The sequence below is a fragment of the Vicia villosa genome, unplaced genomic scaffold (assembly GCF_029867415.1).
Source record: "Vicia villosa cultivar HV-30 ecotype Madison, WI unplaced genomic scaffold, Vvil1.0 ctg.001670F_1_1, whole genome shotgun sequence".
In the NCBI taxonomy this organism is placed as follows: domain Eukaryota; kingdom Viridiplantae; phylum Streptophyta; class Magnoliopsida; order Fabales; family Fabaceae; genus Vicia; species Vicia villosa.
In genome coordinates this window covers 99,404-162,912 of record NW_026705694.1, presented here as the reverse complement: position 1 = coordinate 162,912, position 63,509 = coordinate 99,404, and the positions used below count along the sequence as shown (strand labels likewise).

At 35.6% G+C, this 63,509-nt stretch overlaps 3 protein-coding genes and 1 pseudogene across 3 annotated transcripts; 1 reads left to right on the top strand and 3 right to left on the bottom strand.

Moving 5' to 3' along the window:
* Positions 1-9,791: 9,791 nt before the first annotated feature.
* On the top strand, positions 9,792-17,326 carry LOC131636234 (DNA topoisomerase 2). Its single transcript, XM_058906871.1, has 19 exons — positions 9,792-10,445; positions 11,331-11,623; positions 11,725-11,791; positions 11,881-12,151; positions 12,243-12,442; positions 12,583-12,792; positions 12,914-13,027; positions 13,116-13,226; positions 13,582-13,746; positions 13,839-14,180; positions 14,270-14,403; positions 14,510-14,858; positions 14,945-15,131; positions 15,219-15,268; positions 15,361-15,807; positions 15,890-16,058; positions 16,162-16,241; positions 16,330-16,408; positions 16,532-17,326. The coding sequence occupies exons 1-19, from the start codon at positions 9,906-9,908 to the stop codon at positions 17,176-17,178; spliced, it is 4,455 nt and encodes a 1,484-aa protein (XP_058762854.1). The 5' UTR covers positions 9,792-9,905; the 3' UTR covers positions 17,179-17,326.
* Positions 17,327-18,505: 1,179 nt separating this feature from the next.
* On the bottom strand, positions 18,506-21,149 carry LOC131636220 (cation/H(+) antiporter 28-like). Its single transcript, XM_058906861.1, has 4 exons — positions 20,973-21,149; positions 19,900-20,898; positions 19,218-19,817; positions 18,506-19,141 (listed from the first exon to the last, which is right to left on the bottom strand). Exons 1-4 carry the CDS (start codon positions 21,147-21,149, stop codon positions 18,506-18,508), a joined length of 2,412 nt encoding a protein of 803 aa, XP_058762844.1.
* Positions 21,150-21,556: 407 nt separating this feature from the next.
* Positions 21,557-22,216, bottom strand: LOC131636219 (probable E3 ubiquitin-protein ligase RHB1A). Its single transcript, XM_058906860.1, has one exon. The coding sequence runs from the start codon at positions 22,214-22,216 to the stop codon at positions 21,557-21,559; it is 660 nt and encodes a 219-aa protein (XP_058762843.1).
* A 9,645-nt stretch (positions 22,217-31,861) lies between these two features.
* Positions 31,862-35,127, bottom strand: LOC131636218 (protein FAR-RED IMPAIRED RESPONSE 1-like; annotated as a pseudogene).
* Between the last annotated feature and the right edge of the window lie 28,382 nt (positions 35,128-63,509).

Here is a 63,509-nt window from a genome sequence, read left to right as displayed (position 1 = left end):
CAATATAAAGACATGTTTTTGAATTAATTTTAAAATTATGAAATAATAAATATTTTTGGGATTTTTTAACATGGTATGAAAATATACAAAATAAATAAATCACACAAAAAAGAAGGGATCAAAAGCATTAATTTTCCTATTTTTTATGATTTTTTGAAGTTTAATAGAAAAGGATAAGGAAAAGTGGTAAAAAGAATAAGTTTTGCCTTTGGAAGGGTTTGAACCCATGACACTCAGGACTCACCACAAAACTAAGAGCAACTAAGCTACTCGCGCCAAGTGATAATGGTGTGAATTTCGTTCAATATAAAACACATTCAAAGTGTAAAAACAGAAGAAAAAAAATGGCAAAAGGTTAGGGGCGATGGGGATTCGAACCCCAGACCCTATGGACGCGCTAGGTACAAGTGTGGTAACCAAGTGTGCTGAAACGATGAAGTCAACAAGCAATGGACACCGGTAAATATAAAATAAACTCATTTTCCAAAAATTTGAATTTTCCCTCCACCAACTTCATCTTCCTAAAATGCTTAATCAATTTCAGAAAAGTAAAATACTAAAATGCTTAGAATTTGATCACGAAATCAAACATGTCATTAACAACAATTAAAACACACCCTAAATTATGAATTTCATAGAAAACCATATGAACCCTAAAATTTCAAATTTAAATTAAATGCTTAATCTGAACAATTGATCCTTAAAACCTTAGGGCTATCATTTAACATATGTTAAAGAAAAACATTTTGGTATCAAGAAACGCATGAATTGAGCTCCATTCAAGGAGCTCAGAGTTGACTACATACCTTTGAAAGTGAGGTCAAGTAGAAGACTTGAGAGGCCCTGGGAGTGACTTAGGGGCTCAGTTAGCTTCAGTGATCCACCAGGAAGTTATTGGAATGCTCAGAATAGCTTGCAAGTTCCTGCAACTTTAAACACGATACCACCTACACAAAGAAAAAGTTATGGCTTGAAGTATATGTTCCAAGTGTTACAGTTCCAAAACAGGTGTTTGGATAGCTTCTATATGTGATATAAAAGGTATCCAACACAAAAATTCAAGAACGCACGAGCCAATTTCAAAATCCTAACTTTGGTTCAAAATGGCACTTTAATGGAATTTTGAATGGTGATTTCTGGTTCCAGGTGTTTGGTGAGTGTTTAGAGGTTATGGATAGTTTTTATATGTGATATAGAAGCTATTTAGAAGGCTCTTTTGGTTGGTAAGTGTTTAGTTTGGATTTTGACAACTTAAGAGCTTAAAATGACCTTTAATGGAGGTTGAAAGATGATTTTTGGTTAGAGGTGTTTGGGAAGTGTTTGGAGGTGATCAACAACTTCCAAATGATGTTTGGAAGTTGTTGGAAGTGTTGATTTACTTCCAAAAACTTTCTAACTCAGAATGACATGAAAATTGGAAATGACACAAGATGAGAAGTTTGGAATCAAGGGTGACTTGGAGAAATTTTGTGTGTTTGATCAAGGGAGTGATACCCTCTATTTATAGACAAGAATTAGGGTTTATGGAGGGAAAAACTCAGAGTTTTAAGCTCCCATGTGACTTTTGTACCATCTTGCTTGTTTGTGAAGAAATGGGATTTTTGGTTTTCCCATGGAAGGTACAATGCTTTAAGCATGCTTGGGAGACTTTGATATGATCTTAGAGAGGTTTCTTGTGGCATTTGAAATGCTTTTGCTATAGAAGAAACATTGTAGTGGCTCAAGAGAAGAGTTGTTGTGATTAAAGCCTTTTTTTAAAAATGGAAGTGTGATCTTTATGCCATTAATGGAATGATCACTTAGATAATGTCTTAAATACTTGGATCATAGCTCAAAAGCAAGTGTAATCTACTGATTATGGTGCTTGGAACAAGTTAAAGGGGCTCAAGCAAGGAATATTTCAAATTTGAACAAGTTTGGTTCATAACTTTTTCATCTTCATTCTTGAATTCAAGTGTTCATGGTGCCTTCTTCACAAAATCATATCTCATTGATCAAGCCATGGATTTTCATGCTAGTGATCTCTTTGGAAATCCCTTGCTACCTACTTCAATCCACTTGTTTAAAGTTTCCACAAAATCTTTTTGGATCATGGAGAAAAAAGGCCTTAAAGTTAAGAAAAAACTAGGTGAAAACACTTAGAATTTTTCTAAGTCTTTTGAACATAATCCTTCTTAATCCAAAATCTCTCAAAATAATCACTTTTAGCCAAAAGTTGCATTAAAATAAGTTGTTTTTTGTCAAGATCTACAACTTTCATGTTTAGAGATTTTTGAGTTTGTAGGCAAAATTTGAAGTTCCCAAAATTAGGTTAAAAATCACTTAAAACCCTAATTTTGACTTTTGTTGACTTTTTGATTCTTGATGAATTCTTTGAATTTTATTTGATCAAATGTCTTCAATATCCATATGTTGATGATATTATCTTTGGAACCTCTAATGCTACACTTGGAAAGGAGTTTGCTAAGTCTATGCAGGCTGAGTTTGAAATGAGCATGATGGGAGAACTCAAGTACTTCCTTGGGATCCAGATCAATCAAACTTCTAATGGAACCTGTGTTCATCAAACCAAGTACGTGAAAGAACTTCTGAAGAAGTTTAATCTCTCAGAAATCAAAGAAACAAAAACTCCTATGCATCCAACGTGTGTTCTAGGTAAGGATGAGGTAAGTAAGAAGGTAGATCAGAAGCTCTACAGAGGTATGATTGGATCTCTTCTATATCTTACTGCTTCTAGACCTGATATTTTATTCAGTGTTTGTCTGTGTGCAAGATTCCAATCAGATCCTAGAGAATCTCACTTAACAGCTGTTAAGAGAATTCTGAGGTATCTGAAAGGTACTACTAATGTTGGTTTAGTCTACAGAAGATCTGAAGAATACAACTTAGTAGGATTTTGTGATGCTGATTACGCTGGAGATAGATTTGAAAGGAAAAGTACTTATGGAAGTTGTCAATTTCTTGGAAGTCACCTGATCTCCTGGTACAGCAAGAAGCAAGCTACAATTGCCCTCTCTACTACAGAAGCAGAATATGTTGTTGCTGCTGGATGTAGTACACAAATGCTCTGGATGAAGAGTCAGCTAGAAGATTATAAGATATATGAGAGTAACATTCCTATCTTCTGTGATAATACTTCTGCTATTTGTTTATCTAAGAATCCAATCTTACATTCCAAAGCTAAACATATTGAGATCAAACATCATTTCATTAGGGACTATGTTCAGAAGGGTGTTCTATCTTTAAACTTTGTTGATACAGACCATCAATAGGCTGATATCTTTACAAAACCCCTTGTTGAAGATAGGTTTAAGTTCATTCTGAAGAATATCAATATGGGTTTATGCCCAGAATGAAAGGATGAGAAGTTCTGATATATGGATTAGATTTGAAATGATAAGTCTTTTTTTATAAGAAGTTCTGATTGTTGATCAGTTAGATATTCTGATTCTGTTATTACTAACATTTCATATGTCTAAGTTGATTCAGAATCTCTTTTAAAGCAAAACAGCTGTCACCAGCTATTCCAAAAGATGAACACGTGTTCACTCTAATTGGACAAGCATGCGTGCAGTTGATGAGACGCCGCCCTAGGTAACTATGCAAATCATTTCAAATATCACGTTTTTGCCCTAACGTCACTCAACATTAAATGCATTTGACTTTCTGCATTTCGTAACTGTTCATTCTCAGAATTTAATTGCATTTGTTTTTCAAATCTGTGTCTATTTAAACCACCCTCATCACATCATTTTCTCTTTTCACGCATTGATTATCTCTCTTGTTTATGTATTTCTGCAACCTATTCTCTCTTTTCCAAAACCCTAAACCCAGAAATCTCAGAAAAGTATCAATGACTTCGTCTTCGTCTCAGAATGCTGGTTCTTCGTCTCAACAACAACAATAAGAACAAGAACAAGAACTCATTCCTATGATCACTTGCTCAATTCCTCGGGATCAGTTGGAAGTTATATGTGAACTGATGGTGGATGTTGATAATCTGGAAGAACATCAAATCCATATCAAAGACAACTTGGTATTTCAAAAATGGTCGTCTTTGTTTCTTGAATTCTGTGGACCAGTCTATCCAGACCTAGTGAAGGATTTCTGGGTTCATGCGTTCGTTATCCCTAAAGCAATTGTTTCTTTTATTCATGGAAGATTCTTTTCCATCACTGAAAACACATTGAGAATGTTGTTTGATTTGATGAACGCTGAAGGAGAGACTGAAGCAACTCTAAGAACTGATTGGGATGCAGTTTACACTGAAATCTTTACTGATGGAAAGAAATCAACAAGATTTAAGGATCTGAAGAACATATACAAGATATGGACAAAGATTCTTCTAGGTTGTTTTTACCACAGGAAATCAACCAGTTCTTCTGACTTCATCAACAGCAACCAACAATACATCATGTATTACCTTGGTACAAAGAAGAAGGTGGATGTCTCTTACATAATTTTCAATCACATGTGGCATGCTGTAAAGGATTCAAGAGATGAGAACAGAACGAAGAAGAAAGGAAATGTTATTCCTTTTGGCAGGATTATTCCCAATCTTCTGGTTCAAACCAAGATGGTTGAAGAGTTGGAAAATGATGGAATAGTCAAAGATCCTTATATAATCATTGGGAGTGTTTTTAATGCTCATACTTTGAGGAAAATGGGTCTTATTCAAGCTATTGGTACTGCTCCTAAACCAGATCCAAATGTTAGAAACATAAGAGGTCCAGTTCTTGCTGAGTTTGAGTTGTTCTTTCTCAATGAACAGCCAGATATTAAGGTTCATTACCTTAATATTCTCAAACAAGATGGTTCTGTGGATACTCATGTTGGGACAAGCAAGAAGAAGCTTCCGTCTACCAAGGATGGTGTGGTAGAAGTCTTTCCAGAAGTTGCTTCCCATCAAGAAAGAAGAACAAAGAGACTTGATCTTCCTTCTATCAGTGAGGAGAAGAGAAATGAAGAGAAAGTTGATGAAGAGAAGAAAGAAGCTGCTGTTGAAAAGGAGAATAAGAATAAAGAGGATGATGTTGAAAAGAAGAAGAAGAAAAAGAATAATGATGAGAAGGATGTGGAGAAGAAGAAGAAAAAGAAAGATAAGAAGAAGAAGAAAAAGAAGGCTGCTGAAGCAGAAACGGAGAAGAATGAAGAAGTAAATAAGGCAGAAGCAAAGAAGAAGGAAATATTTGAAGGGAAGAAGGTTGTGATTCAGAAGAAGAAGAGAAAGGCAATTGGAGATGACTCTGAGAGGCCTCACAAGAAGAAATCTTCAGGTGTGTCTATTTCTGAACCTGGTTCTGTACCGTTTGTAAGTTCTAAAACTGTACCAACAGAAGTTCCTCCCCTCTCTAACCCAGAAATACAACCACAAAAAGCCCCAGCCAAATCACCTCCAACCACCAAAGTTCTCACCCCTCCTCCTCCACCCAAAACCACTCTTGCTTCTGACCACCCTGATTCTGAACCCATTCTAGATGTCGTACCCCTTCAAACCCTCTTTCCTCCATACTCAAATATCTCCACCTCTCAACCTCCTCCTCATTCAAACTATGAACCTGTTACCTCCCCTGTTCCCAACAATGCCAATGCATCAAAATCTCCTAATTCTGATTCTTTACAAGAATTATTCCATGCCTGCAACTTCACTCCCAAACCTCGTCCTGACCCTGCCTTTGTTAACCTAGAATCTGAGGATGAAGCAGAATCATTGCTTTCTCTTGAAAGAGAACCTGAACCCTACTTCCTTCTGAACCCAGATTCCTCTTCCACCCAATTCAAAACCCCTAACCCTGAACTATCTGTCGGTGTAAGTTTTGAATTTCTGAAGCAGAAGGTGCAGACAGGACTAGAAGCCTTGAAGGTTGCACATAATGCCAGGACAGATTATGCTGCTACAAGAGGTCTCTGGAGATCTTTCAGAAGGGAGATCAATTCTGACCTTCTGAAGCTTCAGAAGAAGTGTGAAGCTGAAGCTCCTGGCCCTTGTGGATTTCTAAGGGATTTTGAAGACAGCTATTTTGATGCTTCTTCTGCTAGACCTTCTATGCTGATAGACACCATGAAGACTCTTCAACAGAATCAAGCTGATCTTGCTTCTCGTCTGGACAAGCATGAGGATACTCACAAAGAGTTTATATCTTTTATGAAGACGCAGACAAAAAGCACTACTGAGATTCAAAACCTTCTGGCCAAGATAGCTTCTAAGCTAGGCTAGTCGTAGTGTGTCTTGGTCTTAGATGTTTTCTTGTTTCTTGCATCTGTTTCTTGCATCTGCTTCTATCCTTATTGTACTTCTGATATTTTTTGTTAATCAATGAAATATTATCTTCTTCACTTTATGTGTCGTTTTTTCATCTGAATCTTTTAATGCTTTTTGATGTTACGACAAAAAGGGGGAGAAACATGATAATTGATTTGATTTATTATATCGGTTGCTTGGATTAAGTCTCAACATTCCTAACATTATTTGCAAGTTCTATGTCTTTGAGATTTTTTTGTAGGATTGAAGATATTCTGAAAAAGCTCAACATGAGAAGCAAATACATGAGGAAAAGCAATTCTATAAAGAAGCATGTTCTTGGAAAATTGAAGCAAGCTTAGTGCTGTGAAGCTTCAAGATCAGAAGCAAGAAGAATGTTCTGATATTCTCGTGGCAGAATATGCTCTGATACATTTTCTTCTCTCATATGCTCTAATACATGCTATTTATTAAGAATCTATCAAGAATGCTCTGATACATTCATGTTCTAATATTTTGTCTAGTATGTTCTGAAACATTTCAGGATGTAAAGATGCTCTGATGATGCTCTGATACATTCAAGAATGTTCTGATTCAGTCAAGCATGCTATGACAACAAAGAAGAAATTCAAAGCTCTGAAGCTGTCCTATGGAAGCAAGAAGCAGAAGCTCTGAATATTCTGAAGTTCTAGGCGAAGTGAAAGTCTCTGCTGAAATGAAAAATACTCAGGAAAGTCTTTTATTTATAAATTCTTCTAGTATTTATTTCAGGGGGAGATTGTTAATCTCAGGGGGAGACATATTCACACACTCTGATTATATGCTTATGCTATATCTGTGTAATTGTCTTTTGTCATCTGATATTCTGATTGCAAATTCATATCAATTATATATGTTTTTGTCATCATCAAAAAGGGGGAGATTGTTAGAACAAGATTTTTTCTGATCAATATTCTTGTTTTGATGATAACAATGTATATGAATTTTGTATAAGACAATGTGGTACTCTAATCCTTTGCATTTTCCATTTCAGGAAATATATAAAGAGTATGCACAATTCAGCGCTCAGAAGCACTGACTCAGAAGGTTCAGGATTGCAACATCAGAACATGCTCTCGCAAGATATCAGAAGATGGTCAAGCAGAATCAGAACATGGTCTATGAAGCATCAGAAGAACATGAGATCAGAAGCAGAAGCACTGAAGTTCTTATGGTATCACGCTCAAGCACTTTAAGATCTGAAGACAAGAAGATGCTCTGCACCAAGCTGAATGACTCTGATTATTCAAACGTTGTATTCACAAATCTGAGATCAGAAGTTGGTACTAGATGACAGGCTACTCTGACTGACAAAAGGAACGTTAGAAGCTATAAAAGGCAAAGTCAGTAAAAGCATGGCTCGAGGTAGTTGACAAAAGTGTGAAATAATTAAATGCAGAGCTGTACTACATACACAACGCATTAAATGCTCCCAACGGTCATCTTCTCAAACACATATAAATATGAAGTTCTGATCAGAAGCAGATATATAACTCTTGCAAACTTACTGAAACGCTGCTGAATTCAAAACTAACGAACTTCATCTTCAACCTCACAACTATTGTAATATTTAGTGAGTGTTAAGCTTAGAACTTAAGAGAAATATCACAATTGTGATTATAGCTTTCTAAGAAGCAAATTCATACTCTTGTAAACATTTATTTTACATTGATTGTAAAATGTTCCTAGAGTGATAAGTGAGATCAGTAGACTCTAGAAGACTTAGAAGTTTCTAAGTCGTGATTTCCTAGAGTGATTAAGTTGTGATCAGTATACTCTAAAAGACTTAGAGTGTTTCTTAGTGGATAACCATTGTAATCAAGATTGATTAGTGGATTAAATCCTCTGTTGAGGTAAATCACTATAAGGGGGTGGACTGGAGTAGTTTCGTTAACAACGAACCAGGATAAAGATATTGTGTTCATTGTTTTTATCTTAAGAGTTTTTAAAGTCACACTTATTCAAACCCCCTCCCTTTCTAAGTGTTTTTCTATCCTTCAATATTCTGACCTCATACCTTAGCCTTCATGTAGTAAGACTTGAAATCATTCAAGAAGTTTGATTCAATAGTTCTGAAAGGTCTCAAATTCAACTTCGGCCTCCCCTATCACTCTCTCTCTCTCTCTCTCTCTCTCTCTATTCCCCCTCTCTCTCTCTCTCTCAACACTAAGAAAATTTCTAATGAATAAAATATTTTTTAAAAGTAGAATGAGTAAGATAAGAGAGTAGATAATTTAAAAAATTCATGCTTTAGAAGTGAGCAAAACGTTGCTTTAATAGGAAATAACCATTTACTAATCAATAAGAAACAATAGCTCTAATCGATTAGACAATGAATTTAACTTTTTTTAAATTTATTAGAATTGCTTCTAAAGTGATTAAGCACTTACCATGATTGATTTTTAGGAGAAATGAAAAATAGGTAAAAAGTTTAAACCGATTTTAATGTGTGTGAGTGTGTGCTCGTCGTGCATTGCATTAATACTTCAAGACTTACTTTTTCTTAAATCACATGCAATATTAAAAACACTAATTATAAGATCATATGAGCTTTTGTAACTTGAGCTCATTTGGTTTGATTACTTTGACTTTGTCTAGCTTTTAGTAGTGGAACTTTGACAATTTTCTTTTTTTCTTACTTCTTGACTGATGTTACTTGTAATATAAGTTTTCTTTGTTGAGTTGTCATCATCAAAACCTCAAAAACCTACCGAAATAATATTCTCTCAATTTTTAATGATGACATCACATCTCTCGAGGAGGTGGTATAATAAGATGAAGAAGAAGACGACCATGAAATATGGGGCGGTTCTAACATCCTCCATATATAAAGTCCATCACACACCTTTCACATATATGTTTTCACAATTATTCATATTGCCATTTTTCTTACGTCTCACTAACTTGAACGTTTGAGTGATAATATTATGTTGCTTCCAATTCGTCCTAAAAAAAAGACTATCATTTCTAGTTCCAATTCGAAACAAATAACTTTTATATTATATTTCATGATAATGTGAATCCCAATTTTTATTATTCCACAATAATTGATATTTCAAGTGCCTATTTATCACACTATTTTATGAATTTGAACCATTTCTTTTGAATGAACATTATTGCAAAAAAATTACTGAAGTTTTTAAGTTTGAAAGTTTTGATCCAAATAAATAAAAAGTAAACCTTCATGCATTGAATTCGGCACAAATCCACATTACTAAACCCACAGTACTACACAATCTTCTTTTGACCAACACGTGACATGTACGGCACAAATAAAACCACATCCATTAACTAATCCGACCCAAACCCGTAAACCCACATTCCAATCCCTTTTTCATCCAGTCAAAACCAAATCACCAAACCGGTTAGAAAAACCCCAAACCCGAATCCGGATCGGGATCCGAATCCTATCAACAATCCACAATAACGCTAGTTCAAATTTCAAACTCCCGCTCCAAACCCCATCTCAAATTTCAAACTCAAAAACTACCGTTAGATTTTCAAATATCATTAAATCAACACTTCACTTCACCACACTCTCGCTCCCATTTCTCACTTTCTCTCTCTCTCTCTTTAACAAAAATCTCCGACGACACAACCTCCGTGTCAACCACCACAATCCACCATGGAAAAACGCCCTCTCCAACCAAGCACCGCCGCCAACATTCCTTCGAAAACAATCGAAGAAATGTACCAAAAGAAAACACAGCTCGAACACATCCTCCTCCGTCCCGATACCTACGTCGGCTCCATCGAGAAACACACTCAGAATCTCTGGGTTTACGAAAACGACGAAATGGTTCACCGATCAGTGTCCTACGTTCCTGGACTCTACAAGATCTTCGACGAGATTCTCGTGAATGCGGCCGATAACAAACAGAGAGATCCGTCGATGGATTCGTTGAAGGTTACGATAGATCCGGAGGAGAATACGGTTTCTGTTTACAATAACGGAGACGGTGTTCCGGTTGAGATTCACCAGGAGGAGAAGGTTTATGTTCCTGAGTTGATTTTTGGTCATCTGCTTACTAGTAGTAACTATGATGATAATGTGAAGAAAACTACTGGTGGAAGAAATGGTTATGGTGCTAAGCTCACGAATATTTTTTCGACCGAGTTTATCATTGAGACTGCTGACGGTCGTCGTCTGAAGAAGTATAAGCAGGTAGTAATTTGTTTTTTGATGATTTGGTTTATCTGTTTGTTGATTTTAGTGGTGGATTTTGGCTTCTGATTTGTTAATTATTCGGTGATTTTGGATATGTTAGGGTTTAGGGTTTTTAAATGTTGATGTGGTGAACTGAAGTTGAATTTCGTTGATTTCTGATTCTGCTAGGGTTTTTAAATGTTGCTGCGAACTGACGTTGAATTTGTTGATTTCTGATTCTGCTAGTGTTTTTTAAATGTTGCTGTGGTGAATTGAAGTTGAATCTGTTGATTTCTGATTCTGCTAGTGTTTTTAAATGTTGCTGTGGTCAACTGAAGTTAAATTTGTTGATTTTTGATTCTGCAAGGGTTTTAATGTTTGCTGTAATGAACTGTAGCTTTTGCTTGATTGGTGATACTTTAAAATGTTGCTGTGGTGAATTGAAGTTGAATTTGTTGATTTCTGATTCTGCTAGGGTTTTAGTGTTTGCTGTAATGACCTGTAGTTTTTGCTAATTTGATGATACTTTTAAATGTTGTTGTGGTGAACTGAAGGTTGAATTTGATGATATCTGATTCTGCTAGGGTTTTAGTGTTTACTGTAATGAACTGTAATTTTGCTCAATTGGTGATAATTTTAAATGTTGCTGTGGTGAATTGAAGTTGATTTTGTTGATTTCTGGCTCTGCTACAGTTTTGATGTTTGCTGTAATGAACGGTAGTTTTTTGTTAATTTGATGATAATTTGATATTTGATCCATTGGTGACTCCACCTTGGTGCTTACAATGTAGAATCAGTGCGATTTATATTTAAGTTTAAGTATATTAGTTGTGCATTTAGAATCCGGTTTGTGGTTATTTATATAGCTAATGATGATTGGGTTGATTTTCTTGTGTTATGAAGGTGTTCTCAAACAATATGGGGAAGAAGGGTGATCCAGTGATAACCAAATGCAAAGCTAATGAGAACTGGACCAAGGTGACCTTTAAGCCTGACTTGGAGAAGTTCAAAATGACTTATCTTGAAGAGGATGTTGTTGCTTTGATGAAAAAGCGTGTCCTGGATATGGCTGGGTGCTTTGGAAAGACGGTTAAGGTTGAACTCAATGGAACCGTGATTCGTTTTAAGTCGTTCCGTGATTATGCTGATCTCTTCTTGAAATGTGCTGAGAAGTCCAAGCCTATGCCCCTGCCAAGGTTTGTTTCTAGAATTATGTTATTGTTTGAGAGTGCTGTAAGTGTGTGTGGTCGTGTTTTCATCATTAATGTTATATAACTTGATTTGTTGTTGTTATTAGGATTCATGCCAAAGTAGGTGATAGGTGGGAGATTTGCGTCAGTCTAAGTGATGGGCAATTTCAACAGGTGACTAGTGAACTTCTAAAGCATAGTAACTTGGAGGTTCATTGATATTAATTTCTTGTCTTACACACTTTAATTTGTATTTTTAACAGGTCAGCTTTGTTAACTCGATTGCTACAATCAAGGGTGGGACGCATGTTGATTACATCACCAATCAGATTACTACCTATATAATGAACAAAGTGAATAAGAAAAAGAAGGATGCGAATGTGAAAGCTCACACGGTTAAGAATCATTTGTGGGTGTTCGTCAATTCTCTAATTGACAACCCTGCTTTTGACTCTCAAACTAAGGAGACACTAACAACTAGACAAGCTAGTTTTGGTTCTAAATGTGATGTTCCAGAATCAATGTTAAAGGATGGTTAGTAGGACATAATTTGTTTGTAATTTTTGTAATGTGACCAAATTTGAGGAAATCATGTCTTACTCTCATATATTGTTAATCTCTGCAGTTGAGAAATCTGGAATAGTGGACACCCTCCTATCATGGGCAGATTTTAAACAGAGTAAAGATTTGAAGAAAACTGATGGAACTAAGACCCAAAGGCTCCGTGGGATCGTAAAGCTTGAGGATGCCAATGAAGCTGGTGGAAGGAACTCTGAGAAATGTACTTTGATTTTGACAGAGGGGGATTCTGCCAAGGCCCTTGCTGTAAGTGGTTGTCTATGTCTACAGTTTAGGCAATATAAAGGAGTCTTATGATTTAAATTTAAGTCAATCATTCTAAATCCCCAATATTTGCATCAAAAAAAAAATCTTAATTTATTTTTTCTTTGTTTTCATGTATGAAGATGGCCGGTCTTTCTGTGGTGGGTCGAGACCACTATGGTGTGTTTCCATTGAGAGGAAAATTGCTGAATGTGCGAGAAGCTAGCAGTAAACAAATAATGGAAAACGAAGAAATTCAGAATATAAAAAAGATTCTGGGATTGCAGCAAAACAAAGAGTACACTAATGTGAAGTCTTTGAGATATGGTCATTTGATGATTATGGCTGATCAGGTGAGAGTTACCTAAGATCTTAGTATAATAATATAAACATCTCAGTTTCAGTAGAATATATGAGGATGCTAATATTTAAGTAATGAACGGGGATATAATTGTTCAACGTTATGTGATTCAGGATCATGATGGCTCACATATCAAAGGGCTTCTGATTAATTTCATTCATTCCTTCTGGCCATCATTGCTTAAGGTTCCATCTTTCTTGGTGGAGTTTACTACTCCCATTATAAGGGTTAGTATATTGGTAATTTAGATTTTTGAACTATACAGTCTGTTGAATAAAACACCCACTCTGAATATCACATCTACTTTCTCTACAGGCTTCTCATCCGAACAAGACAATAACATCATTTTATTCCATGCCGGAATATGAAGCATGGAAAGAAAGATTGGGGAACAGTGCAACTAGTTGGAAGATAAAGTACTATAAGGTTTGTTGTTGTAAGCAATGAGAAACTTCATAATTTTAAGCTTATAATATTAGTATACCTCTATATCTGCATATATAGCTAAAGAGCACGAATACTCCTTGAATTAAGTGTGTACTAGTGTCGAAGATGTGTTGTTGTCAGACACGCGTGTTAGATAACTTCAAAAATTTCTCAATTTTGTTTAGTTTATATAAAAAACCAAAGTTAAAAAGATGTTCTTACTTTGTATTGGGCAATTATCACAATATACTATGTTTTCACAATTTCTGAAAATAATTTATGTAAAGTTTGTTGCGACTACTAGAGATAAATTCATTTGAATCAACCATCTGATGTGTTTTGGTGTTTGTTTTAGGGGTTGGGTACAAGTACCCCCCAAGAAGGGAGAGAGTACTTTAGTGATCTTGGTAAGCACAGAAAGGATTTCATTTGGGATGATGAACTCGATGGAAATGCAATTGAGCTGGCATTCAGCAAGAAAAAAGCTGAAGATAGGAAGATTTGGATGCGTAATTTTGAGGTATGTTTTTCAACATGTGAATCTGCTAGCTAAAAGCTTACTCTTCTAGGGTGTATATTTAACATAAGGTTTATCATTCTCTGTTGTTGCAGCCTGGAACTTGCCGCGATCATGAAGCAAAACTTATAAACTATAAGGACTTCGTTAACAAAGAGCTTATATTGTTCTCAAGGGCAGATCTACAGAGGTCCATTCCCTCTATGGTTGATGGCCTTAAACCTGGTCAAAGGAAGATTCTTTTTGGTTCATTTAAGAAAAAATTGTACAAAGAAATTAAAGTTGCCCAGTTTATTGGTTATGTGTCTGAGCACTCTGCTTACCACCATGGTGAACAAAGTCTTGCTAGCACAATTATTGGAATGGCACAGGATTTTGTGGGCAGCAACAATATCAACCTTCTCAAACCAAACGGTCAATTTGGTACTCGTAACTTGGTGAGGCAAACCTGCAGATAAGCCTTTGCTGCAGTATTTACCATGTTAAAAAATTTATAATCTGTACTTACTGTAATTTGCTTTTTCAGGGTGGTAAAGACCATGCAAGTGCCAGATACATTTACACTGAGCTAAGTCCTGTTACTCGATGCCTCTTCCATGAGGATGATGATAAACTTCTTGAATATTTGAATGAAGATGGGAAGTCCATTGAACCAAATTGGTATTTGTTTTCTCCTTTTTTCTGAAGGCTATTTTTGTTTGTAAGTAGTGACAATTAAGTAACACCATAAATGTTGAATTAATTGGATTTTTACTTGTCACCACAGGTACATGCCAATTATACCTTTGGTTCTTGTCAATGGAAGTGAGGGAATTGGGACAGGTTGGAGTTCTTACATTCCCAACTATAATCCACGGGAAATTATTGCCAATGTAAGACGATTGCTGAATAGTGAGGAATTAGTGCCAATGGATCCATGGTACAGAGGATTCAGAGGTACTATTGAGAAAAGTGCCAAAGAAGGTGGCTATATAGTCAATGGCACTGTAACTGAAATAGATGAGCAAACTTTCAGAATCACAGAGCTTCCTATACGTAAGTGGACTCAAGATTATAAGCAATTTCTTGAATCCATAACTGATGGGACCCCTAATGTCAAAGATCCACTCATCGAGGTAACATGCCATAAGCATTTACTCACCGCAAACACAAATAGTTAATTTGTATCTCTCTTATCATTTGAAATTTTGTTTGTTTGCAGGATTTTAGGCAAAATGGTGATGATGCAATTGTAGACATTGAAATCAAGATGAAGCCAGAAAAGATAGCTACAATCTTGCAAGAAGGATTATTCAAGAAATTCAAATTGACTAACACTATTAGCACAAACAACATGCACCTTTTTGATGCAGAGGGAAAAATTAAGAAATTTGACACTCCCGAACAAAGTATAACCTTCACAATACCCGTGTGTTTTAAATCATAATATCTACAATATTTTTCATACTAACTGTTTTGTTCCATTTTTGGTGCAGTTCTTGAAGAGTTCTTTCCACTTCGGCTAGACTATTATGAGAAGAGAAAGGTGGGTTTTGATGGCATTAGTCTTTCATCGGTCTTTCTATTATTTTCTGTACCTATTTAATATGAACTAAAATGCAAGCTGTGCATGTGCAGGAGTATATATTAGGCAACCTTAATCGGCTGTTGTTGATTTTGGATAACAAAGTCAGGTTTATATTAGGGGTTGTGAATGGAGAAATTATTGTGAGCAACCGGAAAAAAGCTGAGTTGTTGATTGAACTGAAGCAGAAAGGTTTTACTCCCATGCCCAGGAAAGGTAAATCCGCCAAACCACAAGTTGCTGGGGCAAATGATGGCGATTCAGAAGAGCAGGAAGATACTGAGCTCGAAACTGGATCTCAGCCTGTCAGTGTTGAAGGAGCAACATGGGGTGACTATGAGTATCTTTTATCCTTACCTATTGGAACTTTGACTCTTGAAAGTGTGCAAAAGTTGCTTGATGAAAAGACTGAAAAGGAAAAGGAGTATGAAATTTTGTCCGGAACACCAACAACATCACTGTGGTTGAAGGATCTAGATGAGTTTGAAAAGAAACTTGATGTGAGAGACCATTGCTGAATTTGTTTAGTAGTATATGAATCATTGAAGGTCTATATTAATAATCTTTTTGTCTGTATTTCAGGAGCTAGATAGCAAAGACGCAGAAGAGGATCGGAAGAGAGCAAGCCAAGGAAGTAAAAAAGCAAATGGTTTTGTTTCAAAACCTTCAAAGAAGCCGCCACAACCACGAAAGAATACTAAGAAGACCAAAAATGCTGAGCCAGAGAGTGGTAGTTCTTCAATGGAAATTGGTAAGCTTGAGTTGTTTTATCATTTTTTTTAATATTGTGTAATGTGTTATTTTCAAGTTTTGCTATCCACTTGGGTATGAACTTTTTTGATTTGCATCATCAGAGAATGCTGTTGAAGTTGCAAAACCAGCTGAGGTTGCAAAACCAAAAGGACGAGCAGCTCCTAAGAAGAATATCCAAAAGGTATGCCAATTGCTGATTTTTTATAGTGCATTGTTTTACACTGAATCATGTTTAAGCCCTTATGTTTTCATAATATGCCTATCATCAGGAACCTGAAGATGAGATTCAATCTCTTCAAGAGCGCCTAGCTGCGTACAACTTTGAATCATCTGGTGAAAAATCACAAGGTAAATATTTTTGGGCTGAAGTAGTTAAATATGTTGTGAATCTTCCATTCAATTGCCATACTAGTTATGTAGTGTATAATGTTACACATGCTGAGTACTGAACTTGCTGTTTTCTTTCCACAGCGATGGAAAGTGAAGAAGTGCAACAGAAGGCTGCTGGGAAGAAACAGAATAATAAAAAGGGTGGGGCAAAAAAGAAGTCAAGTACCATAGTGTTGGAATCAGATAGTGATAATGAAGTTAATGATGTTGACGACGACGATGACGATGACTTCGAAGAAGTACAACAGAAGGCTGCACCAGTTAAGAAGGGAGGGAGAAAGCCTGCTGCTCAGAATGCCAAGAAGGCACCTGCAAAGGCTCCCGCAAAGGCACCTGCAGCCCCTAAGAAAAGAAATGTAGGCACTAAGCAATCGGCTGGTCAAAAATTATTAACTGATATGTTGCAGCCAGCTGAAGGTACAGGTACTTCCCCAGAGAAGAAAGTGAGGAAGATGAGGGAGTCTCCTTTTAACAAGAAGAGTGGTTCTATACTGGGCAGGGCTGCTGCTAAGGATATAAGTCCGATTTCAGAAGACATATCTGCAGGTTCTGCTTCTAACTCTCCTGTTTCAGAAGATGAAATGGTTGAGATTGCACCACAGCCAGCAAGGGCAAGACCCCAGAGGGCAAATCGTACTCAAAAGAAATATGCAGTGAGCGACTCTGAAAGTGAAGATGATTCGGATTCGGATGTGGAATTGACAGATTTTGAAGAAGATGATGACTAGATTATTCTTTTAATCGCATTAGTGAAACTAGATGAATACTGTGTTACTGTTCTGTAAAAATTGATCTGTGTCTTGCAGACTTGTGTTTCTTATTTGATTACTATGAACTCATATGATAGTTTGAATGAAACAATCAGAATTCTAACTCTAGCCGTCGCTCTTCTTTGTGGATATTTGCATCTGAATTTAATTAGTTTGTTTTATATATTTTGATGATTTCTTATAGATCCAGCATACAGAACCAATGGTTTATTTATTTATTTATTTTTAAAACAGACATGATTAGATAATATAGCTCCAAGGATTTTACAATCATTGACAAAAACCCAAAGCCAGATTCAAAGTGTCACTTTCAGTTTCAGCAGGTACACTTCAGAACATGCACAACTGAAACCATTTTACAGCATGATTACACTGAGGGCTGGTAGAAGGTAACCTGCGGTAGAAGTTAACCAGTGCTGGCTGTACCTTACTCCGGAACATCGGGTCGAAAAAGTAAAATCCACCTATTAGAATAGGAATCTGGAAGGGTGTCATACACAACACTACAGCAGACACAAGGCAAAAAGCCATGAACATGGAGCTGGCGCTGTGGCGCGAGTATCACGCCAGCTTACAAGTGCTTGGATTCTCTCTTCTAGAGTAGCTAAATCTCCAGCCACAGCTTCCATTGTACAATATCAGGGCTCTATGTGGAAGGAAATGTGTCAAATTTCTCATCAAGGCGAGCAGCAACAACATTTACAGCCTGCTGTTGCAGCATTTCGTGTTCCTTAACGTTAAGCAGCCTTTGGAGTGCATTGTTGGCAAGTCAGGCTTAAAATACAAATCAACCATTGAGTAACAAGAAAATCTAATAGCCAGGTTCAGTTCACCCATCTTTTTAACACCCGAAGGATGAAGCATCGGTAAAGGGTAAGAGTTTGTGTACAAAAAAGATGCATATGTATGCATGATTTTTTTAATTAGTGCAGATTTCATCTCGGGCATCCCATGATCCATATTCATCTTTGCAGCTGTTGGAGGAGAAGATCGATGGTATTCCGAGAAAACATGTTCATGATTGAATCTGTCAATGATACTGGAGTTATTGCTTTTGTTATTATTGTGGTAGACGCATGCATCAAGTGTGAGGCTCGGTATATTTCAAATCAGTGAAACGATTATCTATTGCTAATTACGCGTCAGTTACACATTTCTGAATCATTACCTGAATATATCGCAAATTCACACAAATTTTTTCTATTTTCTTGATGCTACATACAATTGTGTCTAACTCTACACTACCTATATCCATCTTTCTATATTTTTTTCTTAGAGCTACTATCTAATCTCTAATATTATTTTTATTATATGACATAACAGAAAAATCTTCATCTAATCCATCTATTTCTCCTTTAAGTCTGTGTTGTTGGATAATCAAAACCGAAACCGTCACTGCAAAATCCGGTCCCGAAAGAACATCGCCTATAGGTCCAAGTTCAGGACACTGTTGCCAATCGTTCATCCCTCTTGTTAAAATCGAGTTCACCCCTCCTTCTCTTCCTACAATAACCAACGAGTACTGCCCTTCAAATGACTTGAGAATAGAAAAAGTCTCGGAAGCATTTGCGAGATGTTTCTCCGTATACGCAATTCTCCCTCCAATCACATGCTTCTCGTAGAACTCTGCAAAACATTCATCATCCAACTGCATTTCCTCCTCCTGTTCCGGGAGGATGATTCTGTATCCGACTAATCTAGACGACTCAGCAGTTGTATCTACTAGGAATCTTATTACCGTCAGATTTACTCCTGGATGTTGCGCGACACGACTAGCATATGCAAGTGCTTCTCTATCATCTTTCCCACCTATAAATATTACCGCCACGTTTTCCGATGCTTGACATCTCGTTAAACGTTCTAACGATCCAAAGCCTCTATCTACTAAAATCCCAACAGAACACGGCGCACTTCTTAGTACCTATTCAAAACAACATCATATATTCGTCAAATTCGTGTCGAGAGAATAAGATATCTATAGTTGTTAGAGGCACTACCTTTCTGTTAACATATCGGAATCCTTGATTACCACCATCTAATGTTCGATCCTGACGTTGAAACCGATGAAACGGTAATATGACAAGAGCAACCATCAAGTCCTCTGCTAAAACACAAATGTCTTGTGGCATGTTATTAATCGTCGATAACGCCATGGTTCTTTTCAATGTAATACCTTCACCATTTTCTGCCACATGTGCTTGAAACGAGTTTGTTATTTTCTCTCTCATTTCCATTACTTCTTTGTCTTTCACAGTTGCTGTGTGAACTCCTTCATCTTTCTCTAAATTTACCGATATTTCGTTCGTTAGTTCGATCATGTCAGCAACATACACTAGAATACCCGGATCAGCTCCACCTTTCGTAATCTCCACAAAGCTTATCGACGCAGGAACATTTTGAGGTCCATGAACACATAATAGGATCCTTAGTTCACTCGACGGATCGAGCGATTGAAGCGCTAAGCGATGAGTAGGCGATCTTTTCCTTGCACGTTTTATGATAAGTGCTACAACCGACGGCATGTATAAAATCGTGAAAAAGATTGCAAATATCATCCCAATCCCTGTGGAAACAGTTGTTGCTACGCCACAACTCATCTGCAAAACACGGTTTCAGTGACTTGCGTTACACTCAACAAAAATTATTCGGTCTATTTTCAAAATAAGCATAAGGACTTACCACTTTGACAACCATGTAGATATGCAAATGACCCTTTGTAGTAAGAAGCAATCCTATCGAAATTGCTTCGGGCCAGTGAAATCCCTGTATTGCCCCCGTAGCAAGCGCTCCCGAAACTTTTCCGACTATTGACACAACCATAAGCACAAGTATTTTTACCCATGTGCTAACATTCTTTGCTTCAAACTTCCTCAAATCTGCTTCAAACCCAACCCACAAGAAAAAAATGTAAAAGAATATTGTATTCAACACATAGTTGATTTTGGTAACAACCCATTTTGAAACCCTACCCTCCTTAGGAAAACAAACACCAACTATAAAAGCGCTTAAAATCGGTGTAAAACCAGTTAAAACCGACGAAGAACACATTAACACCACAAACGCGATCGAAAGTATCAAATGCGGACCTTTCATAGGTCTACCTTCTGGATTTTCATTATTAACCCAACTCATAAAAAACGGCGAAATTACTAATGTGAATACCACTTCTCCCAAGACCGCGAAACCCATTCTCATCACTTTTTTAGAATCAAAACCAAGATGCAAATCACTGCAAATATCAGGCAGTGGAGCAAGTATGAAACAAATTGCAAGCGTGCAATAGCACACGAAATCCGAGTGCATTGCACACGCGATTACAAGCTTCCCGATATCTGATTTTCCGATTTTGAGCTGTGTTAGTAAACGCGTCAACACAGGCGAATCCGTGCTCGCCATTAGGATCGAGAGAGCTAAGGAGAATTCGACTAGTTTATCTATGTTCGGAAAATACTTTAGAAAAGGAGATACAGTAATCGCTAATAGGAACGTTATCAAAATTCCGGTATATGCAACCCTAACATATCTTGGTGGTTTCTGTAACAGAATATACGGATCCATCTCTATCCCTAATGCAAACATATAAGCCATCATCCCGAAATCGATTATAAATCCAAACGTCGAGTTGAATTTCTCAAATAAACTACGTACGAATCCTATGTTTCCAACGATTACTCCGACCTGCATTCATATAATCATATAATCATTACAAAGAACACGAAGGCGACAATGTTGTACTATAAACCGAAACTTACGATTATATGAGAAGTGATTCGAGGTTGCGAATAAGGCTTAAGCACAAAATGCAAACCATTACACAAAATCACCATGACCATAAATAGAGAAAAGTTTTTAGCCAATCCAACAATGAGATCGGCTAGCTTGTCGCCACATATAAGTGGCGGCACTGCCATTGACAAGCCAAAAGCCATTTTCACAAACAAAAATCAATTAATCTTGTTCATCTTCTTTCAAGTTCCAATTACTAACAACAACAATTTTGTTACAAACATGTTTTTGTGAAATCCTATGGTTGTTATTTCTTAGCTTTGTTTAAGGAGACTATAGAGGAGCACTTTAAGGATTAAAGAAAATGCTTATAAGGTGAAAGTGAAGTTTTGAGATTATGTGTGGAATGCATTCAACCGAAAAAAATGGATTAATCACAAATTTAATATATATTAATTTTTTTTGTTCCAAATAAAAATGTAATTATACAAATTTTTATAAAAAAAAACATATATTCAGCGCCAAACCCTAATTATCAAATTAGGGTTCATAAGAAAAAAACACATCCATTGATAAAATCTAAAAAAAAAACAATAATTCAGTTGTGGGTTCAAGTAGGCAACTCGAACCTACACAACGGACACGAATGACCTATCTCCAACCAATCACTAATACATTTCGGATGATACATATGCGAACATGGCATAACAAGACAAACATTAAAATCCTCGAAACAGATACTACATTTTCCTTCTTTTTCAACTTTCTCTAATTTCTCAATACACGACTTTGCCGCAGGAACAAACTCAATATCTTGATCTTGATCGCTAATATCTTCATCACTTTCACTACTCTCATCGATTTCATCATCGCCATCAACCTCACTTTCACTACTCTCATCTTCGGTAGCTCTTGGAATGCAAATATCAACTCGAATAGGCAACGCCGTTGAATTCTTGTGCGTCGTTTTCACCATATCCTCCAAACATTCTAAAATTTTCGACTCTACAACCCTATAAGCATCTTGAGGTATATCCGTCTCAGAAAGCCAAGACTCGATGGTTGTTTTTTGAATCATTTCCTCCTTTGTTACGTATATAAAATTGTGACTCTGCGTCACGTTAGAAGTTCTAAACCTCCTCGCACTCAAAACATACATGTTGGTGCAATTAAACTCCGCTATAAAATATCTATCCGCCGGACATGATGATGAAATATTGTTTAGATCAGAAGAGTGGTTTGGATTTACATCACAATGATATTCATCCATTGTTGAATCTTGAAAAAAAGTGATCACAAAAATCACGAAAACTAAAGAGAGAATTCTTAAACAAATAATAAACTAAGAATAAGCTGTTTTGGAATGAGAAATAAATAGAGGAAACAATTGAGAAAACCAGAAAATTTCAAATAGTTTTTAATTGATTTGTTGCAACAAAAAACAAAACTGTCGATATTTAAGGATATTGAGAAAAACCATAACCTACGTATAAAACTCAACCGCCTAGGTTAGTTGTTTTGTTTTTAAAAAATTAGAAATTAATTTAAAAATAAAGTTTGAACAAAAAAAAAATCTGTTTTGAGAACTTTAAATTTCTTTTAAAATCTTGATCCTATCAAATCACAATGCTATCTTCTCATTAATTATAAAGAATTCAAATTTAATACACACAATTACATTCAAAGTTCTTGTTTCGTTTGACTATATAAAATTAATAATTTCACGAATTACAATTTTTATTTAATGTCCTATTTCTTTTTTTAATAATAATATTTTTAAATTCTTCCGCATTTAGAAATATTAATATATTTCAACATCTAGAAAATTTTAATCTAATAAAATTAATAAAATACACACAAAGTTAACATTAGAAATTAACAAATAAAATCTTTTTTCATTAAAGAGTATTAGATGAATATCTTTTAGGATCGTTCTAGCTGAATTTTTTTAATTGACCTATATATAACATATTTTCCAAAATAATGACAGAGATTGAGTAAAGATATCTCACTGATTTGTTTTATAATTATAATATTTTCTTTTATTTTTTAAATGATATTTTTTATAGCTTTTAAAGAATGACATAGTCTGTCAGTATAACCTTAGGAGTTATTTTTTATATTAGAATTGTATGTGACGCGTAGTGGTGATGGTTTGAGGTTTGAGAGTATTATTCTCAAAGTTTTAGATTCAAATCAACTATAAACAAATTGCTTATATAAAAACAAATAAAATATTTAAGATTTTAAAATATTTTCTAAAATTCTAAAATAAACTACTTAATCCCTTACATTATTAACTTTTACTAAGCTTTATTTAAAAGAAAAAAGGGAATGTTGTACACTATCTAATGTGTCACAAGATAAAATGGTGGGTAAAAAAGCATTATGTCATGGCTTTCTAAAGTAGATGTTCCTAGAGATGCTTTTACTTTGGTGGCAGAAAAAATCTTGCAATATGCTCGTGAAATGGTTAATAATGGAACATATAAGAACCTAAGGATTTTTTTCTATTCGAGTTGATTTCTTTGTTACACATGCTTTTGAAGTGGGTGACAAAGTTGAAAAGAACAACTGTTTGGAAGAGAAAATAGAGGTAGAAGAAGATGAAGATAACATGTTGGTTCTTATTGTTACAAGGACTATTAAAGATAACTATAATAAAGATGAATGAAATTATAGATGGGAAGAGGAAGAAATGGAGATTTAAGAAAAAGAAGAAGATATTGAGTTGGCTCTGATTGTTACAAGAACTATTGAAAATAAACCATGATAAAAATGATTATGATGATGAATGGAGCTCTAGTTGGGAAGAAGATATGAAGATTGAAGAAGAAGAAAATAATGGATCAATTTGACTCTTACAAAAATTATTTGTTGGAACAAATTTGGTTCGTCAATTAATCCTTGAAATTTTGATGATAACAAGTATTTTGTATGAAGAAATTTTTTGTACTCGGTTTGTTTAAGTGTGCAGATTTTACCCATAGATTTTGGACTTTGAGTATGCAAAGCGTGAACTCTGGATACGTGTAGTTCTGGATTCTGAACAAAGCAACTCTAGATTCTAGGATATCAAAACGCACTCTAAACAGTTGAAGAAGAAGCGTTTACAGTGACAAATGTGCTTCTACAATGTATCAAGTCATCTACTGAACAAAGATTATCCAAATCGACTCTGATAACTCAATATTCTGACATTTCTCTAATAACACGGAGGACTTACTCTGATCAAGCTTCATCTCTATCTATCAGAAGCCTCTGACTCTAGTAGTTAAGATATGAAGAAAAATTAGTAACTCTGGAATCTGAACAAGCTTCACCAAATTCTATTAGAAGCCTCTGTTTGGAATAGATTACTACGAAGGAAGATAGTGTGAAAATATTAAAATAGTACAAATCATCATCATTTTCACTACCTTATAAAAGGGGATAAAAGGACTGTTGTTAGTACCAACTTTTGCAAAACGTCTCATCCTCACCTTCCACGATGCTTCTACCGCCACTCTACTCTGCACTACTCAACGTCTCCATGCAAGTTGTGGTTTAGGAAATTCCAACTTCACCCTCCAACAGATCTCTTTTTCATCTATTTAAAAGAGTGCTTGAAGCCATGAAAAATGAAGAACGAATTATCTAGAACAAACAACATTAAATCTATTCAAAAGAGAGAAACACAAAGTCGAGTATCGACATAAAGAAGAAAGCTATTATTTTATTGAAAGCTTCATAACTTTCATTCTTTGTAAATTTCATTGTATTGTAATTGTGCGTATCATCTTTTCAAGAAGCATTTTGTAAATACAAACCCTTTGTAAGATTAAGCAGGTTGGTTAAGAATCCATGGGGGATAAAGGTATAGTCAGGATCCTCGAGAAAACTTAGACGATTTGTCTTTGTGGTTGAAATCAAACGGTATTTGATTAGTAGATTAAGTCCTTGTTGATAAGGTAAAATCACCTGGGTAGAGTGAACTGAAGGTAGCCTAGTAAACGGTGAAACGGGATAAAATCTTGTGTTCTTTATCCTTCCTGCTATTTTTAGTTTGTGTTTTGGGTGGTTAAAAAGCGTTAAATCTTGAAACCCAGTTAAAAACCCATTTTTTGTATTTCATTGAACCTTTAATTGGCATCAGAGTGGTTCTGATATTGATTGCTATCAAAACACTTAACCGTGTCAGATAAAGATCCAATACTTGAAACACAATGGCATAAATTCCTCCAGCAAATACTAACAATGACAAAAATCATTTTGCTGGTAAACCTCTAATTTTTTATGGTGAAAAGTTTGATTATTGGAAGGATATAATAGAAAGTTTCTTCATGTTGATTTATGGGATATGGTAACAAATGGTTACACACATTATGTGAATGCCAATGGTGTATGCCAATGGTGTCAAACTCAATAGAAGTGCTATGAATGATCAACAAAAATGAGATAGCAAAAATCATCACACATCTAGAACCATTCTGTTGAACGACATCTCATATACTGACTATGAAAAGATAATAAATAGAGACTCTGCAAATTTTATATTTGATTCTCTCAGAATGATTCAAGAAGGAAATTAGCAAGTTAAAGAAACCTAGACCTTAGCCTTGATTCAAAATTATGAATCCTTCAAGATGAAATATGAAGAAACTATTAAGAGCATGTTCTCAAGGTTTCAAACTCTGGTAGCAGGACTTAAAGTTCTAAACAATGGGCACACTACTGCAGATCACGTAAAGAAAATCATCAGAAGTATTCCAATGAAATGGAGACCTATGGTGACTGCACTAAAAGGGTTTTCTTATGGACTGGTTTGATTTTGAACACCTCTAGGTCACGCTAATCGTCCGGGAGGTGCAGACTAGGTAGAATATATAGAAAAACAACCTAAGCAAAGGCTTCCAAGATTTAAGCTTAGCACATAGTTGAAATACCATCATGTAGGCTTAGGACCTCAGATGAAGCTGGGAGGGGGTAACTTTTAAATGCTTCAGGACGACCACCTTGAAGTCAGAGTAAGGCAGGCACATCCCTATCTTTATAAACAAACACTCATAAAGTGGGACTGCACAACCATATAAAATGTTGCATATCCTATTCTTGGGGTCCACTGGAAGAACCAAAAAAATTCTTAGGGGCACCGACCACAATGTCAACAACTTATATAGCTACCTCAGTGTTTAGGACAGACAGGGTACCCACCACCTCTACATCCACCCAGGCATACGTAATCGCGTTAGCCTGCTGCATCAACGTCACACCCTTCCGAGTGAGGTGGTAGATTTTAGAAGGTACCTCGGGCGTGATCCACAATACTACATTCTACCTACCCCAAAGATCCAAGTGAGTCTTCACTTTCGCATCCTCTAGTTTGGTCTCAAGTTGTTCTTCTCGTCCAGTCTTTTCTTTGGATCGACGATGTCGAACGATAATATGAGATTATTGTTGGTCAATCTCCTTACAACCAAAGTTTGGGGTGCCTTCCCTTCGAATGTATGGTTGGTATGTAACACCCTAATTCTCCAACGATAATTTAATAAAATTAGAGTAAATTATTTTTCATAATAAAATACAACAATTAGGATGTCACACATCACAACAAATAAAAACTAGTTCGAACATGCATACATAGATACATAACACATCATATGGATGAACCAGAAATAAATCAATAAATGTTCTCAACTTTAACTTCATTAATGCAGCGGAATAAACATTTATTCTCTTCAATTTTTTTAACAAAGTAATAACAACATTTATTCAATCAAAAAGGAGTTCTTATTACTCCAACAAAACCTCAAATTAAAATGTCAACATAATAAAGCAGACAAGCGTTCATCCCCATGGTGTTACGTATCAGAGCATAGGTGCCGACTCATAAAATAAGAAGGGCAACCTTTTCAGGACCTCGCTACCTCAGACAACTCCTGATAAACTACACGTTACCCACGTAGAGACAACATTCAAACAGTAAGGGTGAGATATCACAACAATATAACAATTTATATAATGGTAACTATGCAACAATATCTCATGCAAGCTATCACAATTAAAGCTTCACTAATTTATACCATCGTCAACAATTTACCTACACAACAATATACACAAACATACACAATTCATCATTCAAATCAACATATAATTCATGTCGCAACCACACAACTCAACATCATGTAAATCATTCACCTTCATGTTATGGGACTGACTCGAATCCATGCATGTGGTACCAACAGGGCATAAGCCCTCTTCGAAATTCCAAATACGGAAATAATAGGGCAAGAGCCCTCAACAACAAGGCATAAGCCCTCAACAATTTCCCAATCCAAGCCAACAACAAGGCATAAGCCTTCAACCATGAATGCATGCAACATCGATATGCAACAACATAATATACAATTCCAGAGCATGAGCTCTCAACATTCTGCCATTCCAGACCAACAAACAGCGACATCGTTATGCATTATATCATGCATTTTATTCAATCATCATTCCTGCAACTTCATCGTTAAAACATAACAAATACGCCTCACTTTGTACGACATTGACACGCGAGGCATAAGTCTCCTGCAGAAAAATATCGTTTTCAAATATCAAAATTATTATTAAATTAAATAAAATATTTTTAGCTTTCCAAGGGTTCAAACAGTGCATCAAACGAACATCCGAGTCAAAAGATATGAATTTTCAAAGTTTGGAAAAATTATCAGCTTCAATAAGGTAACCGGTTACCTCCAGACTGTTAACCGGTTACACTACAAAACAATAGTAAACCCCATCAAAAAAGTTCAGTGGTAACCGGTTACCTCAAGACTAGTAAGTTACTTCATCCAAATAAAGCCAAAATGTCCAGTTTTTACGCAGGGTAACCGTTTACCTCCATACTGGTAACCGGTTACCTATGTAGTAGAGGCCAAAAATTGTTAAATTTTCTGCTATGAAATTTTCTCCTCAAAACCCAAAAATTCAATTTGTGACCAAAATAAAACCAGTTCAAGCATACAATTCATAACACATACACTATATAATCCTAAACAAATTATCAGATCAATTTCATCAATTGTATTCGATTATATGGATTAATCTATGAACAACCTACACCAAAACTTAACATTCAACAATCCCCACATATCCACAACTATACCACCTATTAGAGAGTCAGAACCCCAACCTTACCTTAGATTGAGGATTCCCGAAGCTCTCTCGATGGATTCTTTCTCTCTTCTTTGCTCCAACTTCTAAGAGCACGATCGTTTTTACCAAATTTTACGATTGATTCTCTCTTCCTCTTTTTGACTAGAATAACCCTTAGACCCTTATTATGATAATCCCATAATGCCCTCACTAATTTCCTCATAAGCCAATTTAAATAATTCTTCTAATTCTAAATAATTATTTTCTAAATAATTATTTCTCACCACTTTATTTAATTAGGCTATTTTCCCCAAAAATCCGATTTTGATAATAACCTGTATACAACATCGGCAACAACAATAGTATCAAATAAATCACGAAAAGACCGATTAAAAATAATAAATAAAATATTCGGAGCATTACAGGTGAGTCCCAATTGATTTTGTCGTGCCAAGCCTGAGGATTTGATACCCAACTTATCAAAGTTGGTCGATGATGCCATGTAGATATTGTTTACGAGCATCATAGTCTAGATCTCAGCCCCGGTGGAATTTCTACACTTACTAGGGAACTTATATTTAAGCCCAAACGTCTATACTCTTTATGTGATGCCCTCAGGTCATTCTTCACGATGAGGACTAAACCAAGCCATAAGGAAAACACCAGATCCAATCTGAGGAAAACTCGCCCACTGGTCGGAGATCCTTCGGTACCTTTAAAAGAGCCCCAGTTATCGATCTGCGCCCGATGCTAACTATGAAATCGTCGTATCCCGACGATATTAACTACGAAATTGTCATATCTTCGAAGTCGCAATTTGAGCACTACATCGGTAATGAGAAGTATAAGCGACATTAGATTGGAAAATGAATTGTGAATCTTCGACATGATCTTCGAAGAAATTACCTTCTATATCTGGATCTAAATTCCTTCACTGTGTTGCTTTTGTGGAGTTCTCGAGGGAATCAGAGATGTGAGAATCCGATGTAGGAATGGCAACGGGGCGGGTCGGGAACAATTTTTACCTCCCCCAAACTCAAACCCGTCCTAAACGGGTTCGGGTATTCCCGCCTCACCATCATCCATTTAGTAAAATCAATTTTTTAATTAAAATATTTATTTATTTTTAAAAATAAAATTATATTATAAATAATGAAATAAAAGAATCTCAAAAAATTTCATACATACATTTCCATTATTTTAAATAATAAATAAAAAACAAATTATCAAAACATTGATCACATATTTAATATTCTAAATTATCAAAAATAAATAATAATGTACATAATCAAATAAACGGGACGAGTTTGGGGTGAGTATTAGTGTCTTCATTACCCGACCCGTCCCCATCTTTTGTAATCGGGGAAAACTCAAACCCGAACCCAAATCCAGTCAAAGTGGGTTTTCCCCGTCAACTTCGGGGCGGGTTCAGGTGGGTACCCACAAATATGAGTTTTATTGCCATGCTTAATATGATGAACTGTAGTTTAGATGATGATTGATTGAATCAACTGCGACATACCTCCTTGTTTGCTTTTAAACGCTCCTGATTTTGATATATTGGGAGGTTGCAATTAGGTAAATCAGAGATTTGGATCTGAAATTGTAAGAATCCAGATCTAAAACTTCTATGTTCACACGATATAGTGACAATCAGAGAATGTACCATGCTCTTGACATGTGAACTGATTTTATACTTGGGTCAACTAGAGTGGATTTGAGAAGAATTTGGTCTTAATCATTTGGGTCATTGGCTGACCCAGAATAGATTTACTCCCTCCGTCCAAATAAATGTCATATTTGTAAAATTATTTGTCCCAAAAATAAGAGTCACTTTTAATTTCCAATGCATTTTAAGATTTGATCTTCCAATTGAATTCCTACCTAATACTCTTAATTTACTATTTCTCTACCTTCCATTAATAATAATTAAAATACATCAGGATAATTTGTAAAATTATTATCTTCTCTTTCATTAATTTTTTTTAATCTATGTGAAAATATTTACTATAACACTTATTTTAGGATAGATGTAGTAATATTTATTAGATTTTTCTTTTTTATAAAATTGTTTTATTTTAAATTAATAAATATAAGAAAAAGATGTAGTAATATTTATTAGATTTTTTTTATAAAATTGTTTTATTTTAAATTAATAAATATAAGAAAAAATGTACATGTAAAATGGAATGGTTCAAATTAGAATGTCCACATCACTGTGTCAGTTAATAAAAAGAATTAAACATTAACCTTTAAAAAAAAATTGAGATAGAAGTATTGAAAAAATTAATTGAGAAAATGGGTCATGCCCTGACAGTGTAAAATATTTTTACACTGTCAACCAATCACCACCATGCATCCAATTAAAACATTCTTTTATTTTAAAAATACTTTAATGACATGACACATTCATGACTTCCTGGAATTGGATGACAGTGTAAAATTATTTTGGAAAATGATTAATAGTTCGAAATTTTTTTATACGAAAACCAACGAATTACGTGGCATTTTTACTCAATTGTGTTATTGTAACCGTCATTAACTTCGGTCAAATCAACAAGCTACAATTCCGTAAATTCAAAATAAAACTCTAAATCCATAATAAATTGTTAGAAAATGATTAACAGCTGTTCTCCTTTCTCACCGCTCATCCCATTCCACTTTCTTGAAATAAAGCCTTTTAAAATCACAATAAACATGAATTTTATTTCCAGATTTAGATCTTTAGATCCATATCATTTATGTGATGAAGATATGGTATTTTCAAAAGAGAAAACTTCATTGGTATCATTGAAACTTACCACTTCGTGGTGGTTGAAAACCACGCCACCCCGACGCCGGAGTATGCTGCCACTGAGTTGAGAAGCACCGTTGTAGCTTTGACCGAGTAATTTTCTCTCTTCCAATCCAAGATTTAATCTCATATATTTTCACAAGTGTGATTAAAGATGTAAATTATCTTTTAGACTACATCGGTATTGTGCTGGTTTGAACAATGATTGAATGTGGTTATATGTGCTATTTGGGCTCCCAGTCCCATACATGTCACACACTTTTAATATAAATTAGGTACTGCGTGTATTATAATATCAAATATAGCTTCCAATTGGTGTGACATAACTATTAAATTTTGAATTCTGTTGGTGTGACATTAGTTTTACAACTGACTTATGAGTTGCAATTTTTTTATGCAGATATGATATTGTAACAGGGACTAAGAAGAGGTTGATACCAACTGTAATTCTGTTTCATAGACTTTTTTTGGCTCTATGGTTCTCCAATACATAAAGGAATTATATTACATTGAAACAAGTAATTCAGATGGCTGCACTTAGAAGAAATGAAATTGACACCAAGAAGTATACTTTCTCATCATAATAAGGCTATTGAACTTGCTGCTAGCATTAGTTTCAAACATGTCTAATGTCACTGAAATTACAATGGCGTTTAGGACTCTCATTTGAAGTTCAAACTGATGTAAAAATGTGATTACATTATAGTTGGAGAGTACTGATTTTTTTCTACTTTATCAAATAAATTAGTATTGTTTATTAAAAGATATGGAATGTAGATGGGTGCTCTTTGACTTGTAATTGTATTGATGTCAAAAATTATACCATGTTTTGAATGCAACAAAACTTAAACCTCTCACACTAGAAAAACACAGTAGATGGAAAATGACATAACAGAACAAAACCTCAACCAAGAGAAGAAAGAAAACACAGTATATCATAAAAAGTACAAAAACTTAAAAAGTAATTATTCACTTCCAACTACAATGATGGTTCTTCATTCATTTGATGTTGTACCTACAAAAATATTACAAAGATTTTGAATGAAGGATTTTATATTAAAAATTTAATATATTGAAACAAAATAAACAATTAATACCTGTGAAAGTTCAAAATATGGTCCATTGGTATGAAACCTAAAACAGAATTATATTAAATGAGTTGTTTCTATATCATAAATGTTCAAGTAAGAGTAAAGAGTAATAAAATAAATTTTGATACCTGATTTATTTTATCAAGATGTTTTTGATTTAGACAAATAAGAGCTAAATTAGTCATAGTACTGTAACTATTCATCCATTTTGTATACTCAGTATTTCCTTGAATGCTTTCCTGTGTTCCAATTCCATCACCAAGTTGAGATGTGAAAAATACTTCAGGTTCTTTATCATGTATTCTGGATGTGGATATGCCCTACAATAAAAAAAAATCTTAAATTTGACATATCAACTATTACTATTATATCAGTAAACATTATAAATTTCATGCTCACCTCTTCTTGATCTTTATTTTTTTGCTGCATTTTTTAGTTTTTTTTGGTGCAAGCTTCTTCTTCACAATTTGATCAACTTTAGAAGTTTTTCTTTTTAAAGGAGGACGCCCTTTACTTCGAGTCACTGTTGGATCAAGAATAAAAGTCTGGTTTTGAGTTGGAGTATCTTCTTCTACAGTTCTAGGAGATGATTCTTTACACGCTAACTCAATTTTCAATTCTTTAATCCAATTCATCACTTTCAATAAATCATCTTCACTATTTATCTTTGTTGAAGCAACTTCATAAAAGGCATCACAAGCTATATCAACACGCTGCAATTCAGATTTTTTAGACATATTATCCAAACCACATTTAATAAGTGTATGGCTGCGATTTACATCCTTCCTCCATCGTGCCAAAATATAATTGTCAGGGATTGAATCTGTTTTTCCTCGGAGCTTAAGCACACAAAGGATGTGCTTGCATACAATACCTTTAAATTCAAACAAGCAACATGTGCATTTAAACAAGAAGTCTTTTTCATTGAAGAATACCATGAACCCAATGTCTTTCATCTTGTCGTGCACTTTCTTACTCTCTGTAACGCAAAATTTGGAATCTAATCCCTCCAATTTATCAAAACATGCATGGCAATACATCATCGAAGCAATTTCGAATTGAAATTCTTTGAACTTTGCATTGGTAAATGCTTTTTGGAATTGGACCTCAAAGCCAAAGTGACTTACACAAGCAATAATTGTATTAAATGACCTGAAATCAGCCATGCTCTCCTTTTCAATTTTATCTTTCAATGCATTATCGTATTGTTCAACAAATTGCTTCAATGTTGTCTTTGAGTTTACATATCCATCAAAAAATGAGTTCATACTTTCACTTCGTTGTGTAGTTGACATTCCAGCCCAAAATGTGTCCCTAACATATATAGGAACCCACCGATGCCGCTCTTCAAATAACGCTTTCAGTCATTCATTATCGTGTAGTTCATAATACACAACCATATGTTTCCACCTCATCATAAAATCACTTTTGCTTGTAGAATCATATACAATATCATGCAAAAGTGTTTTAATTGACTCATAATTGGAATATCTACCAAACTTTTCTGGAATTTTTTTCATTAAATGCCATAAGCACCATCGGTGTCGAGCCTTCGGAAAGACAGTCTTAATTGCATTCTTCATTGCTCTATCTTGATCAGTAATTATGGCATTTGGAGCACAACCGTGCATACACTCTAACCATGTTGAGAACAACCAAGTAAAAGTTTTAGTATCCTCATTAGACAATAGAGCACAACCTAACAACATAGATTGACCATGATGATTTACTCCAACAAAAGGAGCAAAAGGCATGTCATATTTATTTGTTAAGTAAGTGGTATCAAAAGTTATGACTTCGCCAAAATACTCATATGCAATCCTACATCTTGCATCAGCCCAAAACTACATTACGTAACCGACTTTCATCATCCACATCCATTACATAATAAAATTGATTATTTTGCTTTTGCTTTCTGATAAAATACTTTTGTATTGCTTCTGCATCACCTGTCCCAAGTCGTAGTCGTCTTACTTTGTCTATATAGTTTCTACAGTCTTTTTCTCCAAATGTAAGATTCTCATACCCATTCGCTTCAACAACTAAAGATCGAAAGTTTCTGCTTACATTAATTCCAGCTTGATCATTGAGTTCTAACCTTCTTCTCATCTGAGACCCCAAATTTTTGTTGGATCTAAAATATCGTGCTTTGCTTGGACTTAGTTCATGATTATGCTCAATAGCAACACTTGAAACTATAACTGCCCCGTTTAAATGAATATAAGCATTCAATCTCGCCTTACACTGTGTTTTTGTAATAGGATTGGGCTTCAATGGATTTTTTGATTGACTCACATACTTTCTTGCTCGACTACATGCCAAAGTAAAATATTTTTTTCCATCTTCTCCATTTTTTGAACTTATTTTAGCAATTCCAAAACCTATATGTCAAGCATAGTTCTTATAATACTCAGTAACTTCATCTTCAGAAGCAAATACCATACCAACACTAGGGATATCTTTTTCATATGTGTCATTTACTTCTAAACAATTAGTACCTTTTTGAGTTTCTTCATTTTTTTCCACTTCATCACAAATTTCAAATATTTCTTGCACTAATGCAACAAATTCAAAAAAAAAACTATGTTAATTGATTAAGACACCTAAGTAAATAGAACATCATTAAATTTATACAAAACTTTCAGGTAAATAAGTACACTAAATAGAAACGTAATGATAAAATACTTACTAATAGAAACGTAATGATAAAATACTTACTAGTAATTATTGAAATTGAAGCTAAAGCAGAGGTGATTAGGAGAAGCTAAAGATGCAGCTTTTCATCAATACAAAGGGATAAAGAATGAATATGAGAAATTATAAATGTAATTTTTCACAAAAGAATGAAGGAATAAAAAATGTTAGTTTACTGGAAATTGGAAAAAAAGCAAACCGTAAGCAGTGTGGCGGGAGTGGTATACGTGGGTTTTAATTCTATTAGAATTATGTTAAATATTAAATTTAATTTGTTTTCTAAAATGTAAAATAGTGGAATAAGTCATTGAACACGTGTTCGTGAAAATTCTTACAAAAAGTTGTCGTACTATTTAGCAGCTCTGAACTATTTTACACTGTCAGTGCACTACCTTTTAACTCAAATTAATTTTATTATTGTATTATAAAAGAGGCGGCTTCTAGAGTAAGGGCCCCAACATATCCCTCACCTTGAACCATCCGTAAGAGCCGTCAGATTATAAGTTCTATTGAATCTTACAATGTACTCTTCATATGATATTTTTTTAGAAATTCTCTCTCTATTATCTATCTCCTTTCCACACCTTCTTGCAATTTTAGTGATGGAAGAAATTGAATTCAGAATCTAAGAAAGAAGTCATTTTTAAGAGTGGAACAAATCTTCTTCAAATATTTTTCTTTTCTTTGAAATCAAAATGGTTTAAAACTAATGGATCTTGATCCTTTGATATTATTGATTGGGGTCAACTTCTTAATTTCTAAATTTATTTTTTATTCGTACATACGTTTTCTTCACTTTTCAAAAATTAGACTTTTGAAAAGTTCCGTGACACCACAATGAGATTTTTATCACATACCGTCACCACACTCCCACAAATATTTCATTACATATGTAAAAAGTGTGTCATAGGTAGATACTTGGCACCAATAACATGTTTACAAAATATAAAAAGTGTTTATAAAGCTTATAAAAGAAACTGAGATGGTATTTTGCAATTACATAACAGAATACAATAATTTAGTAAGTAAATCGATAAAATATGATATCGTGATATATCGAAACCTTTTTATTAATGAAAGTTACTTTTTGTTTGTGTAAAATAACATTAAAACGATGCATATTTCCAGCAGACCTGCCTCATATATAAGAAAATATACATAATTTTTTATTTTAGTTTTTTTTATAAAAAATCCACAGCTGATAAGATGTATTAACTGTTAAATTAATGTTGATTATAATTTTCTAATTTAGTACTAAGTGATTGTGGGAGGATATAATTCATTTATTTGAAATATGATTTTAAGAGTAATGCTAACTTGTATTTTAAAGGCGCTAGTTAAGAGATAAAAATAAAAATATTTTTTTTAAAATTGTGTATTAATTTTATTAGTTGATAAATTATTTTTTACTGTCTTTTTCGACACAATTTTTTATTTTTAAATTTTCTAATATGAACTTTTATACACAAGTTAGCATTATTTTAAAATAAGTTATTTTGTAATATTAAATTATAAAATATAAATAATAATAATTTTAAATTTATAATAAAAGTAAGTAATGGAATCACAACAATTGATTATTTCAAAATTAAAATTACATTTTAAAATTCAACAAAATCATAATAGAGTTATATGAAATAGGATTGTATCATCCACTTGTACTTTGAGAACTATATGTAAATAAGTTTAATTAAGTTTTTATAATATCTTTAATATACTAAAACAGAATACATGTTTAGGCGCCAACTTTAAACCAAAATCCCGCCTAAACACGTGCATCGCACGGGGTAAAGTACTAGTTAAATTATAAAATATAAATAGTAACAATTTTAAATTTATAATGAAAGTAAGTAATGAAATCAAAACGATGGATTATGATTTTTTCTAAATTAAAATTATATTTTGAAACTTCAACAAAATTATTATATAGTATAATTTAAACCGATTATAAAATTTATTACATTTTAACTCATTTGAAGCAAATATATTTTTTCATGGAATGGTATGACATGACCTATCATTATTGTATTAAGATTAGAATTGGATAAAATAAAAATTTGTCATTTATTATAATGAATTGCTTAGTCCTTTAATTAAATTCTAAATGTGAATTAAAAACTCAATTTAAAAATAAAATTAAAATCAGGTTTTTAAAATAGGAATATAGGTGAATTCCTTTAGTGGTGCGTGTAAGGATAGGGCCACCGTAATAATTTAATTGGATCTCCTGTTAAATTGAGAAGTTAAAATATATAATTATAAATAGTGTAATGTAATTTCCTAATTAAAATAAAGGATTTAAGTTTTTGAAAACTCTTTCCTTCTCTGCATAAATTTAAAAACCAGTATATCTTAATAAGTCATTGAAGCTTTTGATCTTGAAAACTTTTTTTTATTAAAGAGAGGGCCTAAGCCTCACATATTGAGGTGCCTCCTTGTAAATAACTAACTTCCTATCAATGAGACTGTGCTTTGCCAAACAGTCTGCAGAAGAATTAGCTTGCCGATAGACATGCGAAATTACCACCACTTCTAAGGTTGATATAATCTCCGAAATTCGCCGCAGAATAGCAACACACTCCACCATACCCACCTTTTCTTCTTTGATAGCTTTAACAACAATCATAAAGTCGACGTTAATTTCCACTTGCGCATATCGTAATTTTTTCACAAGGTGTAAACCTTCTAATACTCCCCAGAATTCAGCAACATGAGCACTACAATTTCCCACAAATTTGGAGAAGCCTCCTTTCCAAGTGCCCTCATGATCCCTTAGAACACCGCCACATCCAGCATTGTTATCAGAGTTACTAGCACCATCAGTATTCAATTTGATCATACTTTTAGTGGGAGGTTTCCAAGAAATAAAATTCTTATCACTATCATCAATTCTAATTGTTTTGAAGAGACTTACAGCTTGCGAATATTCTTCTCCTCTCCTCAAAATGTGAACAATAGGATCTAAAGGTCTCTTGTAATCCTCATTATGTTCTTCAAGATTACGCCACGTTCAAAGTGCATGGCAAGCGGTAATCCAAAAATTGCTCCAGTTCGAGTTAGCATTGCCACGGTAATTTAGATTCATCTTGATCCACTTATCTTGGTCAACTGTAAAAAATTCCACAAAAATATCACTAGGAACCACATTCTTCCAAGTCTGAGCACAAATGGAACAATCCTTCAAAGCATGCATGGTAGTCTCACAAGTGTTTCCGCAAAGATTACAACCCGAGCTTCCAAGACCCTTTTTACTCTTACTGAGATTTGTTAATAGTCGATCATGTTTGAGTAGCTATAAAAAGCTTTTACACCTCTCCGGCACCGACGCTTTCCAAATCCTATTCTAATCTCCATCAACCTTCTCGTTATTATTGCCATTAATCTCCTTGTACATTTCCTTGATCGGAAATTCCTCCTTGCCGGTACCTGCAAAATAAAAAACGTCAGCGGTTGATTCCATGCTAGGGGGCACGCAGGCTGTGATTTTCTCCCTCCAATGATTCGGCAACCAACTATTCAAAATCGCAAGGTTCCATTCTCCATCCTCGTTAACAAGCTCACTAACTGTAGCTTCCTTTAGATGAGTTGGGATGGCCATATTCTCATTACACAGCCTGATATCACACCCTAACAAAAAGTTGTTCACTATAGGGAATAACTGGAATAGTTGGAAGCAATCTAATATCTCTTATCCTAGCATGTTAGAGGCTGATATTGTAAAATTGAATACTAAGGTGTGCAAGGAGGAAGTCAAGAAAGCGGTTTTTGACATGAAACCGTGGAAGGCTCCTGGTCCAGACAGTTTTCCTGCGGGATTTATAAAAAATCTTGGGAGATTGTTGGTGATAGTGTTTGTGAATTTGTGAGTAAAATGTGGGAGAACCCTAGTGAGATTGGGCTTGTGAACAAAACTGATATTTGTCTTATCCCTAAAATAGAGAATCTGAGTCCGGGGTCTCAATTTCGACCAATTTCGCTGTCCAATACTATTTATAAAGTCTTAAGCAAGATTGTGGTTGGAAGGCTTAAGAGTCACATGAATAAGTTGATTTCTCCATACCAAACAAGATTTGTCCCTGGGAGACTTATTCATGAAAATATTATGATAGCCAAGGAGGCTATGCACATAATGGAGAATATGAAAGGGAAAAATGGAGCTTTTGCGATTAAAGTTGATCTGTCTAAAGCCAATGATAAGCTGAGCTGGGATTTTATTTGGCAAACCTTGAGAGAAATTAAAATTCCGGACAACATGTTGAATGTAATAATGCACTCAGTTTCAAGTGTTGAAACAAACGTGAATTGGAACGGAAGCTGGAATGATTTCTTCAGGCCGCAAAGAGGTATTCGCCAGGGTGATCCAATTTCTTCGTATTTGTTCGTGATGTGTATGAATAAATTGTCTCACTTAATTGAGGAAGAGGTTATGAGTAAAAGATGGAAATATTTGAAGCTAGGAAAACAAGGCATTATGGTGTCGCACCTTATGTTTGTCGACGACTTACTTATCTTTGGAGAGGCTTCTGAAGATCAGATTACGTGTGTTATGGAAACTCTTGAAAAATTCGGTTATATGTCTGGTCAGGAAATTAGCCAAGAAAAGACAAGTATGCTGTTTTCTAAAAATGTTCATCGGAGTGTGCAAGCGAAAAATCCAGCATTTTACCAAGTTCAGGAGGGTGAAAAGTTTTGGCAGGTACTTGGGAGTTCCGCTAAATGGAAAGAAGCTCAACAAAAGTAATTGTCAGTATATTGTGGATCAAGTTTCTACGAAGCTAAATGGTTGGAAGAAGAATAGTCAGGCTTTGGCCGGAAGAATCACATTGGCTAAAAGTGTAACCGAAGCAATCCCGTTATACCCAATGATGACATGTAAGTTACCTAAATCTTGTATCGATACCATTGAAAGATTGCAGAGGAAATTTGTTTGGGGTGAAACAGATGGAAACCGGAAGATCCACGCAGTGGCCTGGGACACGGTTAAGCTGCCGAAAGATTTAGGAGGCACGGGATTAAGATATTTGAATGTTTTGAACCAAGTGTGCTTGATGAAGATTGGATGGCATATGTACAATAAATCCAGTGACTTATGGTGCACAGTTTTGAGACGTAAATACAATATCCATGACAGTAAGGATATACTAAGAATCAAACTAAATGCTTCAAGTCTTTGGAAGGATATGGTTAAAACACTCCCCAACATGATGAATACAGAAGGTTGGGTGGTGGAAGATGGAAAGAATATTAGGGCTTGGGATGATAATTGATCTTGAAAACTTTAACTCTAAGTATGGGTGTGCAAAATATCCGGTTTTGATGTCCAAATCCATAATCAAACCTAAACCACTTTTAAATATCCGGATATAATTGAATGGTTATTAACCGGTTTAGTTATTAATGGTTTGGTTATCCATTCATATAATCCGGATATAATTAAATGGTTATTAACCGGTTAAATTATTTTGGATTCAGTTATAATCCGGTTATTATCCAAATCCAAATATTTTAATTGTCAAAATATTATTTTTTTTTTTTGAAAAAAAATATTTTCAGAAAAAATAATTTTCAAAATTGGTTTTTTTAAAAAAAATCGGTTATATAATCATAACCAAATTTATAACCAGTTTTATAACCAGTTTTGATTAAAATGTGGTTATGGTTATAAATCTAAACCATTTAAATGATTTTACAATGATTATGGTTTGGTTTTTGAAAATAACAAACCATGCCCACCCCTAATTCTAAGAAAATAGAGAGAGAGAAAATGGATGGTTAATTTTCTTCTGTGTGTATTTAATTGTTTGCATGTTTTTGGTTTGCATCCAGGTATGGATTTATTTTGAGTATTTAGACTATGCATATGGATTGATTTTGCTTCTACTACTTGTCATTGTTTTTCTTAAAAATAAGATATTAACATTCAATTCAAGTCAAATATTATCTATAAGTTTGAATATTAAATTTGATCGAATATAATTCAAACTGTAAACACCTATACCATTGGCTTATGACAGATTAACACCGAGATTCATATCTAACCATTTAATGAAACAATACAAGAAATTTACACCATATAATAGATTTATAAACTCAAATAAAGACACAATCATAACTAATAATCAAAATTCAGTATCACCAGTATTTAAACTCAATTTAAATCAAATGTAAGAAGACCAAAATGTTCAACGACAGAAAAATACAGTGGCATTGACTATAAGTCAGATGCATTGCCAGTTTTTTGAGCTTTCATTGTAACATTCGTTACAGAAACTGTTTGTCGCCTACTACATCTGCTACTTCAAAATGCGACACGCGGGGTTTGGTGTAACCTCTTATGGGTTGCTATACCGAGACCAACACGTGCGACATCACCGATTTTGCTAAATAGTAAGGCAACACTTAACGTTACCACTAAAATCATTTAGAACTTCAATACAAAACATTACCGATAACAAAGGTTACTACCTTACCAAGTTCCATTTGGATATATTCATATTGTACCAAGCTAACACAAAACTCAACTCAATTATCAAATGATGTTCACAAGTAACTTTGAATTGAAGCTCAATTTTAAAGTAATCATGAACTATCAACTATTAATCCTGATTTTCAGTCATTTTCCATTTGTTTATAATGGAACTCATATTTGTACATTCCAATCATGTTTCAAATATCATGTTTTATATTTACTTAATCTAAAAAACATGATATCAGATTATAAAATGTAACCATAGCACTTATAAATGGCTAGATTTGAACTCAAAAACAAAATGCCTCTTAACCGATTTTTATGTTTCTTCAGCTATTTTTATGCTTGTTGGTTGACATATATTTTTATGCTTGTTGGCTGACAGATATTTTTATGCTTTTTCGTCTTTCTTGATGCAACTTCCTGACATTATGATTTGAATACATCCTGCATTTTGGGAAACATAGGTCAACTCATCCTTAAATGCAAGCTGTCAAGATTATAGTTACTTTATGGAGGGTTTCAAACCTTGAAATCAAAAGTTCTATTGGAGCTAATAGTCCTTATCTAGGATGATTATCTTTTAATTTCTAAACTATAGATATAGATTTAGAGCTAACATTCACTGTGGGTATATGAATTTAATACTTTCGTGTTTGAGCGGCGCGCGAGAGATCGCCGACGCGAGAATACGGATGTTCTCAGGACTTTGTATTAGAGATAACCTTGGTTGTGAGTTGATCTCGTATGTGCTCTAGAGATGGACACTGATGTGAGAAATACGTGATGACATAGACGAGTATCGTAGGTTGAGTATAATTGGTCAACAAGTTTAAGTTTGTGATAAGTAGACTGTATGCAAAGCTTGACAAATCTTATCTTTTCGAAGAATGAATTCTTTTTGTGTTAATAATTACTTTTCTATTTTTATATTTTTGTTCATTCAAACCCGAGTTCGAAACCGTAGAAACCGTTGAATGACATTCTAACGACCATCTCTGTGGACATGATAAATCCCGGATAAATATTTCTAAATCTTTTGTTGCTTGCCGCTATGGCTGCTTCAACAAGGACTAAACCAAGCGATAAGGAAAACACCAGATCCAATCTGAGGAAAACTCGCCCACTGGTCGGAGATCCTTTAGTACCATTAGAGGGAGCCTCGATTCTTGATTTGCGCCTGATGCTAACTATAAAATCATCGTATCTCGACAATATTAACTACGAAATTGTCATATATTCGACGTTGCCATTTGAGCACTACTTCGGTAATGAGAAGTATAGGCGGCATTAGATTGGAAAATGAACTATGAACCTTCGACATGATCTTCGAAGAAATTGCTTTCTATATCTGGATCTAAATTCCTTCATTGTGTTGCTTTTGTGGAGTTCTCGAGGGAATAAGAGATGTGAGAATCCGATGAACTGTAGTTTAGATAATGATTGATTGAATCAACTTTGACATACCGCCTTGTCTGCTTCTAAACGCTCCTGATTTTGATATATGGGGAAGTTGCAATTAGGTAAATCAGAGATTTGGATATGAAATTGTAAGAATCCAGATCTAAAACTTCTATGTTCGCACGATATAGTTGGAAAGCGAACGCAAATTCATTAAAATCGTATGAATCAGAAGTTGATTCCCATAGACATCGTCATTGTTCCGTCTAGTAACCAAAAATAGATAGAATTGGAAAACTAATGATCTCTAATGGCGGCTCTGATTTCTTTTAAGGTGTCGCGGGATGGATCTGCATTGTTAGCATTCCAACGTCTAAGTTAGTTCAAGATTCAAGTTGACTATAGTAAAAAGTGAAGATCAGAGAATGTATCATGCTCTTGACCTGTGAACTGATTTTATACTTTGGGTCAACTGGATTGGATTTGAGATGAATTTGGTCTTAATCAATTGGGTCATTGGCCGACCCAAAATAAATTTACTGCATCCGTCCCAAAATAAATGTCATATTTGTAAAATTATTTGTCCCAAAATAAGAGTCGCTTTTAATTTTCAATGCATTTTAAGATTTGATCTTCCAATTAAATCCCTACCTAATACCCTTAATTTACTATTTCTCTACCTTCCATTAATAATTAAAATACACCAATAGCTAGTAAGGATAGTTTGTAAAATTATTATCTTCTCTTTTATTAATTTTTTTAATCTATATAAAAATGTCTACTATAACACTTATTTTAAAACGGATTTAGTAATATTTATTAGATTTTTTTAATTATTTTATTTTAAATCAATAAATATAAGAAAAAAGTTTCATGTAAAATGGAATGGGTCAAATTACAATATCCACGTCATTGTGTCAGAAAATAAAAACAATTAAATATTAATCTTTAAAAAAATGTGAAAAAAAATCCAAATAACCATGTTTAATAATTAATTTACACCAAAAACCATGTTTTCGGCAAAATTACGTATATGACCAGGTTTCAGAGGTGGTCTCCACATAGGAGTCACCTCTGGTGGCGCCAATGAACAATTTTCCTTAACCTATGCGCCACCCAGGGTGGCGCCAATGTTCATTTTCTTCAAACAAGCCACCTAGGGTGGCGCCAATGTGTTGGTTTTTTTTTTTAATATTTTTTTTTTGTTTTTTTTAATTGTTTCTATATATATATTTTTTTGAATGTGCATTTTTTTGTTTTTTTAATTGTTTCTATATATATATATTAATTATAATTTGTTTTTGATTTTTTTTTTAAATTGTTTTTACATAATTAAAAAAAACAATTAAATAAATAATTAGACACGTAGTGTTTAATGATATAATTAAGGAAGAAACAGTACAAATACGAGAAATGCAGAAACAACATTACAAATACGGAAAGTACGAGACAAACATTACAAATACGAAAAAAAAGAGAATATTTTTAAAACATGGATATTATGCTATTCATGACCCCTCGGACCATGACCCCTCCGACCATGACCCCTCCGACCCGGACCATGACCCCTCTGACCGCCAGTTCCGCAATCTGGAACTGTTCGAATCCGGTTGGAAGGATCTCGACGACCCACTTCTCCACGACCCCCCTATTCCTTGGCTGTTCTTGTTGTGTCTGGGTAGGTGAGCCTCGGATTAGCCCCTCCATGCGCTCGTTGGACAAGTATTCTTGTATGCTGCTGTCAAATAGTCGGGTCCCCATGCCCTCAAAGATTGGTCTTAGCGGTGGAGTTGCGTCATATGGTCGGTAAAACCCAGCGCTTGATTGGCCTTGGAAAAATGGCATTGTTTGTTGGGGTGTGGTGTACCCATATTGTTGGTGTTGTGAAAGTTGGGGTGTGGAGTAGCCAGGTTGTTGGTATTGTGACGATTGAGTGATCATTTGCTCGTTTGGGTCGTATTCCTCATCTAGACCCATGTCAGGGCTGGGTTGCCTATTGGAGTTGGAGGGGCCGGCGTCGCCGTGTTGTTGGGTGAAGCCCCATGATTGTTGTTGGATGGGTTGCCTAGTGGAGGTGGAGGGGCCGGCGTCGTAGTGTTGTTGGGTGAAGCCCCATGATTGTTGTTGGACGGGTAGCCTAGTGGAGGGGTCGGCGTCATGGAGTTGTTGGGTGAAGCCCCATGATTGTTGTTGGATGGGTTGACTTTGGTAGGGCGTTGTTGGTGTTGTTTGATATTCTTCGTGGTAAGGTTGTTCGGAGGTTTGGCGTTGTTGGTGTTGTTGGCATTGTTGGCGTTGTTGGCGTTGTTGGGGTGGTTGTTGGGGTGGTTGTTGGGGTGGTTGTTGGTTGTATTGATGTTGGCGGGGGTCGTGTAGGTAGTAGGGGTCGGACACATACATATTGGGAGTTGTGACTGTTCTAAACCAAGCAACGTAGTCCGCGGTTGGAAACATGGGGAGTTGGGCAACAGGGAATTGTAGTAGACGGCTGCGACGCTGCTTCCACATCTCACAAAGTTCAGGTGAGAATGTACGATAATCTGTGTGATCCCATTGTTGATTGACTCTTTTAAGATGCCAGCGACCCAAATCAGTGGGGGGATCCGGGATTGGTTGATGCATGCCAAATTGTAGTCTCACACGGTCAGATTGGTGCATCTCCATGATGTTGAACCTTATTATAGGTGTCACTGCAGTCCAAACTTCTTGGTCACTCTCGTTTGGCTCATGGTCTAGCATCAAGTATGGTCTCCAATTAAACTGCGTAGGAGAAAAAAAAAGATATTATTAAAAAAGATGATGGATTGTAATACATCTATATGATCATATATAAGTTTAGTGGTAATACATCTTCAGCTCGGAGGTGATCCAATAGGTCCCGATACAAAATAACACTCCCCCTCGGATTCTTACTGTAATCCAATTTAGGACCACATAACCTAAAAAAAAGGAGCAAACATGTCATTTCAGATTTTTATGTAAAAAATAGTTAGCATTCAAGGGATAGCGTTGAAAAAGACGTACCTTGTTGCATAAGGGAGCATGTAGTTGTTCCTGCCTGCAGGGGATAGCGTAGGAAGTCTCCACCAACCCCATACTTGTAGGAGGAACGCACATCCATAGAAGGTGCACTTGTCGGCAACCGCGTTCTTACAAAGCGATTGGTATAACATCGCCAAAACGGCAGACCCCCAACTATATTTCCTAATCTTGCTAATACTATCAAATTTACTTAAATAAAAAAAGTTGACAGTGTTACCTGTCGACTCCGGGAATAAAAGGTTACCAAACATCAGCATTATATAGACCTTAGTCATTAACCAAACATACTCCTCGGTAGAGTTGTCGCTCAAGACGAGTTCATCATAATAAGCTCTAAGGGAGGCCAGACTGATACCTTGGCCTCTTGAACCTTGAGTGGGCACAACTAGATCTCTTCCCAACACTCTCTCACACAGTGAATTAGCATGTTAAACAGATCCATTAACAGTCTTGCCATCAATGGGCAGACCAATCAACATATAAACATCCTCTAGAGTAACCGTACACTCACCTATTGGAAGATGAAACGTGTGGGTTTCAGGCCTCCATCGCTCTTGTAAGGCAAGGATGAATTTTCTGTCTATGGTGTTGTTGTGCATTTTTATGATATGTCCGAAGCCACATGCTTGTAGATTCGGAATAATCCTCTCGTCGGGTTCAACATAAGCGTGAGAACATGTACGGAATCGGTCAACAACCTAAGAACCACAAATAAATCGATTAAACTGGATATCATATACGCATAGATGTTTAGAAATAAATAAGTATGAACTTACATATGTCTCCAAGTTCGCTCTAGTTCCTCTGTGAGTTTCACCCATGGTAAGAAGTTGTTGAGCCATTTTCAAGAACTCAGAAACTTTTCTGCGGATTTGAAAATGCAAAGTGTTTTTTGAAATAACAGATGAAATGTTGGTGAAAAGAGAGTATTCTATGAGAGTATTTATAGAGGGGGTGGTGGTTGCTGATGTTTAGTGCATGATAGCCAAGTGGTGAGCATGCATGTGATACAGATCTCAAAGTGATAAAGATGGGTTCACATGCATTCTATGTTTTTGGCAGAATAGACTAGGCCTGCATCCCGTGTTCTGTGCTGAATTGACCATGCATTATTTGTTTTTGGCAGAATAGACTAGGCCTGCATCCCGTGTTTTGTGCTGAATTGTCTAAGCATGCATGCATACAGTATTTTGTTACTGGTAGATCACATGCTGGCAGATTAGTCTAGGGTTTTGGCAGTGGAGACCACTTAACAAAATTAGGGGAAAAAAAAAAGAAAAAGAAAAGACACTAATGCGCCACCCCAAGTGGCGCCACCCTGCTAAAAAAGACACTAATGCGCCACCTGGGGTGGCGCCTACATTCATCTGTTTTTTTTTTCAAAATTTAGGGTTAGGGTTTTCTTTGTTATTTTTTTTAATTTTAGGGTTTAGGGTTTTCTTGTTGCTGTTTCACCGAAAATAATTAGTGCACAATATTCACATGTGATTGTACAGTGTGCACTGCTCAGTATGGTTGTGTTTGGTCAAGTCGACCGAGCAGCAGTTCATCAGTGTCATGCATACCTAAAATCAACTCAGTACGTTTGTGACGATACAGGCATTCATTTTCCATCAACTTTATTCGCATGTGATTGTACAATATGCACTGCTCAGTATGGTTGTGTCTGGTCAAGTCGACTGTGCAGTAGTTCACCAGTGTCATGCATACCTCAAATCAACTCAGTAAGTTTGTGACGATAAAAGCATACCTCTAATGTGAAAAATAACACAACTCATTACACATCTCATTACACATCTGAAATAACACTCTCTACCCACTAAACAATGGCCCCTCCACAATACATTATCAACACTCATGTTTTTGGCGAGACATATGACAACGAAGAAGTTGGTTTTCTGTTTAGAAACACTGAGGTTAAACGATTTTGTTTAATTAGAAAAGCAAATTTCAGTTACTTCAAAGGGAGATTAGAGACGAAGCTTGCAATGGGTGGTTTATCCCAAATTTTTTACCAATATCAATTTCTTCGTGGGGACAACCCGGTCAAGTTTATCCAAGTTGAGATCAAATATGATGAAGACATGCAGAATATGTTCGCCAATCATGAGTATTCTGGTTACGACTGCATAGAACTGTATGTTACTCTACCAGAAGTTCAACCCACACAAATGGTTGAGTCACAAGTGATTGATGTACTTGAAGACGAGCAAGCAGAGGTCGACGTTGTAGATGAAGAAGAAGAAGCACCGGAAATAGAAGTTGATAACTTGGTCAACGAGGAAAGTGAAGATGAACCGGAAGTTGTTGTACCACGAGATCAAGTGCATATGCCTCCAGCGCACATGAGGAACTTGAATTTTGATGGGGATGACGAACCATCGACTGATATTTTCTATGATCCATACACTCATACAGATCAACGGTTAAAAGTAGGAGACATATTTTGTTCTAAGGAGGCATGTATCATGGCCATAAAAAGATTTCATATGGCAAACAATGTTGATTTTAGAGTTGATCGCGCCAATGTTGAGAGGTACAAAATTTATTGTAGAAACACTTGTCGCACGCTCGCGAAAAAATGTACAGAGTCGCCACCAATATATTTATCCCATAAGGGAAAGGAATATCAGAAAACCTAACAAGGGATAAGAACAAGGTCTTGCGACCAGAGAATCTAGGTACGGGAGTCGGTTACGCAAGGGGAAGGTATTAGCACCCCTCACGCCCATCGTACTCGATGGTATCCACCTATGTTTGTTTCTATCTAAAGGGTGTATACTATGTCTATATCTATATGCGAATGAATGCAAAATATAGGGAAAATAAAGAATTGTACTCGCACGGGCCCTACCCCGCTGCCTACGTATCCTTTTCAGGAATCAGAGTTACCGTAGCTCGGCTCACGATTTTCTGTTTGTTTTGGTGTTTTTTAGTTGGGCGGAGTCAACGTTCGCGCTCTTGCATAAGGGATCGACCTACGATGCGTTCGAGCGGAAATAACAGTGCCCTTAGAAAGAAGAAAAAGAGAGATTGGTTTGTGTCTTTTAACGTAGATGAGTAATGAACAGTTCCCAATACCGGGCCACTCACCACTTTCTCTACTTTGTTTTAATTTGAACCATTGTTAGGTGTTTTAAGTGTTTTTGGTTGTGTATTTTTTAAGGGAAATTTGTTTGCGAGTTGAATCACTTAAAAGTGTATAACGGTAGAGAAACAGATTAGGGAATGAATCACACTCATCTCTCTTCCGTTATATAGCGTTCGAGAAACAGATTAGGGAATGAATCCCACTCATTTCTCTCCTACCAAGTGATTAAGAAACAGATTAGGGAATGAATCCCACTCATTTCTTATAGCGGTCGAGAAACAGATTAGGGAATGAATCCCACTCATTTCTCTCCCACTAAGCGATTAAGAAACAGATTAGGGAATAAATCCCACTCATTCCTTACTCGCTATTAGTAAAGTGTGATTCGCGTCTTCTGTTTATTAAGTGTTTTAAAAGTTGAAAAGAAAAAAGAATGAAATAAGGGAACTAATTCTAGATTCTAATCTAAGTTGTCTAAAGAACCAAAATAATAAAAACTATACACTATATTAAAGAAGAAAAAAACTATACACGGAATATGTAAAGGGAAGTCAATATACGGAAAATAAAATTGAGGACTACGACGAGTAAATGGTATTCACAAACACACATACATCAAATAAGTCTATGAAAAGAAACCGAGACTAAAAATCAATTCCTAAGTCTATTAAAGGATTATTTACAAGGAAATATTAAAACAAAGGATATTCAAGTGTGGTAAAAGAAAAGATTTATTAAAAGGATTAAAACAATTAGAAAAATTAACAAAAATCGTGACAATTATTTAATCGACCTAACATGTCTAAAACAATTTTTTTATGTATTTTTATTTGGTGAGAAAAAGATTTATGAAGCAAAAATAAAAGAAAACAAACATTAAAATGAATACTAGATTCTAAACTACAGGGGGGTGCATCAGCAATTTATTATGAACTGAGATCAATTAACAGCAATCTGGGCCCAAAACGGAGGGGTGGCAAGAGCAGTATCACTTAGAGGCCCGGTCCAGAAGGGTGGTGCATTAGAGGAGCAAGGGTGCAATTCAGAATCGTTTTGGGCCCAGTTCGTTATGGCCTGACTACCTCATCTATCCTGTTTTCATTTTATTTCATTTATTGAGACTATGGTTTTTTATTAGTTACGCAAGAAACGTGAATAACATCTGAACTATGCATCAATTGGTACATTTCATTTAAGTCACACCAAGACAAAATAATCAATGAGCCAACCAGCGCGTGCCATCACACCAGTTCAATCATGTGCTTGCAGCAAAAATAAAGAAAAATTCAAGAGCAGTAACAAATGGAATATGGACACGTCATGGACGGAGGAAACATCTCATGCACAGTACAGACGCCGGAGCTAGGGCTCCAGTCATCTCCTTCAGCCTACCTTCGCCTGAGCGATCAAAAACTCGCCCGGAAATTTAAAAAGATAACACCTTTCAGCCCGTTCTTCACCCCTGGATCCAAATATAGGCTTAGATTTGCCTAAATATCTCTCTAATTCACAAACCAAAATGATTCTCGAAATCCGAAATCGCATCATGTCAACCGGAACATAATATGAACACATCAACTGGATCCTCTCAACATGTAGGACTCGAATACACGATTTAAACGTTCAAACAAACGTTATCACACGAAAACTAAATCAAACTTCAAGATCTACGAATCCATGGCATATGCAGCAAGCAGTATTGAATAAAGAACGCATACGGATGCACATGATTCATTACACGCCATCTAATATGCATAGGAAGATTCAGAATGCTCACTTGAAAAGATCTTGCGCAGGAGTATGAGAAAATTCCACAAGCTACTTTCCTCCTAGGTGCTTTGGTGATAATGACGGATATGCTTCTTATTCCTGAAGAATGAACTCAGAAGCTGATGAACACATGAAATGGAGATTGCTTGATTCTAGGCTTGAGCATAATATCCAGGCAGTGGTGAAAATTCTTGATGATCCAAGGAGAACATGGAAGCTTGATCCGTGGCTCGATAATAGGGATCAATAAAGATGAGAACGCGATGTTGCTATTGGAGATCAAATGTGGTGTTGATGATGAAGGTTATGAGACAGTTTGTGAAGGTGAGGACGATTAGTGATGACGGTCGAAGAAGAGTGAGAGAGTTGATGAACGAAGGTTGATGGTGGATGATGGTGGTTGTCACGGTGGTGGAGATTAGTGGTGGTTGGAGAATCAGTTACAAGTTTGTTACCAACTGTAACAAACTTCTATGCGAAGAGAGTGAAGAGAGGAGAAGAGAGTGACGAGAGGAGAAGAGAGAGTGAGTTTGAAAATGAGAAAAAATGTGAGTGTGTGTGAGTTGTGAAGAGTTTTGGTTTATATAGCATGGGGTGCATGATACATGTGGTGAGGATGAGTGTAGCATAGTGTACCATTTGTAGTAACCTCTCCACGTGCTTCCTCATGTCAAGACAATGCATGGCCTTATGGAGTTGTGAGCCTTGGATATTTGGATACTCAAGCCATGTTTTATACCAAACATAGTTTAAAGAGCTCACTTTGCATACCTGTAGTTCTCACCATGGGCCACCATTTGGCTCAAATTTGTGACCAATGTGAAGAGGACATGGAAGACAACAACATTGGTGTTGGAGAGACCTTGAAATGGTGGCTGGAAGTGGGAGAAAACTTGCAGTGAACTTGTGTTGCCAACTACTGCTAAGACCTTGCGCGCGCGTGGTATCAACCTGGCCTGTATATTTGCTCAGACATGATTTTGCTGGGGCACCACTTTAGAGCTTCGTATCTCACTGGCCGTGCCACCAAAATCAATGACTGTTAGCTTGATGGATAAAGGACATGTCAAGGAGTGTTTTGATACCAAACTTGGTCAGTGTGGAGATTCTTGGGGCCATAAAATTGATCATGAAATCAGTACACCACGTGTTTGACAAAAGGCCACGCGCGTGACCTGGATCCTGGCTTGACTGAATGCGTGATATGAGCTTTGCGTGGGCACGACTTTGAAGACTCATACTTGGTTCAATACTCACCCAAATGGATTAATTCTCGTTTTATTGTGTAAAGGGAATGGGGGAGAGTAGATTCATACCATGTTAGCATTTGTAGGGTCCTTGAATTTCCATATAATTGGCTTCGAAATTGGCACGCCACGTGCTCGATGAAATGTGTCACGTATGACCAGGAGTGTGCCCAGCTTCAGGACTTGATTTAAATGAAAAACCTCAACTTCAAACCTCAATAGCTCTTCAACCAAGCTTCAAATGAAAATTTTCCAACTACAAAGTTGTTCTTCTCCATGAGGGGAACAACTTTGATTTTGGAAATTGTTTCAAAAAATGCCATTTGCCACGTGTTAATCAGGGCTGAAGTGGACTTCTCATCAAACTTTTTAAGAGCCAAAAAATTTCTAAGTATAAAAACTTTCCCTTTTTTGATTTCTTATATTTTTGGCAATTTTTGGCAATTTTTGTCATACTCCCGATTTTATCCGTTCTTTGACTTTTCTTGACCGACTTTCCACCAAAAGTCAGTATTTGAGTGATTGACCTGATTTTGACCCAAAAGTCAACTGTTCTGATTTTTTCTCTGATCTTAATGAAATCCTGATTAATCAGCTTCTAACCAATGGAAATCAACTGAACGCCTCCACACGGTCATCATACCGTCTTTTCTCATAAAATTAGCTCTCGATCAATGTTTTGACCAAAAAGTCAACTGTGTTGACTTTGGTCAAGAAACCCTAATTTGGAATAATCAGATGAACAGTAGGTTTGTACTTTCTAACCAACGCTCTGACTTGAAGGTGAGGAAACCCTGATTCGAGAGTGCTCTCAGGAGAATAATGCCCTAAGGCCAGACCTCGGATCTTTATATTTAATCAGGATATCTCTGTACCGGGAGCCCGTTCTTGAAACAGTAACCGTGATATGAATGCATGAATTGGGCCGTGACCTAAATGATGTAAGCATGTGAATTGTAAGCCAGATAAATAAGGGTAGGAATAATTTGGTGTATGACTACACTGATTGTGGATTCAGGTTGCATGCATCATACAGGAAGAGAAGTGATTCATGGGTTATAGGATATATTTCCTAAGATCACACGTGTGTTAACACAAATGTTTCACAAGATCACCGTAAGCTAAGTTATGACATTATTTGTCAAGAAATCTTGCCTCTAGTTGAAAAAGATCCATCGTTAAAGGTGAAAACGATAATCTCTCATATCGTTGCAACGTACAATTACACTCCGTCTTATAGAAAGGCGTGGCTGGCGAAGACCAAAGTGATCAAAATTGTGTATGGAAATTGGGAGGATTCGTACAAACGACTCCCACATTTCTTATATGCGCTTTAAATTTATGCTCCTAGAACCGTTACTATTTTAGAGACCCTTCTGGCGCAATCTCCAGACAGAACGTCCCTTCAAGGAAATGTGATATTCCACAGGCTTTTCTGGGCTTTCCGCCCATGTGTTCAAGGATTTTCATATTGCAAACCAATTCTTCAAATAGATGGAACTTGGTTGTACGGAAAATATAAAGGCACCATGTTGATGGCTGTGGCTCAAGACGGAAATAGTAACATCTTTCCTGTTGCGTTCGCTCTTGTGGAAGGAGAAACTGCTGGAGGTTGGGGTTTCTTTCTCAGAAATCTTCGGACACACGTTGCCCCCTAACCTGGACTTTGCTTGATTTCAGACAGACACGCTTCCATCGAGAGTGCGTACAACAATCCAGCAAACGGGTGGCAAAACCCAACATCAACGCATGTTTACTGTATTCGACACATTGCACAAAATTTCATGCGGGAGATAAAGGATAGGGCTCTTCGGAAGACTCTTTTCAATGCCGGATATGCGTTAACTCAACCGACATTCCAATATTATCGACATGAAATTGTAGCGGCAAATCCAGATGCAGGCAGATGGGTAGACAATCTTGCTAGAGAGAAATGGACCAGATCATACGACAATGGGAAGCGATGGAGGCACATGACTACGAATCTTGTGGAGTCTATGAACGGGGTGTTTAAGGGCATCAGACACCTTCCGATTACTGCCTTGGTGGAAGCAACATACTATAGGATGGCTTCTCTTTTCGCAAGAAGAGGTGAGCGTTGGAGTGCAGTTCTAGAATCCGGACAAGTATTCAGCGAATCATGCGTCAAATTCATGAAAGAGCAATCTGCCTAAGCCAACAACCACATTGTGACATCTTTCGATCGATTCAACCGGACCTTCAGTGTTAAAGAAACGATTGACCATAGCGAGGGCCTTCCGAGACAACAATACAGGATTCTTATAGAGGAAGGGTGGTGCGATTGCGGAAAGTTTCAAGCCTTTCGGATGCCATGCTCTCATGTAATTGCAGCATGTTCGTATGCGCATCAAGATCCGTTAGCACTTTTATCTCCCATTTACAAGGCGGATACCTTGCTCGGAGTGTACAACAACGCATTTCAAGTGATGGCAAAGGAGGATTATTGGCCTGCGTATGAAGGGGACGTGGTTTGGCATAATGATAACATGCGGAGAAAGAAAAGAGGTCGCCCGAATAGCACCCAGATCACAACCGAGATGGATCATGAGAAAATGATACGAAAGTGTAGCATATGTCGTGAAGTCGGGCACAATAGAAATACCTGTCCTAACCGTGGATCAAATTCCACCAACAATTAGTTGTATGTCATTTGTATTTTGTATCTGTATTTTTATTGATAATGTTTTTGTATTTGTATTAGTATTTGTATTAGTATTAGTATTTGTATTTGTATTTGTATTTGTATTTGTGTTTGTATTTCTATTGGTTATGTATTTGTATTATCCTTTATTAAATCAACTAGTAATGTCTTTGTCTCGTAGTGAAATTGTCTTCATGGCCCATACTACCACTCTTTATTTTGGACAGTCAAATACACATGCTTTCGTCTAGTCCCATCAAGTCAGTCATTGATCAGTGTGTCTGCATTTATCATACAGGTTAGGCGTGCTTGTAAACAGTACGCAACATCATTACTTTTCTACCCGCTACTATTATAAATTAGGGTTCCCAAGGTTGAGTTTACACAAATAAACACAAACACCAAACACCAACACACAGACACATCAATGTCTCGCATTCGGCCAGATGGATGTCCCCGGACAACAGAGCCGCCGCCCCAGAGATCAACATGGCGTATCGAACCTGAACCGGAGTATCGTAGAAGGAACGGACATGTCATTTTCTCACCCGTGAAACCTCCCATGCCGGTTATGTTTTGGAATATCTCTTCCGTCGAGCAACTCAAGAGGACTCTCATGAGTTTTTTAGAGGGGGAGTACGAAGCCGGCGAACAAATAAGAAGCATCAAGAGGCTTAAAACAAGGGCCGATGCTGTGACTGGAGCAACGATAAGTTTCTAGGATAACGTGGAATACGATATTGATTGCATTCAAATGATGCATGGACCCAATGACATTGTTTTAACCGTAGTGATTTCTCAGATGTTTTAGTATATCTTTTTCTGTTGGTTATTTTCTATGTACCTTTTAATTAATGAATGAACTACTGTTTTCCATGAACGCTCGAGTTAGCTGATTCACTGATCTTATCTGCTGTAATTTAACATATATATTTTTTAAATATGTTAAAATAAAAACAATTTTATAAATAAAAAACAAAATTAAAAAAAATATGTAAAAAAACAATTAAAAAAAATAAAAAAAAAAATAAAAAAAAGGGAACACTATGGCGCCACCCTAGGTGGCTTGCATGAAGAAAATGCACTATGGCGCCACCCTGGGTGGCGCATTGGTTAAGAAGAAATACACATTGACGCCACCAGAGATGGCTCCTATGTGGAGATCACCTCTGAAACCTGGTCATATACGTAATTTTGCCGAAAACATGGTTTTTGGTGTAAATTAATTATTAAACATGATTATTTGGATTTTTTTTTTCAAAAAATGTGATAGAATTATTAAAAAAAACTAATTTAAAAATTAATTTTATAATTGTATTATAAAGGAGATGGCTTCTAGAGTGAGGGCCCAACATGACCCTCACTGTGAATTATCCGTAAGAGCCGTTTGATGAATAAGTTCTATTAAATCTTACAATGTATTCTTCATGCATGATACTTTTTAGAAATTTTCTCTCTTTCTCTCTCTATTATCTATCTCCTTTCCACACCTTCCTGCAATTTCAGTGATGTAAGAAATTGAATTTCACAATCTAAGAAAGAAGTCATTTTTAAGAGGGGAACATATCTTCTTCAAATACTTTTCTTTCAAATATATTTCTTTTCTATGAAATCAAAATGGTTTAAAACTTCAAAGCCCTAGAAAGCGATTAAGATGTTGTTGGAATATGTTCATAAGCCGATGAGAATGAAGTTATCATAAAGTGACTTACGAGAACTAAAGATTGGAGGAAACAAGATTAGCATATTACTAAGGAGAATGGAAGGTCAACCATGTAGAAAGTTGTGAGATTTTGGATCGAACTCTAGTATGGCCGAAGGGTAGCTTCTTGGTTCGACAGGGTTAAGCATGAAGTCGAAGGTTGTTCACATGCTTGTGTCGAAGCTGCTAGGGTTGTTAGCATGTTAAATTAGGTTTTAGTGTTTAAACCCTAATTTGTTAAGTTAGCTTGTTTATTAAGTTGACTTGTGTAATGGGCCTTGTGGAAAAAGCCCATTAGTTAGTATGTTAGGTTTTTTATAAATAGCATACTAGTCTCTCATCATTGCTAAGCTGCAAATCCTAATTTAGGGTGAGAGAGGTTATTTGTTATTCTTGTAAACTTGTAATCTTGTTTTAAGAGAAAGTAAAAGAATAACGGTTATAACCAATTATTGTGTTCTTCTTCTCCCCTATAATTCCCTATTATACTTTGTTATTGATATCGTTTTTCACAACAAATTGGTGCGGTGAGCGTGGAGAAGATGCCTTCAACAAAGTATGAGATTGAAAAGTTCACCGGAGTGAATGATTTCGGTCTGTGGCGCTTGAAGATGAAAGCCCTACTGGTTCAGCAGGGTTGTTTGGAAGCGTTGAAGGGAGAGGCAGCCATGAATGCTGCATTAACGGCAGCGGAGAAGACAACTATGATCGAGAAAGCACACAGCGCAATTCTGTTGAGCCTTGGTGATAAGGTTCTCCGACAGGTATCAAAGGAGACGACGGCATCAGGGTTATGGGTGAAACTTGAAAGTTTGTATATGACCAAATCGCTGGTAAATCGACTCTACCTGAAGCAAGCTTTGTATTCATTCAAGATGATTGAAGACAAAGTATTGGCTGAGCAGTTGGATATGTTCAACAAGCTGATTCTTGATCTTGAAAATATTGATGTGAAGATCGATGATGAAGATCAAGCGCTGTTACTATTGTGTTCTTTGCCTCGATCACATGCCCACTTCAAAGAAACTCTCTTGTATGGAAGGGAGTCCCTGACGTTTGAAGAAGTTCAATCAGCCTTGTACTCTAAGGACTTGAATGAACGAAAGGAGCATAAAACTTCGACTGTTGGCGAAGGTTTGGCCGTTAAAGGAAAACTCTTACGAAAGAATGGTAAGTTCGACAAGAAGGGCAAAAGCCAGTCGAAGTCTTACAGTGGCGAAGCATCTGGCATTCGATGCTATCATTGTAAGAAGGAGGGTCACACAAGAAAGGTGTGCCCTGAACGCCTGAAAGATCATGGAGGTAAGGATAATGGCAATGCAACCATTGTTCAAGATGATTTTGAATCATCTGATGTTCTTGTAGTTTCAAGCAGTGACTCGAGAAGAGAGTGGATCATGGATTCAGGGTGCACTTGGCACATGACTCCAAACAAAGACTTGTTCGAGGAATTATGTGATCAAGATGGTGGATCAGTATTGCTGGGAAACAACAAGGCTTGCAAGATTGCAGGTATTGGATCTGTTAGATTCAAGCTCCATGATGAGTCAATAAGGTTGTTGACTGAAGTCAGGTATGTTCCTGATTTGAAGAGAAATCTGCTTTCTCTTGGTGAATTCGACAAGAAAGGATATGTTTTCCAAGGAGAGAAAAGTATCCTAAGAGTCATGAAGGGTTCGAAGGAAGTCTTGAGAGGCGTGAAGAAACAAGGCTTGTATACCCTTGAGGCTGAAGTTGTAAGTGGTTCGACAAATGTTGTATCCACGAAACCTTTGTTGAAGACAGAAATCTGGCACATGAGATTGGGCCATGTCAGTGAAAGGGGTCTGGTCGAATTAGGGAAACAAAATCTGCTTGGTGGAGACAAAATCGAAAAGCTGAAGTTTTGTGAACCCTGTGTACTTGGAAAATCTTGCAGAGTGAAGTTCAACAAAGGCAAACAAAGAACACATGAATCCCTTGATTACATCCATGCTGATCTTTGGGGGCCTGCAAGGTGTCCATCACATTCAGGAGCAAGGTATTTTCTATCCATAGTAGATGATTATTCCAGAAAATTATGGGTATTCATCCAGAAGACTAAGGATGAAACTTTTGAGAATTTCAAAAGTTGGAAGACTCTGGTTGAAAATCAGACTGGCAGAAAGGTCAAGAGGTTGAGAACCGACAATGGCCTTGAATTTTGCAATGAGGCATTCGACAGCTTTTGTGCTGCCTCTGGTATTGCAAGGCATAGAACTACTGCAGGTACTCCACAGCAAAATGGTTTGGCTGAAAGGTTTAATCGAACTATTTTGGAGAGAGTCAGATGCATGTTGACTAGTGCGGGGTTAACAAAGGTGTTCTGGGCTGAGGCTGTTTTGACAGCAACATATCTGATAAACAGATGTCCTTCGACAGCATTAGATATGAAGACACCTGAAGAAGTTTGGTCGGGACATCCACCAGATCTCGACAAACTGAGAGTATTTGGATGCGTAGCCTATGCTCACATTAGGCAAGACAAGGTCGAACCTAGAGCTCTGAAATGCATGTTCATGGGATACCCTGAAGGAGTCAAAGCTTATAGGCTATGGTGCCTAGAGCCAGGTCACAGGAGGTGTATCACCAGTCGAGATGTAGTTTTCAATGAAGTTGAAATGGCTTTTAAGAAAACTAATGATGTTGGTCGAAGTACAGAAACATCTGACGAAGAGCTGGAACAGGTAGAGATTCCTGTTGAGGTGGAGCATGTTGATGCTGAATTGCATATCCCAGATGAAGTCGAAGAAGAAGCAGAAGATGCTGAAGTTGAGGAAACTGACGATGACTACCTATTGTCGAGAGATAGGTCGAGAAGAGTCATCAAGCCACCTCAGAGACTTGGATATGCAGATCTTATAGCTTATGCCTTAATCTCTGCAAGTGAGGTTCTAGACGAAGAACCTAGAGACTATAAGGAAGTTATGAGGAGTCGGAATAAGACTGAATGGCTGAAGGCCATGGATGATGAGATGAAATCTCTTCATGATAATCATACTTGGGAACTGATCAAGAAACCTGTTGGGGCAAGGTTAGTCAGCTGTAAATGGATTTTCAAAGTTAAGGAAGGAATTGAAGGAGTGACGTCGAAAAGATACAAGGCAAGGTTAGTTGCAAGGGGTTTCACTCAGAAAGAAGGTGTCGACTTCAATGATGTGTTTTCTCCTGTTGTGAAGCATAGGTCCATTCGAATGTTGCTTGCCATGGTGGCACAGTTCGATCTTGAACTGGAACAGATGGATGTGAAGACTGCGTTCTTGTATGGTGATCTAGATGAAACGATCCTGATGAGGCAACCTGAAGGGTATGTCGAAAAGGGGAAGGAAGATTATGTGTGCAAGTTAAAGAGATCTTTGTATGGTCTGAAACAATCTCCTCGACAGTGGAATAGGAGATTCGACAAGTTCATGGCACGCATAAGTTTCATTAGAAGTCAGTTCGACCACTGCGTTTACTTCAGATTTCGACCTGGTAATTCATTTGTTATTTTGTTGCTTTATGTGGATGATATTCTCATAGCAAGCAACAGTGTCGAAGATGTGATGAGGGTGAAGGCTGAACTCAATAAGGAGTTCGATATGAAGGATCTGGGAGCTGCTTCCAGGATTCTTGGAATTGACATTCGAAGAGATAGAAAGAAGTGGAAGTTATGCCTATCTCAAGAGGCATATCTACGGAAGATTCTTGAAAAGTTTGGTATGTCGAATTCGAAGCCAGTTGTGACTCCAACAAACCCTCAATTCAAGCTGAGTATTGATCAGTGTCCCAGTACTGATGTCGAAAGAGCCTATATGAATAGCATCCCATATGCTAATATAGTTGGTTCTTTGATGTATGCTATGGTTTGTACTAGACCCGACATAGCATACGCAGTAAGTCTTGTAAGCAGGTACATGGCGAATCCTGGAAAGGCTCACTGGCAAGCATTGAAGTGGATTTTAAGGTACATAAATGGGTCTCTGAATAGAGTCCTAATTTATGGTGGAGCCTTGGGTGAAGATGGTAAAACAGTAATCGAAGGATATGTCGACTCTGATTATGCAGGTTGTATGGATTCCAGGAAATCTATTTCTGGATATGTTTTCACTATGTTTGGCACAGCAATTAGTTGGAAAGCAACACTTCAGAAGGTTGTTGCTCTATCAACCACTGAAGCGGAGTACATTGCATTAACTGAAGCTGTGAAAGAAGCATTGTGGCTTGAAGGTTTTGCGAAGGAGCTGAAACTTCAAGGTCGAGGTATCACTGTTAAATGTGATAGTCAAAGTGCAATACACCTGTCGAAGAATTCAGCCTATCATGAGCGAACTAAGCACATTGATGTGAGGCTGCATTTCGTCAGAGGAGTAATCGAGCGTGGAGAAGTCCAAGTGCTGAAGGTTTCGACTGAAGACAATGCTGCTGATATGATCACCAAGACATTGCCGAGTTGCAAGTTTTTCCACTGTATGCAGTTGATAAAGCTGCATGAAGAATGCTAGTTTGTTCCCTTGATGTTGTAGAGTTAGATCCAAGGTGGAGATTTGTGAGATTTTGGATCGAACTCTAGTATGGCCGAAGGGTAGCTTCTTGGTTCGACAGGGTTAAGCATGAAGTCGAAGGTTGTTCACATGCTTGTGTCGAAGCTGCTAGGGTTGTTAGCATGTTAAATTAGGTTTTAGTGTTTAAACCCTAATTTGTTAAGTTAGCTTGTTTATTAAGTTGACTTGTGTAATGGGCCTTGTGGAAAAAGCCCATTAGTTAGTATGTTAGGTTTTTTATAAATAGCATACTAGTCTCTCATCATTGCTAAGCTGCAAATCCTAATTTAGGGTGAGAGAGGTTATTTGTTATTCTTGTAAACTTGTAATCTTGTTTTAAGAGAAAGTAAAAGAATAACGGTTATAACCAATTATTGTGTTCTTCTTCTCCCCTATAATTCCCTATTATACTTTGTTATTGATATCGTTTTTCACAACAAAAGTGTTATTTTTATGGAAGAAACACCGAGTGGGAAAATTTTATTTGGTGTGATAGTTGTATCTTAAGATCTCATAGAATCACATAAAATATTTATGGTCCACAATAAACCATTTAATTGGTTGTTCGCCTTAGATGCCACCTATAAAAAAAATATATCAAAACTGTAATTTAAAATAAAATTGAAAAATGAAAATAAAATACATCCGGAATGATATAACTGCCCCAAAAATATTTCATTACATATGTAAAAAGTGTGTCATACTCATAGGTAGATACTTGGCACCAATAATATGTTTACAAAATATAAATAGTGTTTATAAAGCTTATAAAGGAAACTGAGATGGTATTTTGCAATTACATAACAGAGAATACAATAATTTAGTGAGTAAATCGATAAAATATTATCGTGATATTTAGAAACCTTTTTATTAATGAAAGTTATTTTTTGTTTGTGTAAAATAACTTTAAAACGATGCATATTTTCAGTAGACCCACCCGTCTATATATATATATATATATATATATATATATATATATATATATATATATATATATATATATATATATATATATATATATATATATATATATATATATATATATATATATATATATATATATATATATATATATATATATATATGAAAATATACATAATTTTTTATTTTAGTTTTTTTAAATAAAAAATCACATCTGATAAGGTGTATTAATTGTTAAATTAATGTTGACTATAATTTTTTAATTTAGTACTAAGTGATTGTTGTGGGAGGGTATAATTCATTTCTTTGAAATATAATTTTAAGAGTAATGCTAACTTGTGTTTTAAAGGCATAAGTTAAGAGATAAATATAAAAATATTATTTTTAAGTTGTGTATTGATTTTATCAGTTGATAATTTATTTTTTTATTGTCTTTTTTCAACACAAATTTTTTACTTTTAAATTTTCTAACATGAACTTTTAAATACAAGTTAGCATTATTTTAAAATAAATTATTTTGTAATATTAAATTATAAAATATAAATAATAATAATTTTAAATTTATAATAAAAGTAAGTAATGGAATCACAACGATTGATTTTTTCAAAATTAAAATTACATTTTAAAACTTCAACAAAATCATAATATAGTCATAATTCAAACAGACTATAAGATGAAATATGATTGTATCATCCACTTGTACTTTGAGGATTATGGGTAAATAAGTTTAATTAAGTTTAAAATAAATTATTTTATAATATTAAATTATAAAATATAAATAATAACAATTTTAAATTTATAATAAAAGTAATTAATGAAATCCCAACAATGGATGGATTGTGATTTTTCCAAATTAAAATTACATTTTGAAACTTCAACAAAATCATTATATAGTCATAATTCAAATATTATGATTGTATATTGAATTTGTTCTGTGAGGACTATGTGTAAATAAGTTTAATTAGGTTTATTATAATTTTTAATTAAACATAAACTTTCTTTTACCCTTGTTTTTAACTCATTTAAAGCAAATCTATTTTTTTTTATTGGGAATGAAATGGAATGACATTTGGATAATATAATTATTTTATTAAGAATTGGACAAAATACATTTGTCATTTATTATAATGAATTGCTTAGTCCTTTTAATTAAAGTCTAAATGTGAATTAGAAACTCAATTTAAAAATATAATTAAAATTAGGCTTCTAAAAGTGGAAGATGTGTCAATTCTTTTAGTGGTGTACGTGAGCATATGGTCCCTAAAAAATTTAATTGGAGTTCCCTATTAAATTGAGAAGTTAAAATATATAATTATAAATAATGTAATGTAATTTCATAGTTAAACTAATGGATTTAAGGTTTTGAAAATTTGTTTCTTCTCTGCACAATTTAAAAAACGAATATATCTAATAAGCCACTGAATCTTTTGATCTTGAAAACTTTAATTCTAAGAAACTAGAGAAGACAACAATGGATGGTTAATTTTCTTTTGTGTGTATCTTTTATTTAACTATGTTTTTTATTGTTTGCATTTTTTTTTTGTTGCACATCCCAATATGGATTTATTTTGAGCATTCAGACTATGATATGGATTTATTTTGCTTATATTACTGGTCATTGTTTTTCTTAAAAATAAGAGATTAACATTCAATTCAAGTCAAATATTTTCTATAAGTTTGAATATTGAATTTGATCGAATTTAATTGAAACTGCAAACACCAAAACCATTGGCTTATGACAGATTAACACAAAGGTTCATATCTAACAATTTAATGAAACAGTACAAGAAATTTACACCATATAATAGATTTATAAACTCAATTAAAGACACAATCATAACTAATAACCAAAAGGGTTAATACCTATTTTGCCCCCTGCCATATAGGGCGCATTTGAAAAACCCCCCTGCAATAAAAAAAGTTGCAAGAATTCCCCTAACATTTGAAGATTCTCTCGTTTTAAACCTTGTAAAATTTTTGTTTTTAAAACCAACCTTGCCATTTGAAGATTCACTC

Excerpts from the sequence above, each read along its gene's own strand:
- LOC131636219 (XM_058906860.1), bottom strand. The coding sequence starts at position 22,216 with ATGGATGAATATCATTGTGATGTAAATCCAAACCACTCTTCTGATCTA.
- LOC131636220 (XM_058906861.1), bottom strand. The coding sequence starts at position 21,149 with ATGGCTTTTGGCTTGTCAATGGCAGTGCCGCCACTTATATGTGGCGAC. Across the intron at positions 20,899-20,972 it reads GAATCACTTCTCATATAATC|GTCGGAGTAATCGTTGGAAA; the intron begins GTAAGTTTCGGT and ends ATATGAATGCAG. Across the intron at positions 19,142-19,217 it reads TCCGATATGTTAACAGAAAG|GTACTAAGAAGTGCGCCGTG; the intron begins GTAGTGCCTCTA and ends TGTTTTGAATAG.
- LOC131636234 (XM_058906871.1), top strand. The coding sequence starts at position 9,906 with ATGGAAAAACGCCCTCTCCAACCAAGCACCGCCGCCAACATTCCTTCG. Across the intron at positions 12,443-12,582 it reads ATTCTGCCAAGGCCCTTGCT|ATGGCCGGTCTTTCTGTGGT; the intron begins GTAAGTGGTTGT and ends TCATGTATGAAG. Across the intron at positions 15,132-15,218 it reads ATTTGACACTCCCGAACAAA|TTCTTGAAGAGTTCTTTCCA; the intron begins GTATAACCTTCA and ends TTTTTGGTGCAG.